The 72,089-nt window shown below is 46.9% G+C and overlaps 2 protein-coding genes, 1 long non-coding RNA gene and 3 pseudogenes across 3 annotated transcripts; 5 read left to right on the top strand and 1 right to left on the bottom strand.

Annotated features, from left to right (window-relative positions):
* The first annotated feature begins 13,151 nt into the window (after positions 1-13,151).
* LOC125524493 (alpha-amylase type A isozyme-like) lies at positions 13,152-15,247 on the top strand. Its single transcript, XM_087537282.1, has 4 exons — positions 13,152-13,346; positions 13,448-13,580; positions 13,859-14,673; positions 14,768-15,247. Exons 1-4 carry the CDS (start codon positions 13,260-13,262, stop codon positions 15,044-15,046), a joined length of 1,314 nt encoding a protein of 437 aa, XP_087393408.1. The 5' UTR covers positions 13,152-13,259; the 3' UTR covers positions 15,047-15,247.
* Positions 15,248-20,565: 5,318 nt separating this feature from the next.
* LOC125523160 (G-type lectin S-receptor-like serine/threonine-protein kinase At2g19130) lies at positions 20,566-23,318 on the top strand. The gene has a single exon (XM_048688215.2). It carries the CDS (start codon positions 20,703-20,705, stop codon positions 23,193-23,195), a length of 2,493 nt encoding a protein of 830 aa, XP_048544172.1. The 5' UTR covers positions 20,566-20,702; the 3' UTR covers positions 23,196-23,318.
* Positions 23,319-29,117: 5,799 nt separating this feature from the next.
* LOC125523159 (G-type lectin S-receptor-like serine/threonine-protein kinase At2g19130 pseudogene) lies at positions 29,118-32,235 on the top strand (annotated as a pseudogene).
* A 1,322-nt stretch (positions 32,236-33,557) lies between these two features.
* LOC147960473 (uncharacterized) lies at positions 33,558-35,124 on the top strand (annotated as a pseudogene).
* Positions 35,125-40,409: 5,285 nt separating this feature from the next.
* On the top strand, positions 40,410-43,149 carry LOC125523158 (G-type lectin S-receptor-like serine/threonine-protein kinase At2g19130 pseudogene; annotated as a pseudogene).
* A 312-nt stretch (positions 43,150-43,461) lies between these two features.
* On the bottom strand, positions 43,462-48,157 carry LOC125524579 (uncharacterized). Its single transcript, XR_007290838.2, has 5 exons — positions 48,017-48,157; positions 45,769-45,877; positions 45,438-45,485; positions 44,685-44,731; positions 43,462-43,882 (listed from the first exon to the last, which is right to left on the bottom strand). It is a non-coding gene; the product is annotated as an uncharacterized LOC125524579 (long non-coding RNA).
* Positions 48,158-72,089: the final 23,932 nt, after the last annotated feature.

Genomic DNA, 72,089 nt, shown 5'->3' with positions numbered 1-72,089 from the left:
GCTGGTAAGATATCCCCCTCTCCTCTGTTAGGCGTTTGATAGGACCGTCTAGGGTCGATTGCGCCATTGCTAACCGCACCATGGATGCCACTTAGGTTGTGGATGAATGGATGAAGCTTGTAGTTTAGGCAGCATCACTGATAGGTATGTTTCAGGCTCGGATCATGTTGGTCCATAAGAGAGTTGTTCGTAGGAGTGAGAAATCCCTCGGGTATGGTCGGATGTTAATCCAGGATCGGGAGAGGACAATGAATCTGGACTACATCTACAACTGCAATGACACAGAGGCTTTGTGGATGCTTTAAATGAAAAGAGCACCTTTCACAATGCTTGTGCAGACGTTTAGGAGCAGGGGGTTGCTAGAAGATAGCATCCACACCTCTATGAAGAGAAAGTAGCCATGTTCCTCCATGATGTTGGTCATAACCATAGGTTCGGGGTTATACACAACACCCTTCAGAAGACCAATGGAGACCATCTCCAGGTACTTCAAGCAAGTGTTGTATGCTATTGGGGAACTTAGAGGAGAGATGATCGTGTCACCAACCGGCCGGACTCCTACCAAGATTCACACTAGCCCAAGACGGTACCCATACTTCAAGGTGAGCACTGACAGTATGTACATCATGCCATGATATGTTGTTATTGTTCTACTGTAGCCATAACACCAGCTTGTAATGCCATTTCAAGATTGCATTGGGGCAATAGATGGTACTCATGTCACTACCTGAGTGCTGAGGTCACAATCTACAACATATAGAATGGGGAAGCACTACACAAGCCAGAATGTGCTTGTTGTTGTTGACTTTGATCTGAAGTTCACATATGTGTTGGCTGGCTAGGAAGGATCAACACATGACGCTAACATTCTCAGTGACAACATGTGTAGACTTGATGGCATCAACATACCAGATGGCAAGTTATACATAGGAGATGTTGGCTATGCATGTCGGTCAGGTGTTCTTCCACACCCTTCGGGAAAACCAGGCACAATCTGGTAGGAATCCTAGGACTCCTCAGGAATTGTTCTATCTCAGACACTCTAGACTTAGAGTAACGGTTGAGAGGGCATTTGGAGCTCTGAAGAATAGGTTTAAGATCCTGGATCAGAAGTCATTCCATCCTTAAGCTTGTTCTTGCATGTTGCATCATTCATAAATGGATTCTACAATGGGGAACTGGTGAACTTGTGCCGGAGGAGGAAGATGTGACGCCTGATGATGTAATCAGCTCCGGCCTAGATGTGGAGGCGTTTGACAACGAAGCATGGAAGAACAAAAGGTTGGAGTAGGCTCAGGCAATGTGGGATAACAAAGGTCAGACAAGGATCTGAAGAAGAAGAAGAAGCACAACAACAGTAGCAAAAGGAGAGGAAGAGGATGGACTTCCACCTAGTTAGCATCCTTGAACTTTCCTCTATTCAGCCATATTTTGGCTCTTAATAACTTGTACTGCCATTTGCTAGTAGATAGGATAAACTGTCATTTGTTTTCTAGCTAGCACAAGACGATATTCGGGGTGTATGGTAAGGTCACCACTAGTGAGAAGTGGTGATCACACCTTATGATGTTTGCAACCAAACAACATGGGCGCATGCAACCAAATAGCGTGGTAGAAATTTCTCCCCTCATGCACGGATGCAGCCAACCAAATTTCATGCAAATGTTGGTTTTTAGTCCACATTAGCTCAAACATACTCAACTGAAACAAGTATGCAAAATGCCCTAAAACAAAGATATAAACCAAACGCATCCAAAGGTTCTAGTAAATATAAATGAAAAACGCTTAATACAATGGTGTGGCGAGCTACGGAAGGCACCTAACTTTTGTAGCTTCAACAGATACTAGCATCACGTATGTCGACGACGAGGCGCCTACGGTGACTTCGTAAATCTCAAGATGATATGCCGGCTCGATCTCTTGAAGATGCTCATAAGGATAGAGTGTGTGTGTATACGTTTATAAGAATGAGTGTATGCGCGTGTATATAAACGCTTGTATCTGTACTGATGTAAAAATAAGATACTAGCATCGCGCCCGGCCGTTAGGCGGGACATGAAGGTGACACGCTGGCCATGCCACCGGCGACCGTGGACCAGCTGAGGTGGTGTTCCGAGCTGGTAAAACTTAAGTAAACTGCCCACGGATGTAGCATTGCCAGACGTAAACAATCTCAATATGTTGTTTGCTGACAATACGCACGCACCCTGATCAATTAATTATGGGATAAGTATACTTTTTGTCCTTTAACTTTTTTTAAAGTATACAAATGGTTCCTTAACTTTAAAACTAACAAATCTTAGTCCCTTAACTTTTTAAACCGCATAAGTTTAGTTCCTCTTACAATTTTTGGTGGTTTCCGTCTTGGTTTTGACTAAAATTTGACACATCCTCAGGGTTTGATTGCCACGTCACTTGAACCACACCAAAACCACTCCATGGTCCACACGGCAGATGAGTATTCAAAAAACAGTACTAATGTTAAAGTAAAAGCTGGCCCTAGTAAGACTTCTTTCAATGCAAATGTGCTTAGATGAGATACTAAGTGCATTAAATAGTTTAGAAACTCAACTCCTCAATGCATAGATGCTTAACTTGTTGTTGCTAAGCCCACTATATCAAATGATTTAGAGCCAACAATCTCACGACTCCTAAAAAAACAATCTCACGACTCCCTGCTTTGTTCCCTACCGCTGTGTTAAAACCAACCGTTTGAAGGAGTAAGAGAATTATTTATTTAGTACTTTGCGAAAACTAGGACTATAAAACAAAACGTAAGTTTGAGGATTGGCCTGAGGACCACATCGCTGGAGTCGTGTCTCGTTCCCCCGGACAGCGGCACCCCGGAGCCGAGCCGCCATATCATGCATTGCCTTTGAAAAGACATGATGTGCCGTTGGGTAAGAGGAATCGATGTGGGATGCATCCAATTGTCGGCTCCCCTCTTGTGTTCTCCGAATTTGGCGCTTCGCTGCCCCACCTTGATCTGATGCTCCGGTGAGCTCCAGCTCTCTCTTCCGCCTCATTCAGCTCCCTGTGGCGCTTCCAAACCTTCTGGTGCCTTCCTATTCGAGCCGCACATCAACAAGCAACTCTTCCCATGACCTCTTGCTCCAACAGCAGCGGTCAAGGTCCGTGAACACTTGGGCGAGCTCTCGATGTTCTGGTATCCGGCCGTTCTTGAGGGAAAACGAGGAGGAGGTTCGTTGGTGCGGAAGAGGAGGGGAAGGAATGCACAAGCATCAGCTTGCGGCCTGCCCATGTGCATGCACGGCGGCGTAGTGCATGCGCTCTGGCAACGAGAGACATGGAGCGGGGATGAATTTGGGGTCCAAGATGATGGCGACGTGGCGGTCAAAGCCAGTCAACACATCCACGTCGGACAAAAACCATCCGAAACAGCACAAGCGACTAAACTTATTCGGCTTGAAAAGTTAAAGAACTAAGGTTTGCTAATATTAGAGTTGAGAGACCATCTGTATACTTTGAAAAGAGTTCAGGAACAAAAAATATACTTATCCAATTAATTATCCCTCGATCGTGTGCTGCGGAGCGCGAACAACATCGAAGTGTCACGATCACATTCGCTGGCGAAGTCACGTAACGCTGACACCACGGTTAGCTCTTCTGATGCGTCGTCACGTACGTACACACACCAAAACCTTGGAGATATCTGCAAACCATTCATCTACGGCTTCGTTCTCCGCCGTTGGTTTCTCAACCGAAGAAAGAGTATCCTTTTGGTGTGCTAATATCTCTGTTGCCGCACCACATTGACAACAGACAATAGTTTATCTGCTTGCATCAAAATATTTGCGTGCAAGCAAGTGACAGGTGTACAGATACATTTTGCATTGAGTTTCCTGCCATGGAAACACGAAAAATCTTGCACTATGTTCAATTGGAAAATCAGTTATCCAAAAAGGCACAGAAATCCTATTTCATGACGGTGGGAGAGGAGTGGCAAACGAACCCCTTTCGATGACAGTTTTAACTCCGAGACGAGGAGACCCAACGGCTCTCGTACGACCAGGCGACCCGAGGGGCGACTCTGCGGGCGACGGCGGGGGGAACCCCATGGTGGCAGTGGATGGATGGGCGGCGGTGCGACCTGCCGCCGTGGGGCGCGCGCGGTGGTGTGTCTCGCCCGGCGGGAGGCCCCCTGGCCCGCCCCCCTCTGGTAGCAGGTTCTGGGAGCTGGGGGGAGGCGACTCCGACGATGACGAGGAGGAGTCATTCAGGTTAGTAGTCAGGCGAATGATGGTGGTTCGCCGAGGCCGCCGCCGGCGTGCTCGGTGGGTGACTTTGTCGCCCGTGCGGAGGAGCTTGGGGGCTCCTTCATGGCTGGTCGCCGACGCGCGTTCGCTCCTGGTGGGCATGGCAGGCGCCGCCTGGCGCCGCGGATCTGGCGACCGCCGAGGGGTGTGGATGCGGGCCCCGAGGGCCGCTCACGTGTCCTGCCGGAGGTGGGGCGCCTCGATCTGGTGTTGGCTGCGCCGCCTTCGGGCTCGGTGAGCTCGCCGGCGTCGACAGGGGTCGGCGACGGCGGCGGGGTTGCCCCTGCCAGGGAGCTGCGGATCCTGGCTAGGGTTTCGGTGTCGATGACGCCCGGGCCGGCTCCCTTGCTGGGCCTGTCGGACTGGCCCAGTCTGCCAGTGCGTGGGCTGGGGGGCCCATTGGCCGACCCGCTCGCGTCTTCGCCAGTGGGGGCGCAGGGGCGCTCCCCAGTGCTTGTGCCTGGCCAGCCTGGCCCGGTAGCCTTGCGCCCGCATGCGATTAGGCCCGGGCCCAACGCGGTGGAGGGTGAGCGGCCGCTTCCGCCTATTAATAGGTGGCTGTGGCTGCCAAAGGGTGCCCTAGATCTGTCGCTAGGGTTTCCCACATCCCACTCGCAAGTGCGGCGATTCGGGCATCTCGCTCGTCGTCTGCTCCGCTCCGCCCCTCCCCCCCTCTCACCTGCTCGTTCGCAACCGCGGTGCGGATGGGATCCTGCCGCGTGGAGAAGCCACCCATGTCGCCTCCGATCCCGGCGGCCGAGCATCAGCGTGAGCAAGATCTGCGGGCGAAGGCGCTCTCCAAGGTGCTGGCGCCCCCCCGCGGGGGGGACGGGCTGGGGGGCGCCGCCTCCTTGGTGGCTCGCGGAGCAAGAGCGAAGAAGATGGAGGAACGCGGGCGCAAAAAGAAGAAGGAGGAGGAATATCGGCGCCGTGGTATGGAGCAGAAGAAAGAGCTCAAGAGGAAAGAATCCCTGCTTCCTCCGAGCGGCGAATGGGCTGGGGATCCACTAGCCAAGAAGCAGAAGCAGCAGGGGGTCGGCTCGGCGCTGTCGTCTCTGGCGGCCGGGCCGTCGGTGTCGAAGGGTTCGGCCGATGCCCCGATCCCAGTGGAGGAGTCCGACGGGCCAGAGTGCTTCAAGTGTGGCCGGGCGGGCCACTACCAGAACATGTGCCACTTCAAGCCTCTGTGCGTCGTATGCCATGAGGAGGGGCACGCGTCGGCGCACTGCCCCACGCGCGGGCGGCCTCTGTTGCTTCAAATCATGGGCAACGCCATCCCCGGCGAGGGCTTCTTCTGCCTACCTTACGTGGAGACGGAGGGCGAGGAGGTCCGCGCCTCGGTGGTGGCGGACGCTGCGTTCATCTCGGCGGCGCCCGGAAAGCTGTCGATTCCCATCTTGGAGGCGGAGCTCCCCCACCTCTTCGAGGGGGAATGGAATTGGCAGGTGACGGCTGATGTCTACTACACAACCTTCTTCTTGTAGACGTTGTTGGGCCTCCAAGTGCAGAGGTTTGTAGAACAGTAGCAAATTTCCCTCAAGTGGATGACCTAAGGTTTATCAATCCGTAGGAGACGTAGTATGAAGATGGTCTCTCTCAAGCAACCCTACAACCAAATAACAAAGAGTCTCTTGTGTCCCCAACACACCCAATACAATGGTAAACTGTATAGGTGCACTAGTTCGGCCAAGAGATGGTGATACAAGTGGTATATGGATGGTAGATAAAGGTATTTGTAATCTGAAATTATAAAAACAGCAAGGTAACTAATGATAAAAGTGAGCGTAAACGGTATTGCAATGCGTTGAAACAGGGCCTAGGGTTCATACTTTCGCTCGTGCAAGTTCCCTCAACAATGATAACATAATTGGATCACATAACTATCCCTCAACATGCAACAAAGAGTCACTCCAAAGTCACTAATAGCGGAGAACGAACGAAGAGATTATGGTAGAGTACGAAACCACCTCAAAGTTATTCTTTCCAATCAATCCGTTGGGCTATTCCTATAAGTGTCACAAACAGCCCTAGAGTTCGTACTAGAATAACACCTTAAGACACAAATCAACCAAAAACCTAATGTCACCTAGATACTCCAATGTCACCTCAAGTATCCGTGGGTATGATTATACGATATGCATCACACAATCTCAGATTCATCTATTCAACCAACACAAAGGACCTCAAAGAGTGCCCCAAAGTTCTACCGGAGAATCACGACGAAAACGTGTGCCAACCCCTATGCATAGGTTCATGGGCGGAACCCGCAAGTTGATCACCAAAACATACATCAAGTGAATCACGTGATATCCCATTGTCACCACAGATACGCACGGCAAGACATACATCAAGTGTTCTCAAATCTTTAAAGACTCAATCCGATAAGATTACTTCAAAGGGGAAACTCAATTCATTACAAGAGAGAAGAGGGGGAGGAGAAACATAAGATCCAACTATAATAGCAAAGCTCGCGATACATCAAGATCGTGCCAAATCAAGAACACGAGAGAGAGAGAGATCAAACACATAGCTACTGGTACATACCCTCAGCCCCGAGGGAGAACCACTCCCTCCTCGCCATGGAGAGCACCGGGATGATGAAGATGGCCACCGGAGAAGGATTCCCCCTCCTGCAGGGTGCCGGAACAGGTCTAGATTGGTTTTCGGTGGCTACGGAGGCTTCTGGCGGCGGAACTCCCGATCTATTGTGCTCACCGATGTTTTTAGGGTATATGGAGATATATAGGCGGAAGAAGTACGTCAGGGGGGCCACGAGGGGCTCACGAGGGTGGAGGGCGCACCCAGGGGGGTGGGCGCGCCCCCTGCCTCGTGACCTCCTCGCAGATCCCCCGACGTGCACTCCAAGTCTTCTGGGCTTCTTTCCTTCCAAAAATGAGTTCCGTGAAGTTTCAGGTCAATTGGACTCCGTTTGATTTTCCTTTTCTTAGAAACCCTAAAACAGGGTAAAACCAGAAACTGGCACTGGGCTCTGGGTTAATAGGTTAGTCCCAAAAATGATATAAAAGTGTATAATAAAGCCCATAAACATTCAAAACAGTAGATAATATAGTATGGAGCAACCAAAAATTATAGATACGTTGGAGACGTATCAACGGCCGTCAGGGACGACATGTTCTCCGTCGTCTTCCCCAACAAGGCCATGCTGCGGATGGCGACGCGCAGCGGCAAGCTGTACCTCTCCCTCAACGACATTATGGCGGAGATCAAGGAAGCGCTTCCGGAGGAGCCCAAGGCCGAAATCATGCCGGATGTGTGGGTCAAGCTCTGGGGTGTGCCGCCCAAGCACCGCCGAGTGGATCGCCTCATGGCAGGGACAATGATGATTGGGCGCCCGATGGAGGTGGACAAGGCGTCGTTGGTGGGGATCGGTCCCGTGCGGATGCGCTTTGCGTGTCGCTCCCTGGCCAAGCTCAAGGGGTATGTCCAAGTGTGGTTCAACAGTGGGGGCTTCACCATTCGGCTGGAGGCCGAAGCGGGTGGTCTGCAGGGTGCTGCCCCCCTCCCCTCCCCCTTCAAGCATGGACAAGGGGCCGGATGGCAAGGACAAGGACAAGGACAAGGACACGAGCATGGGTGATGACTCCATTGACACCGCGACTTGGGACAAGCTGGGCTTCAAGGACAAGGTTTCCGAGGCCGCGACCCCGGCTTCGGGGGCTGCAAAGGATCAGGAGGAGCGTCAAGTGGTTGTGGGCAGCAACGAGACGGGCTTCAATCAATATGGCTCCAACATGTCCCTCGGCCTCGACCTCGACAAGGGCATATCGGCTTCGTGCAACTCGGAGGGCCGCTCGATGCTCCTCTCCCCGATGGCTGCGGAGGTGGGTGGGCTGCGCACTTTCGCATCGCGTTCCCCCAAGTCTGCGATCGGTCTTGGTGGCGGCGGGGTGCGGCTCCATAAGAAGACGGCGGGCCGCAAGACTCCCCCGGTGGCGCCGGCGAGCCCATCCTCGGTCCGTGCGGGTACGCCTGCCTCGCACCGGCCGGTTGTGATGGCGTTGGCATCTCTTGGGGGTCTGGTTGGCGGCCCCTCACCGGCTGTCCCCCCTCCTCCCTCCGACGCGCTTCGGGCGGAGGTGACCAAGGTGGTGCCCATATCCACGGCCAAGCGCTCCAAGGCGGTGGTGGCGGCCCCGGTGGCGCAGGAGCGGGCAAGCTCATGTTCGAAGGGCGCCAAGGGCAACCTTCCTGCACTGCAACGCGTTCAACTCTTGGTGGCCCAGAAGAACACGGAGACCGAAGGTAATCCCCTACCCCGTTTTACGATTTTTGATGATTATTCGGATGAGCGTTTAGGGGGTATTTTAGCGGATAGTGGTGTTGATTTGTCCGATGTGGGTGAAGCTCGAGAACTCTTATCTCTCATCCGCTCTAAGGAAATCGCGCCGGCCGCGCTCGCCCAGGCAGCGGCGGCCCGCGTTGCACCAGTAGCAGAAGAAGCAGGGACTTCTCTGGTGCCTGTTGCGCGGCCCGATCGGGTGGACATAGCAGCAGGGGCTGCGCCGTCCCCCTCAACCCGTGGTCCTGTCAAGACACGGCGTGTGCCCAAAGCGGTTACCGCTCGCGGTATCCGCCTCCGCAATCGCATAATATAATGCGTTTCATCTTCCGGAACATCCGAGGCTTCAGCCACGTTGGGAGGCGGACCCAGCTAAAAGAGTTCATACGCGTTGAGGGGATCGACATAGTTGGCTTGCAGGAAAACATCAAGGCTGAATTTTCTCATCGAGACCTTCTAGCCATCAATCCGCTCGAACGCTTTGCGTGGCACTGGGTGCCTGCGGTGGGCCACTCAGGGGGTCTGCTGCTTGGCATCAACCATGTCTGCTGTGAGGTGGTGGCGTGGGATGCCGATAGATTCTTCGTGTTGGCACACGTTCGCCATCGCGCGACCCTCCGCGAGTGGGAGGTTATCGTGGTTTATGGCCCGGCCAACCACTCGCACTCACATGAGTTCTTAGGGGAACTATAGGAGAAGGTCGCGGCTTTGGGTGTGCGTAACTTGCCACTGATAGTCGGTGGTGATTTCAACTTAATCCGTTTGGGAGCGGATAAGAACAACGGGATTATTAACTGGACAAGGGTGTCCATGTTTAATAATGCAATAGCATCAATGACCCTTAGGGAAGTGGCCCGCGTGGGCGCACGCTACACTTGGACAAACAAGCAGCTTACGCCGGTTCGGTCAGTGCTAGACCGAGTTTTTATGTCCGCGGAGTGGGAAATGCTATTTCCCATGTGCTCCCTACACGCTAAAACGAGGATCGGGTCGGACCACGTCCCATTAATCCTCTCCTCAGGGGAGGATAGGTTAAAACGTAGCCCTCATTTTTTCTTCAAAACTGCGTGGTTCGAGCATCCGGAATTTGAGCAAATCTTCCTCTCCAAGTGGGAGACATGTGTTGCCCGGATCGGACACACGCGTGGGCCAATGGAGTTCTGGACTGCCGCAGGGGCGGGAATGCGTGCGACTCTCAAAGGCTGGGGGGCCAACCAGGGTCGTGAGGATAAGCTGCTCCGAGCGCGTTTGATCGCGGACCTCGCCTGTATGGATGCAGCTGTGGATTCGCAGGTCTTCTCGGAGCAAGACTGGGCTCAGCGCTACGCTGTAGAAGCCCAAGTTGAGTCCCTCCTAAGAGCCAAGGAGGAGTACTGGCGTAGGCACGGTGGAATCAAGTGGACGCTCAAGGGGGGCGCGAATACAAAATATTTCCATGCCTACGCTAACGGCCGGCGTCGTAAATGCGCCATCCTGAGACTGCAATCTGAGCAGGGGCTCCTTTTGCGTCAACAGGATATCGTCCGTCACATATACGACTTCTACATCCAATTGATGGGCTCCAGGGAGGAGTCCCAGGCTCGGTTGCGGTCGGATGTTTGGGAACCCGCGTTGCGGGTCACGGACGAGGAAAATGAAGGCCTGGGGCTGGCTTTCCTTCCCCAAGAGATTGACCAGGCGGCCCTTGGGATGAAAACTGACACCGCCCCGGGTCCGGATGGGTGGTCGGTGGCGATGTTCAAACGGTTTTGGCAAGTGCTCAAAGGTCCTATTTTCGAAGTATGTAACGGGTTCATGCGTGGCACTGTAGATATCTCTCGCCTTAACTTTGGGGTTCTCTCTCTTATCCCCAAAGTACAGGGTGCGGAAAATATTAGACTTTTTCGTCCAATAGCGCTTATTAATGTCCCGTTTAAAATTTGTTCTAAGGCTTGTTCTATGCGCTTGTCTCCTGTAACTCATCGTATTATTAGTAGTAACCAGTCGGCTTTTATTCATGGTCGCAACATTTTGGAGGGGCCGTTGGCCCTCCAAGAGATTGTTCACTCGCTCAAACGCACTCCCCAGCAGGCAATTCTTTTGAAATTAGATTTTGAGAAGGCGTACGATCGAGTGAACTGGCAGTTTCTCCGACAAATCCTTCTGGACCGAGGATTTTCGTCGGTTTGGGTTCATCGTATGATGCAATTGGTCTCGGGAGGCCAAACGGCGATTGTAGTGAATGGAGAAGTAGGGAACTTCTTCCGCAACAAGCGTGGGCTGCGTCAAGGGGACCCAGCCTCGCCGTTGCTCTTCAACTTTGTGGCGGACTCTTTGGGCGCCATGCTAGACAAAGCTCGCTATGCTAGCCACATCAGGGGAGTGGTCGGTAATCTGATCCCAGGGGGTGTGTCACACCTGCAGTATGCGGATGACACACTTCTCCTGTTCGAGCCGGACGAACACAGTATCGCAACGGTTAAGGCCATCCTGCTGTGTAATGAACTTTCACAAATGTGAAGTGGTGTCCATAGGGATGGACGCGGCCGAAAGTAAGCGGGTAGCCAACTTGCTTAATTGTAAACTTGGGAAGTTTCCTTTTACCTACCTCGGCCTCCCGATCGCAGAGAAGAAATGCTCGATTGCCGATTGGGAACCTCTCAACACTAAGGTGGCGGACCGGATTTGTCCGTGGAGAGGTCGATTTATGTCTTGAGGGGCTAGACTAATCCTAACTAACTCCAGCCTCTCGTCCCTACCCATGTTTGCCATGGGTATGTTCTTGTTGGCTGACGGGGTCCACACGAAAATGGACACCCCGCGGGCACGATTCTTTTGGGAAGGAGCGGGTCCTAAACGGAAGTACCACATGGTTAAGTGGCAAGCCGTCTGTAGACCTAAAGCCCAGGGGGGCCTCGGGATCATCAACTCTAAGCTGATGGACATTGCGCTTATGTGCAAGTGGATCTGGAAGCTGTCCCAAGGAGGGACCGGCCTCTGGGTTGACCTCCTTCGTGCCAAATACTTCCCTCATGGGAATTTCTTTGAGGCAGCACCTCATGGGTCTCCTTTCTGGAACTCCATCCAATCCCTCAAACCATACTTTGCCAGGGGCGCGAGGTTCTCGGTTAATAACGGTCGCTCCACGCGTTTTTGGCACGACGTTTGGATAGGCCAGCATCCTCTTTGGTCGGAGTTTGCCCAACTTTATTCCATCGCTGTTGAGCCCAACCAACTGGTTGCTTCAGCTCTTAGTGCCACCCCGCCCCCTATCTACTTTAGAAGGGAGCTTTCGGGGCCGGAGCTGGAAGATTGGGATCGCCTACGGGCTTTGATAGCGAATGTGCGTCTGTCGGACTCCGCAGACTTGGTCTCTTGGAGACTTTCGGGCTCTAGCAAGTTCACTGTCAAGTCCCTTTATAGAGAGTTGTGCCGCGGCCATGCCCCTACGGCAGCCACGGGGCTTTGGAAGGCGCGAATCCCGCTCAAGATTAAGGTTTTCCTCTGGCAACTATGCCAAGATCGCCTTCCTACCTCTATCAATATAGCTAAGCGCAATGGCCCTGCTTCCGGTCCTTGTGCTTTGTGTGGTGACCCGGAAGATGCTGACCACGTGTTCTTCCGGTGTCCTTTGGTGCGCTTTGCTTGGAGCGCGGTCCGTGAGGCCGCCGGGGTGGATTGGGATCCACGCTCACGCTCTGAGCTTATGTCACACCTATCTTCGGTCCAGGGCTCTCTGCGCCGGATCATGTGGACGAGTGCTTCGGCCATGCTATGGGCCTTATGGTATATTCGTAACAAGTTTACTATTGAGGGAGTGTTTCCCTCTCACCCCGCTGATGTAATCTTCAAATGCATCTTATTTTTGCAGCAGTGGGCACCGCTGGGAAGACAACAGGACTCTGATCTCCACCGCCAAGCTCTAGCACGTCTTCGCTCCGTCTACTCGGCGTCTCGAGCCCCGTCACCTCCGTCTGCTGCCTCATAGGGATGGGCAGCCCTTTTGGTCATGGTTTACCCCCGAGCCCGCGTGCTCGTTAGTTTGGCTGGATATGCCATGTAATGCACTTTATTTCGTTGTCGTTGCCTTTTTGTGGCATGCCTAAGTCCATGGTTGACTAGCTTCGGTTCCGTCTGTTTGGTTTGTATGTTTGTGCACGCTGCCTGTGTTGAGGGCTTTATTAATTTAAAGTCGGACGTCCCTGACGTCTATGTTCTAAAAAAAGATCAAACAGTGCCAGTTTTAAACGAAAAATTGTCTTCTCTGACAGAAACTATGATGTTAGTCTGAAAAAACTGTCATCCCCTCACAACTTAAAATGCCAATGAAATCGTTCGCAAGTGTCATCCGCTCCCCCTTCCTGGCGAACATTCGCCAACTAAGGGGTCCAAAAAGTAAGGGCAACGCTGTGTTTCGATCCCAACTTGGATAGTGCTATCTTTTCCCATGGAATTTGTGCCAGCCCGGATTGACTTGACCATCATCTGTTGCACCTTTTCTCGTAACGGAGTCTGGTATCCATGCAGTGCCTCCAAGCAACACTCCACGGGGACGTAGCTCGTGTTAAATACTGCCATGGCATCGACTGCCTATAAATACCAAGCACGTCGAACACTTGTAACCATCAATCACCAGTGTAGCCATCATTCATCCATAGAAGAAGAGTGCAGTGAACAGTGTGAGATCGACACTAGCGCGCGCGATGGGGAAGAACGGCAACCTGTGCTGCTTCTCTCTGCTGCTGCTGCTTCTCGCCGGATTTGCGTCCGGCCACCAAGTCCTCTTTCAGGCACGCACGCTCATGGTTCCCTTTTGATTCATGTATTTAAGGAGCTTAAGTAACTGTGGGAGCATAATGGATGTTTGTTCATGCCTTAATGGTTGTTGCAGGGGTTCAACTGGGAGTCGTGGAAGCAGAGCGGCGGGTGGTACAACATGATGATGGGCAAGGTCGACGACATCGCCGCCGCCGGAGTCACCCACGTCTGGCTGCCGCCGCCCTCGCACTCCGTCTCCACCCAAGGTCCCTCTCTCTCCCGACCAAATTCATCCGTATCTCAGCATCTAGAAGCAATAGAAGCGTGGAGTGGAGAACATGCTAAGTTCGATTGAGATGTTTCGTTGAGCACGATGGGGTGGAGAACATTCTGGTAGTAATTAGTTATTTCGTCGAGCACGATGTTTCGACAGCTACCAAAAGCATTTATTTTCCTACTCTATTTTTCGATGAACAAAATGCGCAAATACGATCAAGAAGTATACAGTATGCGAACTAAAACGATCGACTCGGGTCGGGTGCAGGTTACATGCCAGGTCGGCTGTACGACATCGACGCGTCCAAGTACGGCAACGCGGCGGAGCTCAAGTCGTTGATCGGCGCGCTCCACGGCAAGGGCGTGCAGGCGATCGCCGACATCGTCATCAACCACCGCTGCGCCGACTACAAGGACAGCCGCGGCATCTACTGCATCTTCGAGGGCGGCACCTCCGACGGCCGCCTCAACTGGGGACCCCACATGATCTGCCGCGACGACACCACCTACTCCGACGGCACCGCCAACCTCGACACCGGCGCCGACTTCGCCGCCGCGCCCGACATCGACCACCTCAACGACCGCGTCCAGCGGGATCTCAAGGAGTGGCTCCTCTGGCTCAAGAGCGACCTGGGCTTCGACGCGTGGCGGCTCGACTTCGCCAGGGGCTACTCGCCGGAGATGGCCAAGGTGTACATCGACGGCACGTCCCCGAGCCTCGCCGTGGCCGAGGTGTGGGACAACATGGCCACCGGCGGCGACGGCAAGCCCAACTACGACCAGGACGCGCACCGGCAGAATCTGGTGAACTGGGTGGATAAGGTGGGCGGCGCGGCGTCGGCAGGCATGGTGTTCGACTTCACGACCAAGGGGATATTGAACGCGGCCGTGGAGGGCGAGCTGTGGCGGCTGATCGACCCGCGGGGGAAGGCCCCCGGCGTGATGGGGTGGTGGCCGGCCAAGGCCGTCACCTTCGTCGACAACCACGACACAGGCTCCACGCAGGCCCTGTGGCCATTCCCCTCCGACAAGGTCATGCAGGGCTACGCATACATCCTCACCCACCCCGGCACCCCATGCATCGTAAGCAAACCAACTTTGGAACCCACCCCACCCCATGATTCATGACCACTCATTCATTCAGGAAACTAAAATCTGTTGTCTCGATGATTCGCAGTTCTACGACCATTTCTTCACCTGGGGTTTCAAGGATGAGATCGCGGCGCTGGTGGCGATCAGGAAGCGCAACGGCATCACGGCGACGAGCGCACTCAAGATCCTCATGCACGAAGGAGATGCCTACGTTGCCGAGATCGACGGCAAGGTGGTGGTGAAAATCGGGTCCAGATACGACGTCGGGGCGGTGATCCCGGCTGGGTTCGCAACGTCGGCGCACGGCAACGGCTACGCCGTCTGGGAAAAGATCGGTGCCGCGGCGACACCACGACGGAGCTGAAGCCTCCACCGATCCACCATTCAATCGAGCATGAATTTTCTGAAGCAAATGATTCACTTCTGCAGTTCTGCTATAGACACGCAGATATTTTATTAACTATGTATACGTCTACCCAAAATTGATGAGCTCTACGAACCGCTCACACGGCTGTGGTAAATAAAGCATTGAGGATATGAAGAGGTATAAGAGGTAATTACGCCATTTGCCATGTGCATGATAAGACGCTGAGTTGGGTGTTGCTAGGTCTCAATCGACTGAGATTTAACCAAGTCTCAGTCAAGTGACGTAACAGTTAAGAGAGAGAAAAAATTGATTTTGGCGAATTGATGAGCTCTGTGGTTGAGTTGGTTAGGTGGACAGTGGTATCCCCAACCCACCAGGGTTCAAATCCTGGTGCTCGCATTATTCCTGGATTTATTTCAGGATTTCCAGCGATGCGCTTTGGATCTAAATGTAAGATCTCATAAATATAACATCGATTGAGACTTCGTTAAGTCCCAGTTGAGTGAGATGCCCATGATGGTGGCGGCTAGGATGGGCACGACCCGGATCTGGCGTCTAGCTTGCTGCGGGTGCCGTGAGTGGGCTAGTCTTGGTTGATGTGCTACTCGGGCTGAACGATACTAGCAGCCGGTAGTCTGTTGTAGTGATGGCGGCGTGAACCTGGGAAGAGTGCTCCGGTAGGCGGCGATCTTCCTTCTCCTATGTCCAAGCCGCCGACTGCAGTTGACCTAGGGCTCACGCGGACCAGAAATCGGCTCAAGGTGGGTCGGAGTGATCACTCCGGGTGGGTAAGGTTGGGCTCGGTCTGAGTGGTGGTTGCGGGCGGTGAGGTTCCCCTCCTCACGGGCAGCGGCGGTGGTCGTGGAATCAGTGCAACGATGGACAGATCGACGCCGAAGGCCACAAACATGGCGTCATGCGAGCTTACCTGGTACAAGGCCAGAGGGCTATGGTCGAGGCTTGTTTGGCGGCGGCCGTCAGCATTCACTGGTTCGTGTCCCCCCAGGTCCATCGGGACTAGCCGGGGATGCACGTGTGGGCGCTTCTTACAGTGGAGGCGTTGACCCAAACTTGGTGGTTACCGGGCTAGGAATGGATGGAAGTGCATCTGCTCCTCCTACCGTGATTGGTGCGCTGTGATGTGGCCAGTTTCTAGTGTCTCTGTACATGGATACTGGGGAAGCGGTTCTCGGGAGGTGGTCTGCATGGTTGGCTCCAGTGGCGGAGCCAGCCAACTCAGGGAGCCGGGGCAAAGCCTATATACAGTGACACCACCATTTGCCCCTGTAATTAGTGATGCTAATCATGGTTTATGTGTACTACTTAGTGGAGAATGGTCAGAGCAGCCCGGGCAGCTACCCGGGGTCGTCGGGAGGTAGCTCCGCCCCTGGTTGGCTCTCCGACGAGCACTATGACAGAAGTGGCGGCTATATCTTTTTGTAGGATCGAAGGTATGTCTAAAGAGAGGATTGAAAGTATGTTTTTGAGGTTTTGAACAGTTGGGGCGCAACAGAGTGGACGCCTATGGCCTCGGAAACGCTCCTTGCTTGGAGCACCTCCCACATGCCTCAAGCAATAGCCCGGAAAGATTTCAGTTCGATGATGTTGTTGGTGTTCTGGACTATGTGGAAACATCGCAATGACCTGGTGTTCAACAAAGTAACACCTTCTACGACTTTAGTGCTCCGGACTTCGGAGGATCTTGGAGGAGAGCAAGTCTTGGGTTGTGGCCGGCTTGTTTAGAGGTGATTTGTCATCACATTTTGCGGAACTAGCTAGGCGAGTGAGTAGCGAGTAATTGTTATATTGTACATGTGTGGTGGAGGCCGTGGGGCTTTGTAAAACTCCGGACGTGTGTCTCCTATGAATATAGGATACACATGATTGTGCGTATTATAAAAAAAAAGACTAATTGTCAAAACAAAAGGACTATTTTTCCAATTTTAATTCTTGGCTGATTTAGCTTTACCTAGAAAGGCAAATAACACCCTACACATACAAGTCTAGAGTACAAGCAATGGAAAGTAAAGACATTGCAAGTGACAGTAATGTAGAGAGATGGGTTTAGAGATACGCAAACACAATGGTGATATGGAAAGACTTTTGACCTGTGGTTTAGATAGGTGGATCTCCGTGGATCCAATTTTTATTCATGTCTCTATGGATTGGATCCTTCTGATCTACGCTTCTTTTTATCGGCAACAGTTGTTGTTCTGGTATGCTGGTTCTGTGGGTCTTAGCACGATGACTTCCTTACTGTCTACTATAACAAATTTTGTCCTGCTCTGGCGAGGAAGGGACGATGACGGCCACACCTTCGGCTCACTCTTGTGCATGTAGTCGTCGCTAGACGGTCTACGGATCCGGATGTACTTATTTTTTTTTTGTCTAATGTTTCTTGTGCAACCATGAGATGATGAATAGATAGATTCTTTTTCTACTAAAAAATTCAGTTATTTTGGTACCTTGTAAACACACAAGGAACCCATTTGAAACCACAACTGTATCCATGAGAGAGTCTCAACGGGTACCGGCGTTGAGACCTCACACCTTCCGACACAGTATATTAAAATTGTACTAGTATCCATTGATCTTTTTTTTTGCGGAAGGTAGTATTCATTGATCAATCATGGAGGAACATCGACCAGGCGACCAACCTCCTTCGAGTTTGGCCATAGCCTCCTGTCAAAGCGGCATGTCCTTGGTAGATAGCCAACGCACTTGGCGAGGACCATTTGTGCTCTTTGTTCACCTGGCAGACCCGCCTTTTTTTAGGAACACCCGCCGTTTGTTGATCAGCGACGCGGCACTCTTTCTAGACAGCGTGGCGACAGCCTGGGAGGCTTTGGGCCGGGCTTCCTCTTTGAGCATCTCGAGCTGGCAAAGTGACAAGATACTCACTCCGTTCACGAATAAGTCATCTAACTTTTGTCTCAAATTAAAGTTTCAAATTTTTGACCAACTAGTATATAGAAAAGAGTAGTAACGTATATGACATCAAATTGGTATATTATGAAAATACATTTCAAGATGTAACTACTGGTACTAATTTAGTGTCATAAATGCTGCTATTTATTTCTATAAAGTTGATCAGAGTTTTAAAATTTTGACTTGGGAGTTAGGACAAAAGCTAGAACATCAATGATGAAGAGAGCGTGTTACTATCTAGCTGCAGGCCAGGCTAATGTGGGCCTCTCATGGTCTTCTTGGGTCCTTATTTTCACTACTTCTAGCGGGCAAATTCGGTTGCTTGTAGTAAGCACGTGTGTAGCTGGCTAATCAGGCATCTCCTATTCCGCTTGTAGTTCGCTCGTGAGGGGCATGCCTATGTCTCGCGTTCAGCGAGTCAAAGCTTCCAGGTCGCTGAAGCGATTCACAGTGAGCGCGAGCATATGGACCGGCTCAGTTCGTGGTAGTACATTGCCTCATTTTCTTTACTTTTTTTCATGTTTTTATTTCATTTTGCAATTCCATTTTCACTTTTTTACACTTTCAAATACTCTAAACATACATTACAAAAATGTACTCCCTCCGTTCCAAATTACTTGTCGTGGTTTTAGTTTAAATTTGAACTAAAACCACGACAACTAATTTGGAACGGAGGGAGTACTTTACATAATGTTTTGAAAAATATTAATCATGCATTTGAAAAAAGTTAAATGTGTAAACAAAAAATGCTGACCATGTATTAAAAAATGATGAAATATTTTGATCATGTATATAAAAATATTAATCAAGATTTTGAAAAAATGTTGCACAAGTATTTCAAAAATGTTAAACCAAGCATTAGGAAAATGTTAAATGTGTATAGAAACAATGTTGACCATGCATTAAAAAATAATGAATTCTTTTATCATTGTACATAAAAATGTTAATCCAACATATGAAAATATGTTAATCAAGCATTTGAAAAATGTTAAATGTCTATAGAAAAAATGTTGACCATCCATTAAAAAATATGTTAATCTTGCATTTGAAAAAATGTTGATAAAACATTTGAAAAATGTTAAATGTGCATAGAAAAAGTATTGACCAAGTATTAGGAAAATGATAATCATTTAATTGAAAAATGTTAATCAAGCACTTAATTTTTTTAAGTGTATAAGAAAAATGTTGACTATGCATTCAAAAAATGTTAATCTTCTATTTGAAAAATGTTAATCAAGCACTTGAAAATGTTTTTTAAAATGTATATAGAAACAATGTTGATATGTATTATAGAGATATTAAATTGGTATTGGCTTCTTCAACTGTCTGTGTTTGAATAGGATGGTTTGGCTTGCAGTTGTTGACCGAGGAAATAAACCTCCAAGGACGAAGCTTCATTGCAGGTCCTGAGATTGGCCAAGCCAGACCCACTACATGTTACAGTGCATCAAAGATGCTCTTGTATTGCGTGCTACAGCGCATGCACCCAGTACAAGTGGTCAAGTGGCCAGTGCTGTCAAGAATCAATCAGCATTCGGCAACAGCAACATGATAAGAATTTGAAACTGTGTTCATTGTTTCTGAAATAGCTCATCATTCAGACAGACCAATGGCTAACTGCATGAAATAATCTTGCTCTGCTCTGTCTACCTTGTTTTTCAAAAAGAAAAGGAAGTAGCTATGGACATAACAAATAAGGTCGTCGTCAGTACATGAATGAAATGGTATTATCTCCATAACTGAACTTCATGGAGAAACAAGACATTCCCCAAAGGTCAGCGGTTCGGAGTGGATGTAATGATGCCTTGAACAGTCAAATGTTTATAGTGCCATATAGTGTTTCTTCTTCACATGTTGCTACTTGCTAGTGTTGGTTCTTCAACTTGCTCCGGTGTCTACCACATGCGGTTATCTCTTTGAATCCGATGAGATGTGGTCCCTGCAAAGCTGTTCAACAAGTTGAATGAGGTAATGTGACAACACAACATGTATGCAACAAGCGGTTCAGGTTCCCCCCCCCCCCCCCCCCCCCCAATGGTAGCTACAGCCTACTTATAGTATTTCGGTTCCTTTGTTGGTATTTAAGAAACTACTTATTAAAATGCATACATGTATAGAATGCTGAAAAAAGTTTTGCACGATTTTTCTCGTGGCAACAGCTGGGTTAAGTTGACCCGTTTGCAGTGGCGTCGTCCCCTATTCGCCAGCCTTGTCTTCCCTCACGTTGCCTCTCCTATAGTCCTAGGCCTCCTGGGAAATACACTTGTGTTCTTGGTGGTATATGCACCCTATATGGGGATTTATTTTTAATTTTTTAATAAAAAGTCAAAATAGGTAAGAACTATTTTGACAAAATACTTGAATTACTTTTGCACTAGTATAAAAATCCCGACGAAAAAAAAACAAAAGTTGACCTCACAGCAAAAAAGACAAAATTTATTTGCTATTATAGGTCACTATTCACACTATTTTAGCCAAAAATTTGTCTTTTTTGAAAAGAAGTCAAAGGGATATTTTTTTCATGGATTTTTTTCTTACGAATACAATAGAAGGTCAAGTTTATTTCAAAAATATTTTCAGGAATTTTTGACTTTTTGTTGAATTACTAAAAAAATTTCCCATATAGGATGCATATGTCCCCATAGACCAAAAGTTCCCCTCCTAGGCCTCCTTCATTGAATAGCCGAGCCGAGGCCGAGCAAGCAGACATACGTGCAGAGCAGCCATGGCTACTCTCCACATGTTCCTCAGCATCCTCCTCCTCTTCCTCCTCATCTCCGTGCAGACTATTCCTCCTACCACAGCCACAAAAGATGATACTCTGGCGCCAGGCCACGCATTGGCCGTCGGCGACAAGCTCGTTTCCAGCAACGGCAAATTCGCGCTTGGCTTCTTCCAGCCCGGCGCCGGCAACATCAGTAGTAAGTCATCTACCTCTCCCGGTTGGTACCTTGCCATATGGTTCAATAAGATCAATGTCATCACCCCCGTCTGGGTCGCCAACCGGGAGAGGCCGATCGCCGGACCCGACCTCAGAGCGACACAGCTCCAAATCTCAAAAGAAGGCAACCTTGTCGTCTTAAACAACGCCACCCAATCCGTCGTCTGGTCCACCCACATCACCGGAAACAGAACCAACGCCACCTCCACCACCACCACCAGCAGCAGGGCCATCCTCTTGGGCAGTGGAAACCTCGTCATAGAAAGCCCGTCAAGTGAGGTGCTGTGGCAGAGCTTCGACGACCCAACCGACGTGGCGCTCCCCGGCGCCAAGATCGGCTGGAACAAGGTCACCGGCCTGAACCGCGTCGGCATCTCGTGGAAGAGCCGGATCGACCCGGGCCTCGGCTCCTTCAGTGTGGGGCTGGAAACCAATGGCACCAGGATGGTGATGGTGGGGCACCGAGGCTACCCTTCCCAAGTTTACTGGTCATGGTCGCCCGACGAGTCGCCGATGCAGATGCCAGCACTCCGAGCGCTGCTGAAGATGAACCCACAGACCAGAGGGTTGGTCGTCCCGGAATACGTCGACAATAGCGAGGAGGAGTACTACATGTACACCTCACCTGACGAGGCCTCCTCCACATTCCTCTCCCTCGACACGTCTGGTCAGACCAAGCTGAACGTATGGTCGCAGGCCAACCAGGCATGGCAGACCATCTACGTCCAGCCCATCGATCTCTGCCGCTCATACGCCACATGCGGACCGTTCACCGTCTGCACCGGCAGCTCGCAGCCGCCCTGCGAGTGCATGGAGAGCTTCTCCCGGACGTCGCCTCAGGATTGGGAGATGGGTGATCGGACAGGAGGGTGCTCCAGACGCACTCCGCTGGATTGCAATGGCAACAAGAGTTCGACAGACGTGTTCCACCCCGTAGCTCGTGTCACATTGCCCTACGGCCCCCGGAGCTTACAGGATATTCCTCCAACTGCAACTCGGGGCGAATGTGAATCGGCCTGTCTCAGCAACTGCTCCTGCACTGCTTACTCCTACCAAGACAGCAAATGCTCTGTTTGGCATGGGGATTTGTTCAGTGTAAACAAGGATGATGCCATCGAGATCCGCTCTGAATACACTCTGTACATTCGCCTTGCCGCCAGAGATTTCCCAAGTTCCACAGGAGATAAAAGAAAACCAGTACTAACCGGAGTTGTTATTGCTGCAAGCGTTATCGGTTTTGGGTTGCTAATGCTCATGCTGCTACTAGTGATCTCAAGGAACAGATTCAGCTGGTGTGGTGTGTCGTCAAATGCCACCAATGAAGATAGTGTAGGTGTTGTTGCCTTTAGATATGCCGACTTGGGCCGTGCTACAAAAAACTTCACAGAGAAGCTGGGGGCCGGAGGTTTTGGTACTGTATTCAAGGGAGCTTTAAGTGACCTGACTAGTGTAGCAGTGAAAAGGCTTGAGGGTGCACATCAGGGAGAGAAGCAATTCCGGGCAGAGGTAAGTGCACTTGGACTGATCCAACACATAAACCTGGTGAAATTGGTTGGTTTCTGCTGTCAGGGTGATAAGAGGCTACTTGTGTATGAACACATGTGCAATGGTTCTCTCGACTCCCATCTGTTCGAGAGCAATGGCACAGTCCTCGACTGGAGCACCAGATATCAGATAGCCATCGGAGTCGCTAGAGGATTGTCCTACTTGCATCAGAGTTGCCACGAATGCATCATACACTGTGATATCAAGCCAGAAAATGTACTCCTCAATGAAGCATTTGTCCCGAAAATTGCGGACTTTGGGTTAGCATCGGTCATAGGAAGGGATTTTAGCCGGGTTCTAACTACATTCAGGGGAACAATGGGGTATCTTGCCCCAGAATGGCTTAGCGGGGTTGCTATTACATCAAAAGTCGATGTTTACAGTTTTGGCATGGTACTGATGGAGATCATATCAGGAAGAAGGAATGCATCTGTGGTACACACTAGCGGCAGCGACCATGTTGCTTATTTCCCTGTGCAAGCCATCAACAAGCTTCACGAGGGACATGTGCAGAGCTTGGTGGATCCACAATTATATGGCGACTTCAGCTTGGATGAGGTTGAAAGAGTTTGCAATGTAGCATGTTGGTGTATCCAGGATAATGAGTTGGACCGGCCAACAATGGGTGAAGTGGTCCGAGTTCTTGAGGGTGTAAAGGAGCTCGATATGCCCCCAATGCCAAGGCTTCTTGCGGCTATGACAGCAGAATGCTCCGATGTCGCTTCCATGTAATAATTCTAGTTACTTCTAATGTCTATGATACTTTTATTTGCTTCAGCAAATTTTATGGTTCTGGTTTGGATCGTGTAACAGCACAAAGATCAAAAGATATAAAATAATATAACAAATAATTTCTTTCTTGCATCTTATAGTTCATTTGATCTCTTACTGGAATTCTAAGTTGCTTAATGAATAATTTCCTAAAAAATAAACAATAATTTAAAAAATACAACTATTGCTTAAAAAGACATAAGTATGCAAATTAAATGCTGGATGCTAAAGGCTATCTGAACTAAAAAATATCATTATTTATAAACTAGTCATCAACCCGTACACCTGCACACTGGGTAATTTAGTGAAAATTAAAATCATCTGTCGGAATATGTTCACATTTGAAATGCGACAAAAATCTATGCATACATATTTGAAAGATAAGAAACATGTAAGAGTTGGCACATCTATCGGTCTGAAATGCATGTAGTTTGTTCAGCTATTTCTTTTTACTAGAATGTTGCCTCTATTTATGGTGTTTAAAGGTTTCAACTATATTTATTACTTTTAGTTATCGTTCTATTGGGGAACTTCAGTTTATTTAGCATCATTTTGGTATGGATAATTTTTTTATTTGAGGTAAAGCTCCAATATTAACTAGAGGAACAGCAAATGAGGAAATAAATAGTCTTGAAAAAACAGTAGGACATAGTCTTAAATGTTAAGCACTCAAGTAGGGTGAACATGGCTATTCAATCTAAACTCAACAGCAAAGATGACACAACGAAGCATGAATATACCTTTTCCAAGAGAAGCTACCTGAACACATTTTGACCTTAGGGAATAGACCATGTGAAAAATTCATTAAGCATGAAAGAGCTATAAAAAAAATAAGCATGCCATTCACCTTTAGAAAGAGCAGCTACCTGAACAGATTATGGCCTTAGGAAAGAGCACATCACTCGGCTCGTTCAGCAAGAAGCACCTATAAAAACAGCAAGTAAGCCATTGAATGTATTATACTTTGACAGATAACATGATTTCTAAGATGAACTTCAAAGAAAAAGCACTTTGGTTCCCTTTCTTTCTGCATCCATCAGCATCTTTTGATAACAAAATACACAGAAAAAGGCTTTCGTCCGGCTTTATATATAAAGCAACAACCAACAACTGGTCAATACAACCCACAACACAACACACCAACACACACTCACCCTAGGCCGGATACATAGGTGCCAAAGGCCTACAACAACACCACCCCGAAGGACATGAAGTAGACGCTAAAGAGCCACCAGAGCTCTTCCTGGAGAACCGGCGAAGAGGTGAAGTTGAATGAGGATGAACTGAGAGCTCCAAGACAGTGCCTTCAAGAAGGACAGAACAAAACGCCGCCACCGGCCGATCCAAAGATCTAGATTTTCATCCGGAGCATGACGAAGGGAAATGAGTAACCACAACGGAGACTTCAGGAAGATGACGACGTCCATTGGCGCCGCCTCCATCGGCCTGGCCAAGCCAGACAGGGTTTTCATCCCGGCAGCAAAACTCCGTCTTCACCACAACAGATCGTCAAAACGCCAGCCACCACGCCGCCCACACGGCCATGGTCGCTAACCGCCCGCACCTGAGCCACAAGCTCAGCCCACGAGCACCGCAGCACCTACCACCCGGGCCGCCGCCCAGGTAACAAGACACACCATAGACCCTCCATGGCTGCAAGAGATGCACCGACCGGCAACAAGGCCGCAGCGACCAAAACGACCAGATCGATCAGGGAGCCAGCAGGTCGGAGAAGAGGTGAAGCAGGAGCGGACCAAGTCGATGTCTGCACCCCTGCCGGTAACAGGCAGCCCGACTGCATCGGCACCACCCATCACATCCGTCACCTCTCCAACGTCGCACCCTGCAACGCCCAACCTCGGCTCCCGGCCTGGATCTGCATCTGGTAGGAACCGGACACTCGCCCAACGACGCGAGGCGCCGGAAAGACCACATCATGTCGCCGCTAGAGGACCAAGGGGCATCCACACGAGCAGCTCGCCAACGGCCACACGCCGGAGCCTGTCCCGCCGCCGCAACGAACCGCCCCGCACCACCACCGTAGACCGCCACTACGCCGTCACGGCCCACACCGATGCAGCAACCCAGAAATATCAGTCTCTCAGAGGCATATCAGTTTCCAAACTTCATTAATGCAGAATCAAATTAAAGCAGATGCTCATTGCCGGTTAAATTGGACAAACTTTTGTGCCAAACTCTCACATCCTAAAGTAAATGTAAGCATAACATTGTCAGTTGGATGTCATTATATAAGAACACCAAATATGCAGCAACCGAATTTAGGAAATTTATATTCCGCGGTACATAATAAATGCTTAGCACTGGATCTGTGGTTTTGACCTATAGGCCACTTCCCCTTTTTCTCAAGTATAGAGATGACAATCTAAAGATTAAAAAGTACATTCATGGAGTAACTGCGTCAGTTGATGGCATATTTTATTGCTGAGCCTCAGTCCATTACAATATCTAATGGACTCCAAATGATAATGAATTTGTCAATCCTTATAAATTTGAACGAAATCACATTAAAAACGATGGGTAACAATAACAACTTGTAACTGCTAAAAAGAGCAGCTCTCACCTGCTCGCCTCTGCAGCCTCATGTGCTACCTTGATTTTAAGTATTATTAATTTGAACTCTGATGCCCAGGACTATGACGGACCAGAGGGCAAAGAGAAACAATCTTTCACACACACAGGCTGCGTGTGTGCGGTGGCGGTTCTTGCCTTCTTGGTGCCGTCTGCCGGAGAGACGGAGGGCCTGGCGGCCCACGAACCCTAGGTGGCATGCTGGCGATGGAGTCGATCGGACCGCCGGAAGCAACTCAAGCAGGACACGTTGATAGAGACTTAGAGAGGGTGAACGGCGGCCGCTGTACCGGAGGCGAGCAGATAGAGGGAATGCGGCGCGGTTGGAGAGGGGGACGGCGGTCGCTAGATTAAAGGAAGGGCTGAGTTTATTTTTCAGCTGGTACTGGTTCGTGGACACATGGACCTATATTACTGGACCGCACGTTAAGTTGAAAAAAAGCATTCGGCCCTGCACGACCCAGCCAGGCCCTACAGGAACCCTAGACACATTTCTTTTTCTTGATGATTTCCAACCCTAGGCACTCAACCCCGTAGTCGTTAGTCGCCGCGGCTAGGTGGACACTGGCACGCGGAGCCTGCAACGTCGCTGCATGGGATGGGAGCCGACGTCGCCGCCGGACGGGGATCTCGTGCTGCCGGAGCTTGGCGGGCACTGCAGCCACCTCTTGGTGCACACGGTCGCCAGTCGCCACTAGCTCGGGGAGGTAAGGGACTTCGCAAGTAATTAAGTTCGGTTGCCTGTATAAGCAGGCCTGTAGACGTAGCTATGCAATGTGGTGTTTTTGCTTGGTGACCATGGGATGGGTAGACTTGAATGGCTTGAGATGGGAGGTCCCTGAACAGGTGGTTCAGCTGTCTGTTTCGAAGAAGGGTGGTTTTTGCTCGGTTCAGTTGTATGGGTCACCAAGAACGACGCTTCATTGCAAGTCCTGGGACTGGTCAAGCTAGAGTGCAGACGTACGGGATTGTATCTAAGTAGATGCTCTTCTATTGCATGCTACAGCACTGAGTGCATGCACCCGTACAAACAATTGGTCAAGTGGCTTACGACCCAGCCACAGTTCAGTCTCGAATCAATCAGCATTCAGCAACATGGTAAGGAATTGGCCCGCATTCAATATAACCAAGGTACTGCTATCACAGAAAGAGACCCGTAGCCCCGTGTCGCCCCCCCACCCCCCGCGCGCGGGCGACCCGGGCGCCCAACCCTAGCCGCCGCCGAACCCAACCCCCACCTCCTTCCTCTCCTCCCGCCGTCGCTGGCAGGTGCCGTCGGGCAAAGCCCGTGCGGTGCCGGTGGCGGCGGGATCTCGTTTGACCTTGCCTGGAACAGGGGCCGCGGGGGGCTGCTTCTTCGGGCGCGGAGGTGGAGCTCGGCGGCCGGCGCGTCGGGTGGCGCGCGCTGGTGGTCGGTGCGGGGCGGCGCGGCCTGCTGTCCGGTGGCGGCACGTCACGGTGGAGCGCGCGGGTCGGTGACGGCGCAGTGTTCTTCGCGGCTGTGCTTGTTCTGGTCAGATCCGCGCCGGCTGATCTGAGGCGGCGGCCTCGTTGGGGCGGACGGCGCTCCTCCGACGGCGGGGAGTGCTCGTCGGTGAGGTAGACCGGATCTCCTCGGCTGCGCGGGCAGCGAGGTCCCGGTGGGGCGCTGGTCATGGCGCGGGGAGGCCCCGGGCTCCCCTCGTCAGATCGGAGGCGATCTGGTCCGCTCGTGTTGCATGACTTCCGGCCAGCCTGGATCTCCGGCGTGCACGCGCCTGCTGATGTTGTGTCTGGTTCGGAGGTGGCGGCAGGGTGCTTGGCCGGGGGAAACCCTTGGCCACCGATGGCGGTCACGGCGTCGATGGCGTCTCGGACGCCATTCCCTCCTTGGTGGCGGCGCCGAGGCTAAACCTCCCCTGCCTCCCCTTCCCCTGCGCCCGGGTGAAAACCCTAGCCCCGGTGGCTAAGCGGCGGCGGCGCCACAGCGTCGTCACCTTCTTGAAGGCGCCGACTTGGGCATGGGGATGCTGGATGTGCATGGCGAGCTTATCTGGTTCCTGGTGGCGGCCTGTCTGATCTACCGTGTTGCTGCTCCGGGCATGTCTCGTGACTGCGATGCTTATCTTCCAGCCGTGTTTCCGATGACGACCTCGCCCTTCCTCACCTTGTACTTGCCGTGGTGGAGCGGTTCTTCATCTCACTCATTGATGGCGGCGAAGATCGGCGGCATGGCGCTGTCGAGGCTCGGTGTCCGATGCGCGGAGATGGACTCGCGCAGGAGGAGGTAGCTGTCTGGCGTCATGGTGACGTCGATGGCAGAAGTGGCCTTCACAAAGTAGAAGACTCAATATAATCTGAAGACGGACTTGTGAAAGATGACGGCGACGACACAAGAGTGTGTCTGACCGGATTGTGCCCCAGACCCGGTATGTGGCTCGGCTGGGGCTTCCGGCTTTTGATGTTAGGTTTAGGTGAGTGGTTTGGGTAGTGGCTCAGCTAGCATCCCTTCATCATATGGATAAGAGTAGCGGCATATGTTGCCAAGATGGTGGATTCAGGTATATTGTTTGTAATACTTTGTAAGGTCCTCAAGAATAATTAATAAAGTGGCCGTATGCATCTCCCAGATGTAGAGGCCAGGGATTATTCTCCTTTTCTTAAAAAAACTGCTATCACAGTTTAAAGACACTGTTTCTAACAAACAGGACTGTTTCTCACAAACAGGCCTTAACACAACAGAAGAGATCTATGCGAGATCAAGTGTTACAATTACACTTATATATCTAGCTGCCTTAACCATCAAGATATATTCCCTCCGTTCCGAATTACTTGTCGCGGGTATGGATGTATCTAGATATATTTTAGTTCTAGATATATACATTCATTTCTGTGACGAGTAATTTGAAATGGAGGGAGTACTTAACAAGTAACAACCGTACCGGTCTCAAGCATGAAATGATATTCTCAGTTAGATAGACTAATAGCTAAATGCATGAAATAAACATGCTCTGCTCTATCTAGTTTATTTTTCGAAAAAAAAGAAACAAGTATGAGCATAACAAATAAGGCGTGTATAATGATACTGAGATGATAGGTTGATAGTATCTCCATAATTAATCTTCGTGAAGAAATAAGACATTCGCCTGCGGTCAGTGGTTCGGGAGGAGACGCAATGACACCCTAAACTGTTAATGTTTAGAATACTAAAAATATTAATCAGGGATCAGTTTTGATCATTGGATCAATTATATACTACCCACTATTTCCAGTAGTATGATATACCATAAAAAGTCTCTACAACAAGTGGTTCAGGTTCTTCCCCCAGTGGTAGCCACATTCTACTTGGGTTTTGATTCTTTGGTTTGAATTTAAGAAAATTATTTAAAATGCATAAATGTACGGAATGCTGAAAAAGTTTACACAAAATTTTGCGTGTACAAAATACAATCATATATGAGCTCTGTAACGAAGAAAATATGTGTTAACGTTGCTTCTAGATTATTTATCCCAGGAAAAAGGTTTTACTAGAATGGTTGGCCGGTGTGAGCACCCAGGACCCATGCTTTATTGCATGTCCTGGGTCCTAGGTCTCGCCAAGTCGGCACTATTTGTCAAAAAAAAGGTCTGCACTATTTGTCCTGATCAGCAACTGGACGAACTTGAGCCCGCATGCAAGCAGCGTCGTCGTCGCCTATTTGCCTGCATTGTCTTCCCTCTCGTTGTCTTCAACCTATCTCCCCCTCTACTCTCCTAAGCCTCCTTCGTTAAATAGCAGTGCCGAGGCAGGGCAAGCAGACATACGTGCAGAGCAGCCATGGCTAACCTCCACATGTTCCTCGGCCTCCTCCTCCTCCTATCCATGCACACTATTCCTCCTAGCATAGCCACAGAAGACCATACTCTCACGCCAGGCCAGCCGTTTGCTGTCGGCGACAAGCTCGTTTCTAGCAACGGCAAGTTCGCGCTTGGCTTCTTCCAGCCCGGCGCCGGCAACATCACTAGTAATTCATCTACCTCTCCCGGTTGGTACCTTGCCATATGGTTCAACAAGATCCATGTCATCACTCCCGTCTGGGTCGGCAACCGGGAGAGGCCAATCGCCGGACCCGATCTGAGAGCAACACAGCTTCAAATCTCAGAAGATGGCAACCTTGTCGTCCTAGACAACAACACCCAATCCACCATCTGGTCCACCAACATCACCAATACTAGAACCAACACCAACACTAACATCACCAATACTAGAACCAACACCAATATTTCCAATACTAGAACCAACACCAACACCACCAGGGCCATCCTCTTGGGCAGTGGAAACCTCGTCATAGAAAGCCTGTCAAGTGAGGTGCTGTGGGAGAGCTTCGACAACCCAACCGACATCCTCCTCCCATTCGCCAAGATCGGCTGGAACAAGCTCACCGGCCTGAACCGTGTCGGCATCTCGTGGAAGAGCCGGATCGACCCGGGCCTCGGCTCCTTCAGTGTGGGGCTGCTAACCAATGGCACCAGGATGGTGACGGCCAGGCGTCGAGGCTACCCTTCCGAAGTGTACTGGTGGTGGTCGCCTGACGACCACTCGTCCATGCAGATCCCAGCACTCAGGAAGTTGCTGCACATGAGCCCACAGACCAGCATGGTCGTCCCGGAATACGTCAACAACAAGCAGGAGGAGTACTACATGTACACCTCCCCAGATGAGATCTCTTCGTTCCTCTTCATCGACGTGTTTGGTCAGACCAGGCTGAACGTGTGGTCGCAGGACAACCAGGCCTGGCATAGCATCTATGTCGAGCCCGCCGATCCCTGCACCCCATACGCCGCCTGCGGGCCGTTCACCGTCTGCACTGGCAACTCGCACCCGCCATGCGAGTGCATGGAGAGCTTCTCCAGGACGTCGCCTCAGGATTGGGAGCTCGGTGACCGGACAGGAGGGTGCTCCAGAAACACTCCGCTGGATTGCAATGGCAACAGGAGTTCCACAGACGTGTTCCACCCCATAGCTCGTGTGACATTACCCTATGGTCCCCAGAGTTTACAGCATGCTCCTGCAAATCGGAGCGAATGCGAATGGGCCTGCCTCACCAACTGCTCCTGCACTGCTTACTCCTACCATGACAGCAAATGCTCTGTTTGGCAAGGGGAGTTGTTCAGTGTAAACAAGGATGATGGCATCGAGATCAGCTCTGAATATACTCTGTACATTCGCCTTGCTGCGGGAGATGTTCCAAGTTCAACAAGAGATAGTAAAAGAAAACCAGCAGCTGGAGCTGTTATTGCTGCAAGCGTTATCAGTTTTGGGTTGCTGATGCTCATGCTGCTACTGGTGATCTTAAGGAACAGATTCAACTGGTGTGGTATGTCATCACAGGCCACCAATCAAGGTAGTGTTGGAGTTGTTGCCTTTAGATACGCCGATTTGGGCCGTGCTACAAAGAATTTCTCAGTGAAGCTAGGAGCAGGAGGTTTTGGGACTGTATTTAAGGGAGTTTTAAGTGACCTGACTAGTGTAGCAGTGAAAAGGCTTGAAGGTGCACGTCAGGGAGAGAAGCAATTCAGGGCAGAGGTAAGTGCGCTTGGACTGATCCAGCACATCAACCTGGTGAAATTGGTTGGTTTCTGTTGTCATGGTGATAAGAGGCTGCTTGTATATGAACACATGTGCAATGGTTCTCTTGATTCCCATCTGTTCCAAAGCAATGGCACAGTCCTCAACTGGAGCACCAGATATCAGATAGCCATCGGAGTTGCTAGAGGATTGTCCTACCTGCATCAGAGTTGCCGCGAATGCATCATACACTGCGATATCAAGCCAGAAAATGTACTTCTCGATGAATCGTTTGTCCCCAAAATTGCAGACTTTGGGTTGGCATCGGTCATAGGAAGGGATTTTAGCCGGGTTCTAACTACATTCAGGGGAACTACAGGGTATCTTGCCCCAGAGTGGCTTAGCGGGGTTGCTATTACATCAAAAGTCGATGTTTACAGCTTTGGCATGGTACTGATGGAAATCATATCGGGAAGAAGGAATGCGTCTGTTGTGCACACTAGCAGCAACGACCATGTCGCTTTTTTCCCTGTGCAAGCCATGAACAAGCTTCATGAGGGAGATGTGCAGAGCCTGCTAGATCCAGAATTACATGGTGACTTTAACTTGGATGAGGTTGAAAGAGTTTGCAATGTAGCATGTTGGTGTATCCAGGATAATGAGCTGGAGCGGCCAACAATGGGTGAAGTGGTCAGAGTTCTTGAGGGTCTAATGGAGCTTGATATTCCTCCGATGCCGAGACTGCTTGCGGCTATAACAACATAATGCTTTGATGTCACTTCGATGTAGTAATTCTAACTATTTGTATTGTATATGCTACTTTTATTTGCTTCAGCAAATTTTATGGTTCTCGTTTGGACGTGTAATAGCTCAAAAATCATATACTATAATATAAAATAATCTAATAAATAATTTCTTTCCTGCATCATATAGTTCATTTTATCTCTATTTTATTTGCTTCAGGAAATTTTATGGTTCTCGTTTGGAGCGTGTAATAGCTCAGGGATCATAAAATCTAGAACAATATGATAACTAATTAATTTCTTGCATCTTATAGTGCATTTGATATCGTACGGTAATACTTGGGGCTGTTTGGTTCCTAGCCACACCTTGCCACACTTTGCCATACCTTACCTTAGGTAAGTTTGATCAAGTTAGGTGGGTGTTTGGTTCTAGACACACCTAAGGCAAGATTTTTTTTGTGAGCAGTAAACCCCACATGTCATAGACATAAAAAGTGTGGCACATTCTCTTAGGCAAGCCAAAGTGTGGCTAACAATCTGAGCAACTCAAGTAAGGCAAGTGTGACAAGCGTGGCAAAAATAATGCGGCAATATATGGCAAACATAGTCACACTCCAAACATCCCCTAAATCACTTAGTGAATAAATTCAGAAAACAAAAAATAAAACTATTAATAAAAAAAGACACAAGTACACCAATTAAATGGTAAATGTTGAAGGCTATCTGAACTCACAAATATCATTACTTATTAACTAGTCATCAACCTGTGCGCCTACATGCTAGCTATTTTATTAGAATGCTACTTTTATTTAGGGAGTGTCTATATTACAGTTGACTGGAAACAAATTGGACTTCAGTCAATTTTTTCATCCAGTAACATGACATGTATATGTATATATGTATGTACGAGAAAAGAAACAACAGAAAAAAAGAATGTATGTGAATTTATGTCACGAGACCAAGAAACGACTGAAAACCAAAATAGTTTCAGTAAAAAGACGTGACAGTATAATTGTTAGAATTATTGGGATTTAGACCATCTGTTATATCCAATAATTTGTAGGGAAACCCATAGGCCCATGTGGCACGTTCATGCATGACAAGAAAAAAGCTGAAAGTTCTGCGCTGGTGGAAAATGAAACCAAATGGTTGTGAATGTTGCCATTCATCTCTCAATTGATGGCATCAATGTTTTTGTTTCGGTTTCATTTCTTCATTAGTACATTGAAACGATTGGCCTACTAATGAAAGACGAAACTGACCACTTAATAGGATTTTTAGTGCGCCCTTTTCTCCTCTTCTTAATGGGAATTAGTGCGTCTATTTTCAGTTTCACATTGTCACGCCTATAAGAGGTCGTTCCTCTTCCCAACAAGACACACAACACATCGCTTCGTTCCATAACATTGCGCCGCTTATCTATTTCTCATCTCGCTTCCCGGCGTGTACCAGGGAATGAGACAGCAGGCCTCCGAAACTCCGTCTCTTGTGATCCGGTACGGGAGAGGAGCGATCGGGCTTTTGGGGAGCGCTTCCGCGCGACTGCTGGATCTTTGTTCATCGTGGCTGTGATCAACAACGAGTTGCCCAACGACGACTTCTTCCCCAGCGTCGACGACCTCTTCGACGACATGACGAACGGTGCATCTGCTTCTGCTTCTGCTGCTTTGTATGTCATTCTATCCTTTTTGTTAGGGTTAGTGTTTGGAGTACTACTAGTAGCAATCAATATAAATATGATGTCTTTTCCTTATGATTTCGATTGTATGACTAGTTTCAACAATTTGTTGTTTGTCTTGATTATCTTCACTATCATGTTTTTCATATAGTTTTTCTGGATTAAATTCTACCGAAAAATGCCTAATTATTCAACAATCCAAAAACCTGATGTGTGTAGGCAATTTTCTCCAATTGCATTTGCTACTACTCTTAAGCCTTCTGTGTTTGAGTTATGTGTTTGAGGGTGTGAATTATAAGAGATTGCGTGCGAGGGCAGTTCCTTGGCTTACCACCATGAATTGTTTTCACCCCTCTAAGGGCAAGCCAGAGGGAGAGCTTAATGTTGAACAAGAGCAAGCTTTCCAGGCTACAGACACCCTTTTTCGAGGTGTTGTTCTGAGTGTTCTTGGCGACAAGATTGTCGCCCCTTCATGACCATCATGGTCGGTAAGGATATGTGGGATGCGCTTGAGACCAAGTTTGGAGTCTCAGACGCAAGAAGTGAATTGTACGCCATGGAGCAATATAATGACTACAAGATGATTGATGACCGCTCCGTTGTAGAGCAGGCTCATGAGATCTAGTCGCTCACAGAGGAACTTGAGCACCTCAATTGTGTGTTACCTGGAGGCATCATTGCCAAGCTTCCTCCTTCGTGGAGAAATTTTGCTAGGCAAGAGTTTACTGTTGTCGATCTTATTGGCACTCTTGATGTGGAAGAGAAGACGAGGCAAAAGACAAACGCGCTCCTTTCCATGAGGGGAATTCTAGTGCCAACTTGGTACAAAAGAAAAAAATTCAACCCCACAAACCCAAGAACAAGAACAACTTTACAGGCAAAGGAAGATTTGATGGCAAGTACAAAGCCCCACAACATGCCAACTTCAAGAAGGAGACTTTTAAGAAGAAAGGAAAGTGCCATGTATGTGGTAGTGAAGAACATTGGGCTTCATCATGCAAGGACCGCTGGGACATGCGTCAGAATGAGAACAACGACAAGACTGCTAATGTTGGTAAATTTCCTACCATTCTTTTAGTATGTCATTCTCCTAATTGCATGGTCAGCATTGCATGGTCCAACCGGAGAGGCGAGATCATAAATTTTCACATGGAGTACACACACTGGTCGTCAAATCTATCACTGCTAACAACCTCTATACAATTTTTTAACCCTGACGACCTCTCGCTAGGCCTGCCCACGGCGCTTGATAAATTGCCGGAACCAGTTGTTGGCCACCCCACTTTCGGTCATTGTCGCACCTCCTTCAATCCTCGTCACTGGGAGAGGAGAGGCTGCTTCGATGTAAGGTGATGACCGATTGGCTGCCCCTGCAGCCATCTTGAAAATCCGCCAACCATTTTCCCGGGTCGCGCAGTGGCCGCAAGGGAATCGCAACCTTCTAGGGTGTACTAGGATTCGCCCGGCCTTATGTTGCCTTGGGGAGCGACAAGGGGTCAATCAGCTTATTTTGAAGTGGTTTGATTTTGCCACAAGATGCAAGATAAAGGACATCATAGTTCTTATTTGTTTTTTATTTCATTTTATTTCTTATTTAATATCAACGTCAATAATTAATTCCTTGTTAGGAAACTTCCTTTTCCGAAAAATTCATTATTATAAACCAATTCCTGCATATTATGAAAAAGCGCAATTTTTGTGTAAATTATGTGCATTTTTTCTTTATTTGTTTTATGTTTCTATTTTTCTTCTGGAAGGGTAATGCCAATGCCACTAATTCATTCTTCCTTATATAACTTCATTATTTTGTTTTTGTGCCATTTTCTTTATTCATTAAGGGTAATACCAACGCCATTAATCCATTCCTTCTTAGGAAACTTCGTTTTCATGAAAATTTCACTATTATACACTTATTCTTACATATTATAAAAAGCAATTTATGTGTAATTTTGTCATTTTTCTGTCTTCTTAAAGGGTAATACCAATGTCACTAATTCATTCTTCTTTAGGAAACTTCAGTATTTTTATTTTATTTTTTATTTCTTCTTTAAGGGAAATACCAATGCCACTAATTCATTCCTTACTAAAAAAACTTCTTCTTTTCGAAAATTACACTATTATATGCTTATTCTTGCATATTAGAAAAGTGCAATTTCCCTCAAAAAATTGTGTGAAAATTTTGTTCTTATTTGTTTTATATTTGTTATCTTTTCCTTTTTCTTGAATGGTAATACTAATGTCACTAATTCATTCATCATTATGAAATGTATACACACATGTACTACGAAATAGGTGCATAAATTATACTAGAGTGCGAAAATTGAATTAGTATATGCTTTTTCTTTGCATATTACAAAAGGTGCAATTTCAGTGCATGTTTTTTAAAGTTTTGTCATCTTCTTTCTTATTAAAGGGTTCTAATGTCACTAATCCATTCTTTCTTAGAAAAAATAATTTTTTATTTTTTATTTAATTTTCTTTAAATTATTATATGTGAATTTTTGCGGACTATAAAAAACCATAATTCCGGTGTAAATTGTATGCAAGAAAATTTCATTATTTTTCAATTTGTTTATATGTTATTTCTTCGGTAATAGAAATGCCACTAATTCATTCTTTCTTAAAAACCTTTTTTTTTCATTTATTCTTTAAGGTGACACCACCACAAGTATTAGAATTACATGTGATTGGCCTTTTTCTTCCTTTGGTTATTGGGTTAATAGTGCACACCTTCTCGTGAGTTTGCAGTGCATGTGTAGAACAACGTAGCTTTCATAGGAACTGGTTTAATATTTTCTTCTTTTGGGAGTTTTGGGCATTTGTTGTTGTACATGGTTAGTAAGTTATATATAGCAGTAGCACACTTTTATAGATAATGTATGTAAGGGCATCTTCAACGGCAACTCACAAATTTTCTCCCGCATTCGTCCACGGACGGGGGGCCATTACGCGGACACGGATGCGGGAGGACACCATTCAATCGTAGCATGTATATGTCCACCAGCAAATTCAAATTCAAATCTACGTTGATCCACACAACGCGCCCGACCACATCCGCGCCAGATCGCATCCTTGGTCACAACCAAAAGAGGGCAAATATGTTTAGTTTTTACATGCCCGAATCCAAAAGAACATCGGTCCGGCATTTCGTGCATTTCTGCCCTGTCGGACCGGCCATCCTAGCCGTCCTTATTGTACGTCGGCTCCCCCGCTCTCGGCATTGCAGCAAACGGCGCGCGGGCACCCATGTGCTCTCCGGCTGCCGTCCTCGCCCGGACGAGCAACGGCAAAGAATACTCGGAGAAGAGTGGCGCCGAGTTAACATCGACGATGTAAGAAACCGTACCGACGGGCTTTGCGAGCTGCTTGGCGGCGGCGTAGTACGGAGGCTTGTAAGGCTCCTGCCACAGCGCCATCTGTATTGTGGACACGCCCGTCTGGCGCCGTCCGCCACGCCCATCGCAACCACCAGGCCCACCGGCGACCACGCTTCTTCAGCTTCTCCTTTGCGGCCTTCGCTTTGACGCGACAACTTTGCCGCATCTATCCGAGCTGATCTTTTGAGTGAGCGTGATGCTCGGATCCCCCGGCACCTCCGTCGGCTCCATCTCCGACAAGTTCTCCGATGGTTCCATGCGCCGGTAGCGGAGGGAAGGAGAGCATGGGAAAAAAGAGCGGGAATTGGACGGAGAGCGACTGAGAGCGGAAGAAGAGAGTGGGGGATTTTGGCGCGGAAATAATGCGGGATACTATAAAAGCGCGGGCTCGGCCTTCCTTTTGGGTGGGCCAGAGGGCGGAGAGCGACTTTCGTGTGTCCGGACTCCTGCAAACCTCCCCCACGTTTGTCTCTGGTTTGCGGGATAAATCGCGTCCGGACCGATACAACCGTGTTGGATGGCTTCCGTGGTTCGGACAGCCGCGGGAGGTTTACGAGTCCACCTTTGAGATGCCCTAAGAGCAAGTACAATAGGATGGCGTAGGCGGGCTATAAGAGATGCCACGTCAGATTTATGTCTAGGTGGAGGAGAGAGGAGAGGAGAGAGAAGAGAAGCGGGCTACAAGTTTACGGCCGGCTCTAGCACGAGCTCCAACACCCTTTGTGAGAGGAAAGAGTGGGCCATGTATTAATTGTATACTCCCTCCATTCCACAATGTAGTGCCTATAGATTTTTGTGAAAGTCAAACTTTACCAACTTTGACCAAATGTATAGAGAAAACAGTCTACATCTACAATACCAAACATATACATTCTGAAAATATAACTCCTGATGTATCCAATGATGTGCATTTGGTATTCTAAATGTACCTACTTTTCTCTATAAATATGGTTAAAATTTGTAATGTTTGACTTTTGCAAAAATCTATAGACACTACATTATGGAACGGAAGGAGTAGTATATTAGTCCGTGTAACTGTTGTATGAGCGGACTATTAGGTTAGCTATAAGTGACATGGCAACTTCATATAGCCCGGTTGTTGGCTATACTATTAATCATGCTCTAAGTGCCCGTCTGAATGTCTTAAGAGCAAGTACAATAAGGTGAGTAAGCGAATTGTAAGGCTTTAAATAATATATTTTTGCTTACTTGGCAGAGAGAGAACAAGAAAGAGAAAAGAAGCGGATTACAAATTAACAGCTGGCTGCGCGCTCCTAAAGACTTTGTGAGAGAGGGAGGTGGGCCATGTACCAATAAAGTAGTACTCATTTATATGTAGCTATTGTATTTGCTGGCTATAAGATTGACTATAAATGACATTTCAACGTCAAACAGCCAGCAACTGCAACTGGCTGTACTATTAATCATGCCTTAATGCATTGAAACATATGGTCCCATCATGTGCAGAACCAGTTAGATGTTTTGCTTGCTTGCTACATTATTTTTATGTGCGTGGGCATGCAGAGCACTTGACGCTACAGGACACAGGCACATGGCCCAAGCAAGCATTGTTTGCAGACTCTTGCTAGCGGTCATGAGCACTTGACGCTAAAGAATATAGATTCCTTGCTTATGGGCCTGCTAGGCAGCTGGCGTACTCTGTAGTATGATCGACTGAAACAGTTTTTTGTCAGTCGACCGACCCGAATTATATTTTCAGTCGACCGACATCTAGCTGCTCCCACCTTTTTAACTGGAATGATTCGCCAATGTGAACACCCAGGACCCATATTCTTCGGGACTGTTTGGTTCTAGGACTAGTATTACCATACTTTGTCACACATTTTTGTCAAACTTGTCTAAAACTAGTTCATTAAAATGAGAGCCACAAGTTGACAAGTCTAAGAGAATCTTTGCCACACTTTTTATATGTATGCCATGTGGGATACAAGTGTGGCTTGCCTAAGATGTGGCTTGAACCAAACACTCATCTAAGTTGGTCTGATTTACCTAACCTTAGGTGTGACAATCTGTAGCAAAGTTAGTCACAAACTAAACAGCCTCTTCATTGCATGTCCTGGGCCCTAGTTTCGCTAAGTCTGCACTATTTTTGTCGTGATCAACAACTGGACGAACTTGAGCCCGCATGCAAGCAGCGTCGTCGTCGCCTATTCGTCTGCATTGTCTTCCCTCTCCTTGTCTTGAACCTACCTCCTGAGAACTGCATCGCTAGACGCAGCAGCATCTACATGCGCGGTCCCTCGCGATTCCCATCAAGATGACGTGCTAGTTAGAGTATAGTGGGGCGCTGGCTTTCAGTTTGCCGGAAATTATCAGGTGATTCCAAAGCTTATATGCTACCATGATATCAACTTAAAAAGTTTAAATTTAAACTTGTCAAAAAAATCTGAAAAAAAATCATGGATGTTCATGACATATATGTCTGACAACCCCTAAAAAATTCAGCTCAAATTCGACATACACATAGAAAAACAGAAAAAAAGACAAATTCAGATGTGAATAGTGTCATTTTTAGTTGTCTTTTTTTGACGCTATCATGATGGATTTGTCTTTTTTCTTTGTACATCCATGAATTTTTTTCAGAATTTTTTGACAAGTTTAAATTTGAATTTTTTTTAAGTTGATATCATGATAGCATATAAGAAGGGCTGGTATCACCTAAGAGTAGTACCACTAGTACTATAGCCCCCTGCTTCATGGTCGGAGCTTTGGAGCCTAGTAATTTTACTTCTACAATAATGCATGTACGACAGAAGTAGTACCATCAACTCTAGCTGAGTTGACTTCAGAAGTTCAAGTAAGTACGTTGAAACCCAATATATCAAATCGCACTTGTGGCATGCGTGCCAGACGCTATGCATGGCTTTTTGACGGTAGTGTTGCACAGTTATCGTCAAGGACCCTGAGGATAGGGTATTTTTCATATCAAACGGACGTCACGGCTCGGTCGAATCCTACCGCCAAGGTCTATGGCTTTGGACAGTTATACCCTACCGCCATCAACCTCGACGGTAGAAAAAAGATCAGATCCCAAAAAAAAAATTTGAGACCAGGGCTAAATTCGGCTTAAGTTTCACAAAATGGTCAAAACATCAAAATTGGCCGTTGAAGGCAGCAAGGCACACCCCCACCGCGCTGTAGATGAAACAAGGTCCTTGTGTCAGCCATGTGGCCACGGTATTCACCTATATATAATGATGTATGCTGTCTTTGTCGTTCCCACCAATATTTAATGCGCGCATCACCTCGATCAGGCCAACCATTGGCGTCCAGATGCCGCTGCGTCCAGGACGTCCGCTCTCCCTATCTCCTCTACTCTCCTAAGCCTCCTTCGTTAAATGGCAGAGCCGAGGAAGGGCAAGCAGACATACATGCAAAGCAGCCATGGCTACCCTCCACATGTTCCTCGGCCTCCTCCTCCTCTCCATGCACACTATTCCTCCTAGCATAGCCACAAAACACGATACTCTCGCGCCAGGCCAGCCATTTGCCGTCGGCGACAAGCTCGTCTCCAGCAACGGCAAGTTCGCGCTTGGCTTCTTTCAGCCCGGTGCCGGCAACAGCAGCAAGTCATCCACCTCTCCACATTGGTACCTTGCCATATGGTTCAACAAGATCCATGTCATCACTCCCGTCTGGGTCGCAAACCGGGAGACGCCAATCGCCGGACCCGATCTGAGAGCAACACAGCTTCAAGTCTCAGAAGATGGCAACCTTGTCGTCTTAAACAACGCCACCCAATCCGTTGTCTGGTCCACCAACATCACCAATGCTAGAACCAACACCAACATCTCCAATGCTAGAACCAACACCAGCAACACGAGGGCCATCCTCTTGGGCAGTGGAAACCTCGTCATAGAAAGCCTGTCAAGTGAGGTGCTGTGGCAGAGCTTCGACGACCCAACCGACGTCCTGCTCCCAGGCGCCAAGATCGGCTGGAACAAGGTCACCGGCCTGAACCGTCTCGGCATCTCGTGGAAGAGCCGGATCGATCCGGGCCTCGGCTCCTTCAGCGTGGGACTGGTAACCAATGGCACAAGGATGGTGACCGCCAGGCGTCGAGGCTACCCTTCCGAAGTGTACTGGTGGTGGTCGCCTGACGACCACTCGTCGATGCAGATCCCAGCAATCACGAAGCTGCTGCAAATGAGCCCACAGACCAGCATGGTTGTCCCAGAATACGTCAACAACAGGGAGGAGGAGTACTACATGTACACCTCACCAGATGAGATCTCTTCGTTCCTCTTCATGGACGTGTTTGGTCAGGCCAGGCTGAACGTGTGGTCGCAAGACAACCAGGCATGGCATAGCATCTACGTCAACCCAGCCGATCCCTGCACCCCATACGCCGCCTGCGGACCGTTCACCGTCTGCACCGGCAGCTCGCACCCGCCATGCGAGTGCATGGAGAGCTTCTCCAGAACGTCGCCTCAGGATTGGGAGCTCGGTGACCGGACAGGAGGGTGCTCCAGAAACACTCCGCTGGATTGCAATGGCAACAGGAGTTCCACAGACGTGTTCCACCCCATAGCTCGTGTGACATTACCCTATGGTCCCCAGAGTTTACAGCATGCTCCTGCAAATCGGAGCGAATGCGAATGGGCCTGCCTCACCAACTGCTCCTGCACTGCTTACTCCTACCATGACAGCAAATGCTCTGTTTGGCAAGGGGAGTTGTTCAGTGTAAACAAGGATGATGGCATCGAGATCAGCTCTGAATATACTCTGTACATTCGCCTTGCTGCGGGAGATGTTCCAAGTTCAACAAGAGATAGTAAAAGAAAACCAGCAGCTGGAGCTGTTATTGCTGCAAGCGTTATCAGTTTTGGGTTGCTGATGCTCATGCTGCTACTGGTGATCTTAAGGAACAGATTCAACTGGTGTGGTATGTCATCACAGGCCACCAATCAAGGTAGTGTTGGAGTTGTTGCCTTTAGATACGCCGATTTGGGCCGTGCTACAAAGAATTTCTCAGTGAAGCTAGGAGCAGGAGGTTTTGGGACTGTATTTAAGGGAGTTCTAAGTGACCTGACTAGTGTAGCAGTGAAAAGGCTTGAAGGTGCGCGTCAGGGAGAGAAGCAATTCAGGGCAGAGGTAAGTGCACTTGGACTGATCCAGCACATCAACCTGGTCAAATTGGTTGGTTTCTGTTGTCATGGTGATAAGAGGCTGCTTGTATATGAACACATGTGCAATGGTTCTCTTGATTCCCATCTGTTCCAAAGCAATGGTACAGTCCTCAACTGGAGCACCAGATATCAGATAGCCATCGGAGTTGCTAGAGGATTGTCCTACCTGCATCAGAGTTGCCGCGAATGCATCATACACTGTGATATCAAGCCAGAAAATGTACTTCTCGATGAATCGTTTGTCCCTAAAATTGCAGACTTTGGGTTGGCATCGGTCATAGGAAGGGATTTTAGCCGGGTTCTAACTACATTCAGGGGAACTACAGGGTATCTTGCCCCAGAGTGGCTTAGCGGGGTTGCTATTACATCAAAAGTCGATGTTTACAGCTTTGGCATGGTACTGATAGAAATCATATCGGGAAGAAGGAATGCGTCTGTTGTGCACACTAGCAGCAACGACCATGTCACTTTTTTCCCTGTGCAAGCCATCAACAAGCTTCATGAGGGAGATGTGCAGAGCTTGGTAGATCCAGAATTACATGGTGACTTTAACTTGGATGAGGTTGAAAGAGTTTGCAATGTAGCATGTTGGTGTATCCAGGATAATGAGCTGGAGCGGCCAACAATGGGTGAAGTGGTCAGAGTTCTTGAGGGTCTAATGGAGCTTGATATGCCTCCGATGCCAAGACTGCTTGCGGCTATAACAACATAATGCTCTGATGTCACTTCGATGTAATAATTCTAACTATTTGTATTGTGTATGCTACCTTTATTTGCTTCAGCAAATTTTATGGTTCTCGTTTGGATGTGTAATAGCTCAAAGGTCATATAATATTATAAATAATTTCTTTCCTGCATCTTATAGTTCATTTGATCTCTATTTTATTTGCTTCAGCAAATTTTATGGTTCTCGTTTGGAGCGTGTAATAGCTCAAGGATCATAAAATCTAGAATGATATGATAATTAATTATTTTCTTGCATCTTATAGTGCATTTGACATCGTACGGCAATACTAACTCACTTAGTGAATAAATTGAGAAAACCAAAAAAAAACTATTAATAAAAAAAGAAACAAGTACACCAATTAAATGATAAATTTTGAAGGCTATCTGAACTCACAAATATCATCACTTATAAACTAGTCATCAACCTGTCCGCCTACATGCTAGCTATTTTATTAGAATACTACTTTTATTTAGGGAGTGTCTATATTACAGTCGACTCGAAACAAATTGGACTTCAATCAATTTTTTCATCCAGTGACAACATGACACGTGTATGTATATATGTATGTACGACAAAAGAAACAACAGAAAAAATGAATGTATGTGAATTTATATCACGAGACAAAAAAGGACTGAAAACCAAAATAGTTTCAGTAAAAAACGTAACAGTGTAATAAATGCACTAAACCTGACTGTTGCATCTGAGGCCCCTTTGCACCTGAACATGGGGCAAATCTGGTAGTTGCTCACAGAATCACTTCATCCCATTCACATCTGATCGATCCCTTGTTATTCTCTTCACACCTGGAACACTTCTACCCCCAAGAACAACACAAATGCTCCATCATAAAGAAAGATCTGACATAGGAAAACAGGAATTCAGAGATTTAGGGACTGTAAAAATTCAGTGACTACTGCACACCACAGCAAACTAGATATATAGTGACTTCCAAGTAGAAATTGAACAGATTACAAAAACAACACACTATAACTCCACTCTTTTGCTACTGTAAATTCATCATTTGTTGGCATTTACACAGAAAAAGTAGAGAGAAGTAAATAACTCGTGAAGTAGTTAACATGTCAGAAGCAGCAAACTGTAGCATCAGTGAACAACAGGAAAATTACAAAAATAGGCATCAGAAGCTCAGGTTTTAACTGTAAAAAACACATGATTTACTGGAATATAAAAATTGTAACTCGCCTACATACCAACTGTAAGAGCACATCTACAATCCAAGTATCCAACCTTAGAAGTAGGCTGGTAAAAATGTTTTTCCCCAATATACATACATGCATCATACGAACTTACAGTCGCATGTATACAGTAAATTGCCTTAAATCTCACTGTAAAAAGCAAAAGAAATACTAAGCTAAGAACCAGCGTAAAAATTTGGTATTACACAACACATGCATGCATGAAAAGCCCATCTACAATCCCAAGTAAGAAGTAGGTTGGAAAAATGGTCTTCCCTAACATACATACATGCATAAAAAACTAAGGTTTCAACTGTAAAACACATCTACAATCCAACCTGAGAATTAGGCTGGACAAATAATTTTTCCCAGCATACATACATCAATCATACTACCAACAGTTGCGCATACACAGTAAATTGCCTTTAAGATCACTGTAAAAAGGAAAAGCAACAATACTAACCTAGGAACCAACCTTTAAATTCGGTATTACCAATCATACAAACACACCTGCACAGTACAAAAAGCCTATAAGCTCTCTGTAGAAAAGGAATAACAACCTAAGGAACAAACTAGAAAAACAGTATTGCCCGACATACATACATGCATCAAGGTATTTACAGTGACGCATCAAGGTATTTACAGTGACGCATGCACAGTATAAACCCTTCAAGGTCAGTGTATAAAAGGAAAACCGCCTAAGGAGCAGGCTAGTACTACCCAACATACATAAAGTCTATGGAAAAATAGTATGGGGATGTACAGACAAATACATGAATACTACAGATCAAAAACAAATAAAACTGCAGTTGAAACATATGAATCTTCAAAAAAAACTGCACTGCATGCTCTCCATCATTTTTTGCCAATGTAGGGAAATGTTTTTATATTGAGCAGGGACAACAATCCTTCACATACTCTTTGGGGAAAATGACATTTCATTTCTTAATGTAAATGCGGAGCAGACAATTTCCATATATTCTGAAGCAAAAGAATATTTAATGTTTTGTCGATATACATCTAACACTTGCTATAAACTGCAGGGAATGTATACATTCACTCAGTTACTATTGTCAGACAACTGGTTTGCCGTAAGAAGAAAACCTAGAATTGATAAACCTACAATGTTCTGTTACTACTTACTAGAAATGCAGATATCATGTTTAGCTGCTTATTTGACTTTTACACAGGAACAACTAGCATAAAAAAGACTTACAAATCCAGCGGAAGCACTTACACCGGATCATGCTTTACAACTTGGGACCTGAAAAAATAGTGCAAACAGACAAGAAACTGTAAGATACCTACTGCTTGACTCGACAGAAACATGAACCCAATTACTAACTAACACAGTAAACTGGTGATCTAATTTACAGGGGGCAGAACAAGGACAAGCAGATCCAGATTTGCTGAATGCAAAAAAAAAATAAAAATCCATTGGAAATCTGCCTCTTTGACAACATGATATTGAATAAGATACAGAACTGAAATAAAAAAGAAAATAAATTAGAAAAAGAAAAGGAAAATACCACAAACACAAACATTACCTTGGAAATCTGCCTAGGTCTCAAAGCATCAACAACTGAAGCAAAAAAACTTCCCAGAATATCTTGTGAAGGTTAATGACACTGGAAAACCATTAGACCTCTTTTGTTTCTACAAAAATCAAAAACAAAAATCAAAAACAAAATCAGAACTGAAGGAAAATGATGCAACTATAACTCATTTCAGTAATATATAAATGTAAATAATGTATAATTCGGAAAACCACTTAAGTATTATATAGAAATCATTCATATATACAAATGCTAAAATGGAAAGGGAAAATAGTATCCTTCAGCTATACAGCTCATGCAAAATTAGATAGAAAATAAAACTGTAAATCTATACCAACCTAACAGTAAATATATGCAAACCGATACAACTTAATTCAGTCCAAGTGTAAATTACAGAAAAATGCAACTGTAACATCTATAAAAAAAGACCAAAAAACAATTACAACCCGCTTTGTTCATGTTTAGTCTTGATTCCAAAACTACTGATAAAAATTATAAAAAAAAATACAGCTGGAAATCTATACAAGCGAAAAGGTAAATTACAAAACCACTTAATACATATGAACTCTTCATTCCAGAAGTGAACTATTCTGGAAGTTTTATGGAAGTACTGAAGCAAATTTACGGAAAGAATGCAATTGTAAAATCTGTAGAAGCATGACTGTAAATTACAATCTGGTAAAGTACGTATTTAATCTGTTTCCATAAACTGAACTAAAGTTTTACAAAACTAATGTTCCAAAATTACAGGAAAAAAGTTGTAAGTTTATACAAGCCTAAGAGTAAAACCAATTAACAAGTGAACTATCTTGGCAGGTTTGCAGAACTACTGAAGGAAATTTACAGAGAAAATATAACTGTAAAATCTATGGAAGCATGACTGTAGAAATACAAACTGCTAGATACGTATTTTATCTTGATTCCAGAACTACTGAACTAAGTTTTATAGAACTAATGTTGCAAAATTACAGAAAAATTTGTAAGGTTATACAAGCCTAAGTGTAAAACCACTTAAGAACTGAACTAATCTGCAAATTTTACGTAACTAATGTTGCAAAAATACAGAAAAAATACAATAGTAAATATATACAGGCGAGTGTAAACTACAAACCACTTAATTGAAATTTAATCTAAATTCCAGAAACTGAATTAATCTTTACAAAACTAGTGATGCAAATTTACAGAGAAAGGAAACTAAATTTATACAAGCCTAAGTGTAAAATCAATCACTACAGATTTACATCACTACTCATATAATTGGGTGCGGACTGGAGTTTATATTATTTTGTTCGTACGTTACTGTTCTAAAAGAACTATAATTGCAGTCCTAAAAATCTATAATTACACTGTTACAGTTACATTATTTTAAAAATTCAGATTTACATGCCTTCTCAAATCTAAGTTTCAGGAAAGTTAACCATGTAAATCGCATACATATCCAAGGTGAAATCACTACCCAATGGAAAACAAAAATCTGACAATGCTAAAAATGCTAGAGTAAACTAAAATCTGGGAGAAAAATTGATATAATCTGAAAAATAACATTAAACAACAGTACAAAATAACTACAACAAGGACACAATAATTCCTGCAAGAAATACAAAAATCTGTAAGAGTTACACACATCCCTAGGAAAACAAAAACAATACAGTATACAAAGTTCATAGTAATAGTGCTGACGGAAAAAAACTAACACTAGGCTAACCAGTAACCACATTCAAAAATGGTACATAACCACAGTGGCACCTTACTAAACAAAGAGACTAAGTTTAACAGAAGCATGCACATCCATACCAAACCTCCATGTACAATTCGAAAAGGAAAAATTACACTGCAAATAACAGATTCCGAAGAAAAACTAACCCATACCCCCTACAGAACATCTTGAACTAAGAAAAACCTGATTTGGAATTTAGCATACAACCAGAGCAACTACACCAAATAATCACGTCGCCAGAACTGAAAACGAGCTGGATATCCCCTAGAAGCTCCAAATCTCCATCCCGACCCACCCTAAAATGCCCAACTCTGAAAAATAACTACTACAAACCAACTTCGACCAACGCCTACACACCCAGCTCTGACCAACAGGGATGGAGCAGAAATCTCGTATGAGAGCGCACATGGCCGCCAGAATCGCCATGGAACGGGGCCGGGGGGAGAACTCAAACTAACACCTAAAATCTCTGCAAGAAAGGTAGAAAACAGGGGAGGGGGCGCGGGAGAGACGAAGGCCAACCTATACACAGGACCGCGGAAACGACGGAGCAGAAACCTGAACCGAGAGTGCGCATGGCCGCCAGAGTCGCCATGGAAATGGGGAAGAGCTCGCCGCCCTCTCGACACTCTCTCCCGCACTCTGACTCGCTCTGTCTGTGTCTTCTTCATGTAGCTCCCTGACTGTTGTCTCTCTCTCAAGCACTCGCGTGGAAATGAGGGGCGACAACAGAGAGGAAAACATAGCAAATTCAAAAAAGAAAAAAGCTAAAAAAAGACGCGAAGCGTGGCCATCGGGAACAAATCATGATGCACGATCGGACGGTGGAAAAATTCGAATGAACGCCGTATTTCAGTTGACTGTAAAATAGAAAAACCGTTGTTTTAACATGGTACATACGCACACACTCATACATGCGTGCATCATCTTAAATTGACGAAGTCGTCGTAGACACCTTAGTAGTCAATGGAACGTCTTCTCCTACTAAGTGCACATCGCTAAAACGTCTGAAATAAATCTAGAAAAATGCAAGCATTTGTGTGGACTTTCATTCTGATGGACTGGGGATACCCTATCCCCAGACATGCACGGGTGTCCAATTCTAAGATCTGAACTGGTTTAAAATGATTTATTTATGAAGGTTTACTTATGATGCTTAGTGGTTACAACTACATTAATGATTTTCTAGTTGTTTTTCTATTTGGGGAACTTCAGGTTTCTTTAGCATCATTATAGTAAGGATGTTTTTTATTTGAGGTAAGCTCCAATATTTAATAGAGAAGAAGCAAATGGCAACATAAATAGTCTTGAAAAAAATGGTGCGACGTAGTCTGAAATGTTAAGCATTGAAGCAGAGCAAACACTGTCATTCAATCTAAACTTAGCAGCAAAGATGATTGGGACTACTTGGGCAGGATATTATCTTAGTGGTACACTAATTTCTAGTACCCAGTAATTTAGCAAATATTTTTTTACATTATAAAAACAAAGATCAATATGTAGAAGTGAACTATTTGAAAAAACGCTCCAAATTACATAGAAGATGATATAGACGAGGAAATAAGAAGCATGCATCCACCATTGATATTTTCTTAGTTGTGCGGGTGACACGGGTGGTGACGACCACCAGCCAAAGCCCTCCCCTTTCCTCCGCCACTTGCGATTGACGGCCAGAGCATCATGAGTGAAGTAGGACGACTTTCTCTCCCTCATGTGCCATCTCGTGGTGCTTTTGGGTGACCTATGCTCGTCGGCGCCATCACTGGTGGGTGCCTTCCTCCTTCGACAAGTAGATTTTGAGTACTATCTCCATGACTCATGTCGCTCAGATAGTCAGATTGGTGATGCAAAAGTAAGTTTGGTGTCAGATCCTATTGGTGGTGAACTGGTGATAATTGGACATGAAAAAGTGATGTAGTCAAACATAACCTCATACCCCGGATGCAGATGCAATGCTCATGTCAGCGTCCTGGGAACGGGGGTCCCAGACTTGCCTGCCTGCGGCCTGCGACGTGGCTCTGCTAATGGCCCTGTACGGCCCATCTTCATCAGCAAATACTCAAGATCCTCGCGAGGGGCCAAGCCTCGCGAGGTGGATGATGCAAGACCTCCTCGAGGGCGGTCTCACCATGCTGGCTCGCGAGGGGCGGAGAGATCAAAGCAAGGGGCACCTCGCGAGGTTCCTGTGACGCAAGCCATGACGACCGGAGCCAGATGGGCGTCAGGCGAGCGCCAACGCGCGCAGTGTCCTCGTTTCCCCTTCAGTGCTAAAGGAGCAGGCGCAGGCGCGGAGTCCCGAGACGTCAAGTAAAGGTTTTCATATTGATGCAACGAGATCAAGACCAGCAGGACGGCAGGACGGAGGTCACCGTGGAGCCCAAGACGGCGTGACCACCAGAGCCTTTGGCAGACGAAGACCATCTTTTGTCAGGATAGCTTGTACTAGTTGTCCCCCTTCAAATTAATCGTTGTGGATCCCTTCCCACCTAATATTTGGGAAGAGGACCAAGGCCTTTATAAATAGGACTAGCCACCACCTTAGCAGGGAGGGGAAAACGGAGACAGATCATCCACATCATTCTGAACCACACAAGCTCACCGGCTACAAGAGCACCTCTCCTCAGGAGGCTGTTCTTCCCTTGTAACTGTTCATCCCCAGCTTACAAGGCAATCCACCACACTACACTGGAGTAGGGTATTACACCACATCGGTGGCCGGAACCAGTATAAATCTTGTGTCTCTTTGTTCTGCGAGTTTGGCGCGCTAAGCCTTGGGATCGTAAGGAGTGCATGAGCTAGAGAGGGAGAGATCTTCGTGCGCACCCCAGTGTTCGAACCTCAAGGGTTTGCCGGAACCCAGAATTCGGCATTTGGCGCGCCAGGTAGGGGTGCGCTGAAGCTTTCCTTCCGTTGATCCACGTCCGCCGCTCCACCGCATCCATGTTAGACGCGCGTCGAGCTCGCGCCGAGCGCCGCGCAGCCCTCGCCACTCGCGTCGCTCAGACGGCCCTTGTCGGCGGGCCTCCCCATCGCTCTCCATCTCCTGTCGCCAACGCCGCTACCGGCCCGTCGGCAAACGAGCAGCAAGCATCCTCACTGCACCCCTTCGTGCAGCGGGCCGGCCGCACCACCACCCCGTTGTTGACTCCGGATGGCTCATTGTCTCACGCTCGTCGCGCGCCCACGAACGCGCAAGCCGCGATGCTCATGGCACGTGAGCTCCTGTGCTACCGCCCGGTCGACGACCTCTACGAGGACTGGTTAGACCGCATCGCCGAGCTCGTCAGCGCCGCTAAGGGCTCTCCTGCACCGTCTCTCTCGCTGCCTCGCCCACCTCCAGCTACCGGCAACGTAGCTCACGGAGCGCCTCCCCCGCCTCTGCATCAAGACGGCGCCCTTGCGCCGAGACGCGCAGCTCGCGGGGCACCTCCACCACCTCTGCATCAAGACGGTGCCCTGGCGCCAAGGCGCGCGGCCCCTTGGCGCGACCCACCGTGCCAGGCGCCCACGCGCGAAGAGAGAAGCTGCCAAGAAGTTCCTTGACCGCCGGCGAACGCTCCCGCTACAATAGGATATCAAAAGAAGATGAATAAAATTAGCTCTGCATAATTGGTTGATGCATGATACAGACGAACACTACTTTGCTGTAAGGCAATCGCAGGATAGGAGGATGGAATACATACAAAAAGAAGACAACATTGCATATTCAGACGTATGATATGAGGAGAGAATATGTATGAAAAATAGTAAGCAGAAGGCATTTCAACAAAATTAGAAGAAACGAAAGCTAGGCACCATATGAACATGCAACCAATATCACTCTATCAGGTAAAAAGTGTCTCATCGTAAGTGCCATTTCAAGAAATTAGAAGCAGTACAAGCTAGAAGACAATGCAAGATGCAACCTACATCACACTCCCAAGTTAAATGTGTCTTTATGGGTAAGTGATCGTTGCAGGTATAAGTTGTAAGCTACACAGATGCAATTCAACAAAATCAGAAGCAATACAAACTAGACATCATATGGAACACGCAACCACATATAACCGTTCCAAGTTAGAGCAAGCACCTGTGATGGTGGAGTAGGGAGATGTGCTCATCATCTACACGTATGTTCTAGAAACAGAAATATGTGTCATATTCACAGGCATTATGTGTAAAGTAAGCAGATGCAATTCAACAAAGTTAGAAGCAATACAAGCTAGACATCATACGCAACATGCAACCACATATAGTAGTGCCAAGTTAGAGCAAGCACCTGTGATGGTGGAGTAGGGGAGATGTGCTCATCATCTACACAGCTACGTTGACTGTCTAGCCTTGCGTTGTCTTGTGAATCTTGTTGGGAGGATGGCGGAGTAGAATCTGTAGAGACCCTCTGTTTCAGTTGCTTGGAAGGACCACCATCATCCAATTCCTTACCAATTTCCTTTTGCTTTATTGATTTTGCATTGTGGGGTCAAAATTCGCTCTTCAGAACTCATTCATGCATGATACTGACGAACACTACTCTGATGAAAGGCAAAGTCATGATACGAGGATGGAATATGTACGAAAAACTGGACGGCTTGACATATTCACACCTATGATGTGGTAACTAAGCAGAAGGCACTTCAACAAATTAGAAGCACTGCAAGCTAAACACCATATGGAAGGTGCAATCAATATCACTCTGCCAAGTTAAAACTATCTCGTCATAGGTGGCGTTCATCAAACTAGAAGCACTACATGCTAGAAATCATATTCAACACGCAAACCAATATCACATTGCTAACTTAAAGGTGTCCCATCATATGTGACTGACGCAGGATACACAAGAAGAGTTGTTTCATGTAATAACATGGTGTGATAGACAGATATAGTATGTACCACAAACAGGAAAGCGTGTCATATTCACACGTATCATGTGTAAGCTAAGAAGATATAGTTTACACTAATTAGGAGCAATACAAGCTAGACACCATATGCAACATGCAACCAGATATCACACTGCCAAGTTAGAGCAAGCACCTTGGATGGTGGAGTAGGCGAGCGGAGACTTGGTACTTGTAATGCACTAGCAGTACAAGGAGAATCCGTACAGATGCTCCATTTACGTTGCTGCAGAGGACCACCATCATCGCCTTTCTTACTCTTTTCCTTCCTCTTTTTTGATTTTTCCTTGTCAAGTCAAACCCACAAGAAAAAGGAATAAAATTTTCTCTTCAGAACTCATTGATCCATGATACTGACGAGCACTACTTTCATGTAAGACAACCGCATGATGGGAGGATGGAATATGTATGAAAAACAGGACGGCATGACATATTGACATGTATGATGTATAAAGTGTAAACTAAGCACAAGGTGTTTGAACTAGTTAGAAGCAATGCAAGCTAGAAACCATATGAAAGATGAAACCAATATCACTCTGCCAAATTAAAAGGGTGGCCTAACAAATGTATTTGACCAAATTAGAAGCAATACATCGCAACAGGCTAGAAATAATATGTAATATGCAACGAATAAAGGTGTCTCATCGTAAGTGATTGATGCAGGATACAGAAGAGAGGTAGTTTCATGTAAGAACATGGTTAACACATAGATGTAGTGTGTACCAAAAATAGGAAGGCATGTCATATTCACAGGTATAATGTGTAAACTAAGCAGATGAAATTTACCCTAATTAGAAGCATTACAAGCTAGACGTCATATGCAACATGCAACCACATATCACACCACGAAGTTAGAGCAAGCACCTGCAATGGTGGTGTAGGGGAAGTGCGGTCTTCAAGTACAGAGCTACGTTCAATATCTTCAATTAGGCTTGCTGTTTCTTGAGAATCATGTGGAGAGGATGAAACCGCACTCTTTATAAGAGTAGCGCGTCTCATACTAACCCATGGGCGTGACTGTCTCATCATAAGCGATAGATGCAGGATACACAAGAATAGTAGTTTGATGTAAGAACATGGTGTGATAGGCAGATGTAGTATGTACCAAAAACAGGAAGACGTGTCATATTCACATGTATAATGTGTAAGCTAAGGAGATGCAATTTAACAAATTAGGAGCAATACAAGTTAGGCACCATATGCAACATGCAACCAGATATCACACTGCCATGTTAGAGCAAGCACCTGGGGTTGTGGAGTAGGGGATATGAGATTTGGAACTTGCACTGCAGTAGGAGTAGCAGGAGAATCTGTATAGATCATCTGTTTCGGTTGCTCCAGAGGACCACCATCATTTCGTGCCTTCGTCCTTTTAGATTTTGCCTTGTCAAGTAAACACACAAGAAAAATGAATGAAATTCGCACTTCCAAATTCGTTGATGCATGATACTGACGAACACAAATTTTATGTATGGCAACCACATTGTAGGAGGATGGAATATGTACGAAAAACGCTAAGCAGAAGGCATTTCAAAAAATTGGAAGTAATGCAATCTAGACACCATATGAAAGATCCAACCAAAATCACTCTACCAAGTTAGATGTGTCTCATTATAAGTGGCACTTCAACAAATTTAGAGGCAATACATGTTTGAAATGATATGCAAGATACAACCAATATTACATTGTCAACTTGAAGGTGTCTCGTCAGAAGTGATTGATGAGGGATACACAAGAAAAGTAGTTTGATTAAGAACATGGTTAATACAAAGACGTAATATGTACCAAAATAGGAACACATGTCATATTCACAGGTATAATGTGTTAACTAAGCAGATGGAATTTACCCTAATTAGAAGCATTACAAGGTAGACACCATATGCAACATGCAACCACATATCACACTGCCAAGTAAGAGAAAGCACCTGCGATGGTGGTGTGGGGGAATTGCGGTCATCAACTAGAGAGCTACGTTGACTATCTTCATTTAGCCTTGTTGTTTCTTGAGAATCATGTGGGGAGGATGACACTACACTCTTTAAACGAGTAGCGCGTCTCACAATAACCCACTCGGGTGAATGTCTCATCATAAGTGATTGATGTGGGATACAAAAGAGCATTAGTTTGATGTACGAATATGGTTAATAGACATATGTAGTATGTATCAAAAACAGGAAGGCATGTCATTATCAAAGGTATAATGTGTAAAGTAAGCTGATGCAATTTAACCAAATTGGAAGCAATACAAGCTAGACACCATATGCAACATGCAACCACATTTGACGGCGCAAAGTTAAAGCAAGCACCTGGATGGTTGTGTGTGACAATTGAGATCATCAACTGCAGAGCTATGTTTACTGTCTCCATCTGCTGGCACTGCACCCTTTAGAGCGCTGAGACACTTAGTGCTTATCTTCGAATTACACTGGAGCGACTTCTGTCTTTTCTTTTTTGTATTTATCAACACTGCGTCAGAGTCTGAAATACCCATACATAAAAAAACAATAGTGTGAGTATGGGTGAAGTGTGTGCATAAGTAGTACAGTGTAAAGGAAGCAGATAGCAGGTCGGTGAGAAATAAATGACGGGAGACATGATAGCTCTACAACATGCATGGCACACGAAATTACTAGATTCTAGGATTTTGAAATTTGAGCATAGGGATGGCTGGGAAATGCAGATGCTCCTCTAGCACACCACAAGGTGTGGTCCTATGAAAATAACAGTCGACTAAAAACAAATAGGTCAGTCCATTTTTTCTGCATCGTCCGATGTACAAAGAACGGGCGGATAGCCTTCATCTACCTCCAGCCAGTCAGTGTTACGATCTTCCTCGAAACGCCAGCGACCACCAGCCCAGTCCCCTGCCTCCGCCCTCCCCTCGACCTCACCATACCGCCGTGCTTGGCACCGCCCCGGCCATCCCTTCAAGCCCCGCCGACCTCCAGATCAGGCGCAAGCAGCTCCTGCGCCCCACACCCCTATGACAGACACCGATGCGCCGCTTCCCGGACGAACATGCGGACTAGGTGCTCTGCGCGCCTAAGCGGGTGTTGCTTCTTTTAATTGCGATTCGACTGACCCTGAACTGAAATCCAAGCGGGCTACTGACCTCTAGCAAAGGTGAAATAGTAAATGGGAGGAAACCTTGTGCATTTAGTATCACAAAGAAGATGCAGTACGAAGCGCTCAACTAGTTTCTTCCGTGGGATGAATACGGTGTGAGCGGAGACGTAAGATTTGCACAAATAAGGGGAGATGAGTTCCTCTTTCTACTGGCAGTGTTGTGTCCTCCTTCTGTTTTTTCCAACGATCTTCTTGTGGTTCGCTGGAAACGAGAAGTTGTGGAGGACGGTGGAGCCTTGGACGAATCCATGGACAAGTTGTTGAGTGTGGTGCGGTGGCCGTCTGTCGGCGGTGGGGAACCATATCCGAGGCGGCGAACGACGGCGTAGCAGGAACAACTCCGGTGCGGTGGACGGTTGCGACAGTGGAGTGGCAGCAGTGAGGCGCAGGACGGCATGGTCGAAGTGGTTCTGGTACGGCGCACGTCAGCGTGGGCGTCATGGAGGAAGCTCTGCCTCGGCTTTAGCTGCTAAGTCCTTGAGGGCATTGCGGTTGCGGTTGCGTTGGACGGCGACGTCGGGGTACCGGCTCTGGCGTGATGGGCGAGGGCGGCGGTGGATTGGGCGCGATGGGGTGGAGGACGAAGGAGGCTGGGGTTTCGCGGTTGGTGGAAAGGGCGTTTTGGCGCCCACGGAGTATGAATGGGGAAACGAAGGGAGGGGACTAAGGGTGAACAATGTTTCGGTTTGGGACGCGGTTGTTTGAAATTTGTGAAAGTTACAAACTTTGCCCCCATCTAAAATTTCGGACATATATTACGGGTTGGGGGTAGGACAGTAATCTCAGGTGTCCCAAATGGTGGGCGGGATAGATTTTGGCCGAGCGCATGGGTGTTTAGGCGCCCACGGCGTATGAATGCTTCTAGGAGGCGGTTGAGACTAGCATGTTGGTGAAGTTACAAACCTACCCCGGTTTAGACCTTTGGGCATCGGGCCGATAGGCTACACGTGCCAGAGTCATGACAGTAATTTCCTACCACCAAACATTAGTCTCGCGCGGTTTCGGGTGACCAGAGGCTTATTTGGCGCTTCGTTCAATATTTGGGAGTAGAAGCATTAACGTTTTCGGTTCTCTTGAATTGAACTTTCAGGATTTGTCAAACTTCACAAATCTTTACTCTTGAAAGTCCTAAAACTACGATTATTTTCGAATGGATGAGGTACATTTGAATATACATTATACACGAGTATATATTAAAAAAATATGCAACTTACCTCATTTCATGCATGGTTCCAGATATAATCTCCTTGATTGGAAAAAATAGTTAGACATGCATATGAATATATAGCATGTTCAAACTCACAACAAAGATTGATGCCCCCTTTTAGATCTGATTTACAAATGCCATTATCTCAGGTTCAAATAGATGAATGCACTTCCTATGAATTCGAATCTTCGAAACCCCCTTTATGTTGAATTCAATATGTATTCTATTTCGTAGCTAGCAATTTGGAATGTATCCATGTAAGTGACAAATGTATAAAGTGCTTCACACTAACAACATCGAGTGCACTGATTAATGTTTATATTATTTTTTTGCGGGTGAATTAATGTTTATATATGAATTGCAAAAGCAATGCATTGCCTATATTTCAAACCGCTCTCACTCTATGAATTGATAATATGAAATAAACATTAATTCAATAGAGTATGGGTGTCTGATAGACCAATTTTTGTTCATACGCAAATTGCAAAATTCATGATCTCATCCAAAAATAATAATGCCATTTATATTTTAATTTAATGCGTAGAACCGCCTTTTACACGTAGATGCACTATGCCTCGGCCCGTTCTCACAAACATGCTTATATCTCTCTATCTAACGCATAAGTGCACACACTTTGTATACATCAGCATTTCTCTTTCACACATGCTCACAATCTCTCATGGGGTGTCGGGGTGTCTCACGCACACTCTCTCTCTCTCTCTCTCTCTCTTTCTGACTACTATGTACCACTCTTTTCACTAATCTCAGTTGGAAAACACTATTTCTCTCACATGCATATATACACACGCACGGTCTATACTGGCCCTCTATACGCACATATATGTGCCTACGTGTCTCTCGCATTCACATTATCTTTAGGCCTCTCTCGCACACATCCCCCCCACAGACACACCTCTCTCTTAGTAGTTGGCAGATATGATTCCATCAGATCATTCGGTAGGATATCCCTGACTGTTAGGCTGGATGGTAATACGAGGCAAGGTTTTACCAAAGTTCGGACCCTTGCAGTTGAGGAAAAAGCCTACTCCTGGTACTGTATATTAGTGACAGGGGAGTGTACAAAGTACACGTGAATACCAGGCATTGTGGGTGTGTGTATACTACCGACGAACTAGCCCCAGGCTTCTATAACATACTCGGGGCCTAGAGTTACAAATCATATATGGTCGGCTTATCACCAGTGGGGATAGAGTCCTCCACGACTCTGGTAGCTTCGTGTTGTACGCCGAGTCCTCCACATGGGTCTTCGTATAATGTGTCTCGGTCCAACCTATGTGGCTCAGGATGGAACCGACCCATGAGTCCTCATGTTGACCCACCACAACTAGAAACGATGTGCCCACCCCAACTAGAAAATGATGTGCCCACCACACCACACACGCAATCGGCCACTAATACATGAAAGTTAATTGCATGGTGCATCAAAAAAATTTGTTCTGCACTGTGAATGTTTATATTTTCTCCTAAAATATTAGTCACGGGAAAGAGAAACGAAGGGCATATCTCTCCTTGTCTCCACCGGACACCCCCTCTTTCTACACCACTTTCACGTACGCACACAATCTATCTCTCGGCCCTCTAAAAGTATGCATGCCCATGACACATTCACGTGTGACGGACACTGTATTTCAAGCGAAAGCACTATACGGTCGGTGGACTTCAGAATATGCTCATTACGGTCACCGTATATATTCTCTTGGTGATCATACGGTATCTAGCTCACGATATGTCTCCGTATTTTGTTGATGACACTGACAGACATTGTATTTGATGCGTGCTCCGTATTTTGTTGACGACACTTAAGGTCATTGTATTTGAAGCGAAAGCACGATATGGTCACTGGACTTCAGAATAAGTTCATCACGGTCAGCACATACATTTTGTGGTGCTAACCAACCTGTCGTTGGATGGTTAGCGGGACAGTGGTTTCTCGAGCCCACCAGGGTTAAAGTCCTGGTGCTCACATTTATCCTGGGTTAATTTCAGTATTTTTTCGATGATATGCGTTCAGTGGGAGGAGACGTTCCACTCGACTACGAGGCACCTATGGTGACTTCGTAAAATCTCAAGATCATATGCTGGCTCACTCTCTCGAAGGTGCTCATAGGGGTAGGGTCTGCGTGTGTGTGCTTATAGCGGTGAGTGCTTGCGCGTATATATGAGCGCTTGCGTCTGTACCGTGTTAAAAATATACATGTCATGATTATACGGTCACTGGCTCACCCATACAACTCCGTATTTTGTTGATGACACAATCAATTGACCAATCAAACGTTCCACGTGGCGCAACTAGTGTAGCACCATCGGGGCACGTAACCGTGGGGCCCACCTGTCAGCGCGTATATGAAAGAAAGAAATGGTAGTTTGAGTCTGTACTGTGTTAATAAAATACATTTTAGGGTGATCATACGGTCACTGGCTCACCATACAACTCTGTAATTTGTTGATGACACTATCAATTGACCAGTCAAACGGTCCACATTCAGCAGCGCACATTACCATAGGGCCCACCCGTCAGCACGTATATGAAAGACAGAAATGGTAATAAATTAGTGGTCGGTGGGGATTCGAAGTCGTGAGACCTCCGGTTGCAAGTCGCTGGCGGTGGGGGGCACGGTGAATGGGCGGTGGCATGGGGATCGCCGGAGAAAAAGCTCGGCGCGGGGGTGGGCCTAGAGGGATGGCCGGGGCGGCAGCGGACCGGCGGTGGGGAGTGGTTTCGGGGCGGGCAGGGAGATGTGGCTGCGCAGGCCGGCCGCGGGCGGCGGCGGCCGACAGTTCGGCTGGCGGTGGCTGGCGGCTCATGGGGGTGGAGGTTGAAGATAAACTGCAGGCCCTTGATTTCGTATCCAACGGCTGGAATATCTACTGACGAGAGATGAAAAAGTCAGTCGACTAACGTGTAGCCTCACCCCGCATGTACACATGCACGCACGCAACACTCGCACGAACACACGACGCATGCAGGCATGCAACACTGACACGTACACATAACGAACACACGCATGCATGCAGGCGTGCAACACTGACACGTACACGTGTACTCACGAACACACGCACGTATGCACACATGCATGCAACACTGAAACATACACATGCACTCATGCAACACTCGCACACCTGCATGCACATCGGCGACACCGCACACGACGCAAGACACATGCTCAACCTATACTGCATGCACCCTTTATTAAGGACATGGATTGTTATGGGTATTAATCAATCTTATCTTTTTTGCAAGGTTTAATCAATCTTGTCTGTGATAAGCAGAACATTGATGTTTGCAGCGGTCTTTATGAATCACAACGTATCGAACGGGCTATCAACGTATATATGAAAATTTTAAAATTCTCTTACATTATATAGTAGGCTTATCTAGATGAAATAGATGATGTCACACTCAGTGAACAATCATCGGTTTATGAAATGCCCGCTTCTGACCGCCCTGGCCCACCAAAAGTTCCTCTGCTGTGCGCTGCTTGCGATGGGTCACTGACATGCAGGCCATGTACCCAAAGAGCCCACATGTCAGTGGTAGAACGGCGCGGTGTCGTACGTCAGAGTCGAGGGCGCCACTTGATGCACGCCTGGCTGAACACGCCTCCTTGCCGCATTCAAACGCCTCCATGAAACCCGTGTGGAAGCCGAGAAACCCACTCTGGACACACGTCCGTTCATGACCGGGCCAACATTAAATGCAACGCCAGCCGAGCTCCTCCCATCCGCCGTCTATTTAATCTCCTATTTAAACGAGGCCAAATGCCGGCCAAGAATCGCACCCCTCCGCCGATCCATTTTGTCCACTCTTACAATGGCTTATGATGAGTAGTTATCCCGCGTCCAAGCCGGCTGGGTGGCCCGCCGAGCCCGCTGGATACGAGCTATGTAGCTCGCTGATCAACCTCCCTCCCCTCGCCCGACGGATCCAGTTGCCGCCTCAAGCCGGCGCGCAGTTCAGCAACTCGCTGCTCCAGGCCAGCACGACGAGGAGTGGCGCACGGGCGTCGTCGCTGCCGTCCATGCCGCCGCCTCGTACCACGCATCCCGTGTCTGCGACCGCGTCTCCCGTTTCTATGGCCGAGACTCCCATGCCGGCGGCCGCGCATGCAAGCAGAGACAAAAGCCGGGTGTACGGAGAGCGACAAGTCGGTGGCCCGCGCCTCCGCGTCCGCCGCCATCACCGGGGAGAAGTAGAACACGGGAGGCCGCCGCCGCTTGGGTCCCATGAAGGCCACCACGGAGGCGAAACTGTACATAGCAGGTGTCTTGCCGGATCCTTTTGTTGCGAGGACCTTCGTCGACCCCGCATGGGCTCCACGGAAGCGGAGAAGCCCCCTTCCACCATCATCCTGGGCATCAGCCAACCATATCAGTTGGGCAACGGGGAAGCGAGCCGTCCTTCGCACGGAAGCACATACCTCCGGGGCTCCCGACAGTCCGGTGATCGTGCTGCCGGACATGAGGAACACAAATGGATCGGCGGGCGACCATTTAGGCCAGGTATTATATACTTGTGCTGTCCAGAACTAGCACCGCTTAGTTGATTTGAATGTAATGAAATCCGTCATGTTTGTATGAAAATATGGTATTTTATATGAATTCTGTCATTGTTTATGAGAAATATCGCCGTGTTTGCATGAATTTCGTCCGGTTGGTTGAGTTGCTGTCAGAATGTGTGCGGCTACGGTTGGATGGCGCAATATGCGGGTCGGCGGTCGGTCTGCCGCCGGCTCGGGCGGCGTGGTGGGACAAAAAACGCACAGCTCGTGCGAGCTCGTCTCCAATGTGCGCTCTGGAGGATGCATGAGCACCCGAGCCATTCCTCGTTCATTGGTGGCAAAGGCACTGGTGGACAAAAGGGTCGCCAATATTTTGGCTACCCTTGGAAAAATCCAAACAACCCCTCCTAGTAGATTCAAATCCCTCGTTTGCCGTGAAATTTTGCCATGTGTTGTTTTCATGGACTAGCAAGATCCCCGTGCATTGTAGGGAACATCAAGATGCATTTTTTGAAGGAAATATGCCCTAGAAGCAATAACAAAGTTATTATTTATTTCCTTATATCATGATAAATGTTTATTATTCATGCTAGAATTGTATTAACCGGAAACATAATACATGTGTGAATACATAGACAAACAGAGTGTCACTAGTATGCCTCTACTTGACTAGCTCGTTGATCAAATATGGTTATGTTTCCCAACCATAGACATGAGTTGTCATTTGATTAACAGGATCACATCATTAGGAGAGTGATGTGATTGACTTGACCCATTCCGTTAGCATAGCACTTGATCGTTTAGTTTGTTGCTATTGCTTTCTTCATGACTTATACATGTTCCTATGACTATGAGATTATGCAACTCCCGTTAACCGGAGGAACACTTTGTGTGCCACCAAACGTCACAACGTAACTGGGTGATTATAAAGGTGCTCTACAGGTGTCTCCGAAGGTACTTGTTGGGTTGGAGTATTTCGAGATTAGGATTTGTCACTCCGATTGTCGGAGAGGTATCTCTGGGCCCACTCGGTAATACACATCACTATAAGCCTTGCAAGCATTGCAACTAATGAGTTAGTTGCGGGATGATGTATTACGGAACGAGTAAAGAGACTTGCAGGTAACGAGATTGAACTAGGTATTGAGATACCGACGATCGAATCGCGGGCAAGTAACATACCGATGACAAAGGGAACAACGTATGTTGTTATGCGGTTTGACCGATAAAGATCTTCGTAGAATGTATGGGAGCCAATATGAACATCCAGGTTCCGCTATTGGTTATTGACCGGAGACGTGTCTCGGTCATGTCTACATAGTTCTCAAACCCGTAGGGTCCGCACGCTTAACGTTTCGATGATAGTTATATTATGAGTTTGTATGTTTTGATGTACCGAAGGTTGTTTGGAGTCCCGTATGTGATCATGGACATGACGAGGAGTCTCGAAATGGACGAGACATGAAGATTGATATATTGGAAGCCTATGTTTGGATATCGGAAGTGTTCCGGGTGAAATCGGGATTTTACCTGAGTACCGGGGGTTACCGGAACCCCCCAGGGGGCTTAATGGGCCTACATGGGCCTTAGTGGAAATAGAGGGCAGCAAGGGGAGTGTGGGGCGCGCCCCCCAAGGCCCAAACCAAATTGGTTTAGGGCAAAGGGGGCCGGCCCCCTCTTTCCTTCTCCTCCTCTCCCTTTCCTCCCCCCTCTCCTACTCCTACTAGGAATAGGAGGAGTCCTACTCCTAGTGGGAGTAGGACTCCCCCTTGGCGCGCCTCTCCCTGGCCGGCCGCCTCCTCCCCTTGCTCCTTTATATACGGGGCAGGGGGCACCCCATAGGGACAACAATTGATCTATTGATCTTTTAGCCGTGTGCGGTGCCCCCCTCCACCATAGTCCACCTCGATAATACTGTAGCGGTCCTTAGGCGAAGCCCTGCGTCGGTAGAACATCATCATCGTCACCATGCCGTCATGCTGACGAAACTCTCCCTCAACACTCGGCTGGATAGGAGTTTGAGGGACGTCATCGGGCTGAACGTGTGCTGAACTCGGAGGTGCTGTGCGTTCGGTACTTGATCGGTCGGATCGTGAAGACGTACGACTACATCAACCGCGTTGTGCTAACGCTTCCGCTTTAGGTCTACGAGGGTACGTGGACAACACTCTCCCCTCTCGTTGCTATGCATCACCATGATCTTGCGTGTGCGTAGGAATTTTTTTGAAATTACTACGTTCCCCAACAGTGGCATCCGAGCCTGGTTTTATGCGTAGATGTCATATGCACGAGTAGAACACAAGTGAGTTGTGGGCGATATAAGTCATACTGCTTACCAGCATGTCATACTTTGGTTCGGCGGTATTGTTGGATGAAGCGGCCCGGACCGACATTACGCGTACGCTTACGCGAGAATGGTTCTACCGATGTGCTTTGCACACAAGTGGCTGGCGGGTGTCAGTTTCTCCAACTTTAGTTGAACCGAGTGTGGCTACGCCCGGTCCTTGAGAAGGTTAAAACAACACCAACTTGACAAACTATCGTTGTGGTTTTGACGGGTAGGTAAGAACGGTTCTTGCTAAGCCCGTACCAGCCACGTAAAAATTGCAACAACAAAGTAGAGGACGTCTAACTTGTTTTTGCAGGGCATGTTGTGATGTGATATGGACAAGACATGATGCTAAATTTTATTGTATGAGATGATCATGTTTTGTAACCGAGTTATCGGCAACTGGCAGGAGCCATATGGTTTTCGCTTTATTGTATGCAATGCAATCGCCCTGTAATGCTTTACTTTATCACTAAGCGGTAGCGATAGTCGTGGAAGCATAAGATTGGCGAGACGACAACGATGCTACGATGGAGATCAAGGTGTCGCGCCGGTGACGATGGTGATCATGACGGTGCTTCGGAGATGGAGATCACAAGCACAAAATGATGATGGTCATATCATATCACTTATATTGATTGCATGTGATGTTTATCTTTTATGCATCTTATCTTGCTTTGATTGACGGTAGCATTATAAGATGATCCCTAACTAAATTATCAAAGTATAAGTGTTCTCCCTGAGTATGCACCGTTGTGAAAGTTCTTCGTGCTGAGACACCATGTGATGATCGGGTGTGATAGGCTCTACGTTCAAATACAACGGGTGCAAAAGAGTTGCACACGTGGAATACTCAGGTTAAACTTACGAGCCTAGCATATAACAGATATGGCCTCGGAACACGGAGACCGAAAGGTCGAGCGTGAATCATATAGTAGATATGATCAACATAGTGATGTTCACCATTGAAACTACTCCATCTCACGTGATGATCAGACATGGTTTAGTTGATATGGATCACGTGATCACTTAGAGGATTAGAGGGATGTCTATCTAAGTGGGAGTTCTTAAGTAATATGATTAATTGAACTTAAATTTATCATGAACTTAGTCCGGGTAGTATTAGCATATCTATTTTGTAGATCAATAGCTCGCGTTTAGCTCCCCTGTTTTATTTTTGATATGTTCCTAGAGAAAACTAAGTTGAAAGATGTTAGTAGCAATGATGCGGATTGGATCCGTGATCTGAGGTTTATCCTCATTGCTGCACAGAAGAATTATGTCCTTGATGCACTGCTAGCTGACAAACCTATTGCAGGAGCAGATGCAGATGTTATGAACGTTTGGCTAAGCTCAATATGATGACTACTTGATAGTTTAGTGCACCATGCTTAAACGGCTTAGAATCGGGACTTCAAAGACGTTTTGAACATCATGGACCATATGAGATGTTCCAGGAGTTGAAGTTAATATTTCAAGCAAATACCCGAGTTGAGAGATATGAAGTCTCCAACAAGTTCTATAGCTAAAAGATGGAGGGGAATAGCTCAAGAAGTGAGCATGTGCTCAGATTGTCTGGGTACTACAATCACTTGAATCAAGTGGGAGTTAATCTTCCAGATAAAATAGTGATTGACAGAATTCTCTAGTCACCATCACCAAGTTAGTAGAACTTCGTGATGAACTATAATATGCAAGGGATAACGGAAACGGTTCCCAAGCTCTTCGTGATGCTGAAATCGACGAAGGTAGAAATCAAGAAAAGCATCAAGTGTTGATGGTAAACAAAACCACTAGTTTCAAGTAAAGGGACAAAGGGAAGAAAGGGGAACTTAAAGAAGAACGGCAAGCAAGTTGCTGCCCAAGTGAAAAAACCCAAGTCTGGACCTAAGCCTGAAACTGAGTGCTTCTACTACAAAGGGACTGGTCACTGGAAGCGGAACTACCCCAAGTAATTGGCAGATAAGAATGATGGCAAAGTGAACATAGGTATATTTGATATACATGTTATTGATGTGTACTTTACTAGTGTTTATAGCAACCCCTCAGTATTTGATACTAGTTCAGTTGCTAAGAATAGTAACTCGAAACGGGAGTTGCAGAATGAGCAGAGACTAGTTAAGGGTGAAGTGACTATGTGTATTGGAAATGGTTCCAAGATTGATATGATCATCATCGCACACTCCCTATACTTTCGGGATTAGTGTTAAACCTAAAATAAATGTTATTTAGTGTTTGCGTTGAGCATGAATATGATTGGATCATGTTTATTGCAATACGGTTATTCATGTAAGTTAGAGAATAATTGTTGTTCTGTTTACATGAATAAAACCTTCTATGGTCATACACCCAATGAAAATGGTTTGTTGGATTTCGATCGTGGTGATACACATTTTCATAATATTGAAACCAAAAGATGCAAAGTTAATAATGATAGTGCAACTTATTTGTGGCACTGCCGTTTAGGTCATATTGGTGTAAAGCGCATGAAGAAAATCCATGCTGATGGGCTTTTGGAATCACTTGATTATGAATCAGTTGATGCTTGCGAACCATGCCTCATGGGCAAGATGACTAAGACTCCGTTCTCTGAAACAATGGAGCGAGCAACAGATTTGTTGGAAATCATACATACTGATGTATGTGGTCCGATGAATATTGAGGCTCGCGGCAGGTATCATTATTTTCTTACCTTCACAGATGATTTAAGAAGATATGGATATATCTACTTAATGAAACATAAGTCTGAAACATTTGAAAAGTTCAAAGAATTTCAGAGTGAAGTTGAAAATCATCATAACAAGAAAATAAAGTTTCTAAGATCTGATCATGGAGGAGAATATTTGAGTTATGAGTTTGGTCTTCATTTGAAACAATGCGGAATAGTTTCACAACTCACGCCACCCGGAACACCACATCGTAATGGTGTGTCCGAACGTCGTAATCGTACTTTACTGGAATGGTGCGATCTATGATGTCTCTTACTGATTTACCGCTATCGTTTTGGGGTTATGCTTTAGAGACAGCCGCATTCACGTTAAATAGGGCACCATCGAAATCCTTTGAGACGACGCCTTATGAACTATGGTTTGGTAAGAAACCAAAGTTGTCATTTCTGAAAGTTTGGGGCTGCGATGCTGATGTGAAAAAGCTTCAACCTGATAAGCTCGAACCCAAATCAGAGAAATGTGTCTTCATAGGATACCCAAAGGAGACTGCTGGGTACACCTTCTATAACAGATCCGAAGGCAAGACTTCTGTTGCTAAATTCGGAGTTTTTCTAGAGAAGGAGTTTCTCTCGAAAGAAGTGAGTGGGAGGAAAGTAGAACTTTATGAGGTAACTGTACCTGCTCCCTTATTGGAAAGTAGTTCATCATAGAAACCGGTTTCTGCGACACCTACACCAATTAGTGAGGAAGTTAATGATGATGATCATGAAACTTTAGATCAAGTTGTTACTAAACCTCGTAGGTCAACCAGAGTAAGATCCACGCCAGAGTGGTACGGTAATACTATTCTCGAAGTTATGTTACTAGACCATGACGAACCTATGAACTATGAAGAAGCGATGGTGAGCCCAGATTCCGCAAAATGGCTTGAGACCATGAAATCTGAGATGGGATCCATGTATGAGAACAAAGTGTGGACTTTGGTTGAGTTGCCCATTGATCGGCAAGAAATTGAGAATAAATGGATCTTCAAGAAGAAGACTTATGCTGACGGTAATGTTACTGTCTATAAAGCTCGACTTGTTGCAAAAGGTTTTCGACAAGTTCAAGGGATTAACTACGATGAGACCTTCTCACCCGTAGCGATGCTTAAGTGTAGGATCGAAAGTATGTCTAGAGGGGGGGGGGTGATTAGACTACTTGACAAAATAAAAACTTAACCTTTTCCCAATTTTAGTTCTTGGTAGATTTTAGCTATTTTAGGACAAGTCAAGCAATCATCACACAATTCAAGCAAGCATGCAAAGAGTATATTGGCAGCAGAAAGTAAAGCATGCAACTTGCAAGAATGTAAAGGGAAGGGTTTGGAGAAATCAAACGCAATTGGAGACACAGATGTTTTTCCCATGGTTCGGATAGGTGGTGCTATCCTACATCCACGTTGATGGAGACTTCAACCCACGAAGGGTAACGGTTGCGCGAGTCCACACAGGGCTCCACCCAATGGTAACGGTTGTGCGAGTCCACACAGGGCTCCACCCACGAAGGATCCACGAAGAAGCAACCACCCACAAAGGGTCCACGAAGAAGCAACCTTGTCTATCCCACCATGGCCATCGCCCACACAGGACTTGCCTCACTAGCGGTAGATCTTCACGAAGTAGGCGATCTCCTTGCCCTTACAAACTCCTTGGTTCAACTCCACTATCTTGTCGGAGGCTCCCAAGTGACACCTAGCCAATCTAGGAGACACCACTATCCAAGAAGTAACAAATGGTGTGTAGGTAATGAACTCCTTGCTCTTGTGCTTCAAATGATAGTCTCCCCAACACTCAACTCTCTCTCATAGGATTTGGATTTAGTGGAAATAAGATTTGAGTGGAAAGCAACTTGGGAAGGCTAGAGATCAAGATTCATATGGTAGGAATGGAATATCTTGGTCTCAACACATGAGTAGGTGGTTCTCTCTCAGAACATATGAGTTGGAATGGTGTGTGTGTTCTAATGGCTCTCTCCTCGAATGAAGAGGAGGTGGAGGGGTATATATAGCCTCCACACAAAATCCAACCGTTACACACAGTTTTCCAATCTCGGTGGGACCGAATCAACAAACTCGGTCGGACCGAAAAGGTAAACCTAGTGACCGTTAGAGATTTTCGGTGGGACTGACATGCAACTCGGTAGGACCGATATGGTTAGGGTTTGGGCATAACGTAATCTCGGTGAGACCGATTACACAAACTCGGTGAGACCGATTTTGGTAATTAGCTAACCAGAGAGTTGGTCAGGCAAACTCGGTGGGACCGATTTGTTCTTTCGGTGAGACCGAAAAGTTACAAAAAGGAAACACTGAATTTACATTGCAATCTCGGTGGGATCGATTCGCTCTTTCGGTGAGACCGAAAAGTTACGAAAGGGAAACAGAGAGTTTGCAATCCCATCTCGGTGAGACTAAGATCCCTATCGGTAGAACCGATTTGCTAGCGTTTGGCAGTGGCTTATGACAAGTGAAACTCGGTGGCGCCGGATAGAAAGAATCGGTAGGACCGAGTTTGGCTTACGGTTTAGGTCATATGTGGATATGGGAAAGTAGTTGAGGGTTTTGGAGCATATCACTAAGCACATGAAGCAAGAGGCTCATTAAGCAACACCTCATCCCTCCTTGATAGTATTGGCTTTTCCTAAAGACTCAATGTGATCTTGGATCACTAAAATATAAAATAAATATAAAATGAAGAGTCTTGAGCTTTTGAGATTGAGACAATCCTTTGTCCTTAGCATTTTGAGGGTTCCACTTTCACATCCATGCCATGCCAATCATTGAGCTTTCCTGAAATAGTCATCTTGGAATAGCATTAGCTCAATGAGCTATATGTTGTTATGAATTACCAAAACCACCTAGGGATAGTTGCACTTTCAATCTCCCCCTTTTTGGTAATTGATGACAACATATAGATCAAAGCTTCGACAAATGATAATAAGCATGAAATATATCGTCGCTTTGAGAAGTATGTGACAAGTAAGAGCTCCCCCTAAATTTGTGCATATTTAAAATTTTCTTTGGACTGCAAATGCACAAAGAGTTAGAGTCATGGGTTACTCTTCCATGTCACATACATCTTGGTGGAGCGCTTAAAATGATAAGAATGAAATACATGCACTCATCACCAAGAATAGTGAATGATCACATAAGATAGATAAGATAATAGCATTAAGCAAACATTAAGTGTAGCTTATGATCAAACACATGATCATCAATGTCTCACAAGCATAGTATCTCAAGCACTCAAAAGCAAACAAGTTTTTGAAAAAAAACACCAAATAAAGCAAGAGAGAAAAGCAACACTCTCTCTCTCTCTCTCTCGAAGCCTATGATCTATACATCTTCTCCCCCTTTGGCAACAAGTTACCAAAAAGTTCCTAGAAAATGCATAGCATTAGATCGACGCTCAGGCTTGATCTTCAGGTGGTGGTGGAGTCCGGATCACTCCAAGGACGAAGGCTTCGGTAGATGCTGAAGTAGACGCTGGAGTTGGAGCTGAAGTAGATGCTGGAGCTGGTGGAACTGAGGCTGTGGCTGGTGCTGAGGTGGTGGCTCTTGTGTCAGCAACTGGCACGGCAGACGACCTCGGACCTCTTGGCACTCTGGCAAAGGCATGAGTAGTAGTCTTGCCTCTTCTCTCCTGCATGTCCTCCTGGAGCTGCTCCACTGCAGACTGAACTTCCGTTACTTTGACATCCAAGTCATAGAACTTCTGTTCCATGATTCTCTCTAGGCTCTGCTGATTTTGAGTGAGGGTGGCCAGACTTCGCTCAATCCTTAGCGTGGATGCAATCAAGTAACCAAGCTGCTCTTGTTTGGTCTTCAAGAAATATTCAGATACCTCCTCTTGAGTAGGCATCTTGGCAGCTTTCTCCTTCCTCGCCTTCTCCTTCTTTGCGTATGCTTGGGCAGATGATGGCTCGTTCTCAGTCATGACAACTTGATTGTCCTCAAAATCTGGACGGATGGGCAAATGTTCCTTGTCCAATAAGTATATGCCCATGCCCATCTTGGAGTTGATGAGCTCCTGAATTTGAGGGGCATATCCGCAGCTCCTCTTCTGGTCTACTGCAGTCCTCTTGATTGTTTCCACTATGAGGCTCATCACTTTGAACTTCTGAGGCACATCAAACACATGTAGCAAGTTGATAGCATGTCCTCTGATCATCTTGTGATCTCCAGACTTAGGCAATAAGGTGTGCCTTAGTATCCAATTGATCGTAGGCAGACCTGACAGAAGATAATGCACTGAGCCAAACTTGAAAGTATCAAGTGCTTCATTTGGGATCTCCTTGTACATATTGGACATTGAGTTGTGGTCCATTTTCTTCTTGGCATAGATATCCAAGTCATCATCTTGCTCCTCTGGGGCATTAATGATCTATGCCCACTCAGCAACTGTGGATTGGTACCTTGTACCCTCAGACATCCATGTGATCCTCCCATCTGGGTAGAAGTGTGCCGTGGAGTAGAACTGCATGATAAGCTCCTCGTTCCACTTTGTGAGCTTCTGCCCAACAAAGTCAGCTACTCCACAAGCTATGAAGCTGTCTTGCACTCCAGTATGTCCAATCAACCCATCGCATATCACAGACAATGGGCTTCTTATCTAGCAGCACTGTCTCATAAAAATCCTGCTGCTCCTTGGTGTGAAACCTGTAGTCGACTGCTGTCCTTCTCCTTGAAGCATACGGGTCTGCTTCTCTCCTCTTCCTTAGCCTTGAATCTCTCCTGAGCTTCATATCCTCAGCCACAGGATTGATGGGGAACGTAGCAGAAATTCAAAATTTTCCTACGTGTCACCAAGATCTATCTATGGAGAGACCAGCAATGAGGGGAAGGAGAGTGCATCTACATACCCTTGTAGATCGCTAAGCGGAAGCATTCAAGTGAACGGGGTTGATGGAGTCGTACTCGTCGTGATTCAAATCACCGATGACCAAGTGCCGAACGCACGGCACCTCCGCGTTCAACACACGTGCAGCCCGGTGACGTCTCCCACGCCTTGATCCAGCAAGGAGAGAGGGAGAGGTTGAGGAAGACTCCATCCAGCAGCAGCACAACGGCGTGGTGGTGATGGAGGAGCGTGGCAATCCTGCAGGGCTTCGCCAAGCACCACAGAAGAGGAGGGAGAGAGAGATGCAGGGCTGCACCAACGAGAGATCGAATCGCGTGTGTTATGGGCAGCCCTAGGCCTCATATATATAGGGGAAGGGGAGGGGCTGCGCCCCCTCTAGGGTTCCCACCCCTAGGGGGGCGGCAGCCCTAGATGGGGAGCAAGGGGGCGGCCAAGAGGGGATGGGAGAGGGAGGCGCACCAATATGGGCCCTAAGGCCCATATCCCATTAGGGTTTGCCCCCTCTCCATCTCTTAGGCGCATGGGCCTTAGTGGGGCTGGTGCCCCTGGCCCATGTAGGCCAAGGAACACTCCCTACAGCCCATGTGGCCCCCCAGGGCTGGTGGCCCCACTTGGTGGACCCTGGGACCCTCCCGGTGGTCCCGGTACGTTACCGATAAACCCCGAAACTCTTCCGGTGACCAAAACAGGACTTCCCATATATAAATCTTTACCTCCGGACCATTCCGGAACTCCTCGTGACGTCCGGGATCTCATCCGGGACTCCGAACAACATTCGGTAACCACATACAAACTTTCTTTATAACCCTAGCGTCATCGAACCTTAAGTGTGTAGACCCTACGGGTTCGGGAGACATGCAGACATGACCGAGACGTTCTCCGGTCAATAACCAACAGCGGGATCTGGATACCCATGTTGGCTCCCACATGTTCCACGATGATCTCATCGGATGAACCACGATGTCAAGG

Source organism: Triticum urartu, chromosome 7A, assembly GCF_056163025.1.
Source record: "Triticum urartu cultivar PI428250 chromosome 7A, HENAU_Tu73, whole genome shotgun sequence".
In the NCBI taxonomy this organism is placed as follows: Eukaryota; Viridiplantae; Streptophyta; class Magnoliopsida; order Poales; family Poaceae; genus Triticum; species Triticum urartu.
This window is presented reverse-complemented; position numbering and strand designations above follow the sequence as displayed.

Excerpts from the sequence above, each read along its gene's own strand:
- LOC125524493 (XM_087537282.1), top strand. The coding sequence starts at position 13,260 with ATGGGGAAGAACGGCAACCTGTGCTGCTTCTCTCTGCTGCTGCTGCTT. Across the intron at positions 13,581-13,858 it reads GCACTCCGTCTCCACCCAAG|GTTACATGCCAGGTCGGCTG; the intron begins GTCCCTCTCTCT and ends GGTCGGGTGCAG. Across the intron at positions 14,674-14,767 it reads ACCCCGGCACCCCATGCATC|TTCTACGACCATTTCTTCAC; the intron begins GTAAGCAAACCA and ends GATGATTCGCAG.
- LOC125523160 (XM_048688215.2), top strand. The coding sequence starts at position 20,703 with ATGGCTACTCTCCACATGTTCCTCAGCATCCTCCTCCTCTTCCTCCTC.